This window comes from Eulemur rufifrons, chromosome 19 (genome assembly GCF_041146395.1).
Source record: "Eulemur rufifrons isolate Redbay chromosome 19, OSU_ERuf_1, whole genome shotgun sequence".
NCBI lineage: Eukaryota > Metazoa > Chordata > Mammalia > Primates > Lemuridae > Eulemur > Eulemur rufifrons.
Window position 1 is genome coordinate 36,658,773 of NC_091001.1, and position 72,089 is coordinate 36,730,861.

Here is a 72,089-nt window from a genome sequence, read left to right on the forward strand (position 1 = left end):
TACAGGCTAAATCAACGTTGCTGGCCAAAATCAGACACGGATGATTTCACTACAGAATGACTGCTACATGGAAAGAATCATATTTACTGTCTAAGGACTTAATGTGTTCACACATGTCTCAGAACATATCCAACTTTTTAAAAACAGAATTCATAAAGAAATTAGTGGTATACAACTTTCTACATAAAGGAAAATTAAGCATTGAGGGTCTAATTCTTGAAGCAATATTTTTACTTAATTAAAATAATTGCATCAAAATGGTTTTTAGAGTAACCCTGTCACCAATTGCCTTTTCCCCACCTCAAAAACCTACTGCAAAATTGCATTAAAATTAAAATGCATACTTTTCTTCATTTAAAGGACTTTTAGGAATCCTATAGCAAACTCAATTTAGCACTTAGCTATGACTGAGGAGTTCAGCTCCTGGCCAAACACCTATGCGTGATCTTCCAGGTTCAACCATAGTCAATGACCAAGGCCATGCCTGGTGGGCTTCACAGGGGCCAAACTGCCCTCTCCACTCCTGACCTGTGCAGTGGGCTGCGGTCATGGACTCAGCCCACTTCCCCGCGGCCCACACTCTTCCAGAGTGTATCTGTGCTCCTAGCCAGGTGCCTTCATCAGAGGCCTTCGTACCTCTTTCCCTTGGCCTGGTCCTTCCTCACACACTTGTGCTGAGGCCCTCTGGGAACGGGGCAGCTTGAAGACACTTTTTTCCACATCTGTGCAATTGATCAAATAAAGAAAGTGTGGTACATGTACGAATGGAATACTATTCAGCCTTGAAAAAGGAGATCCTGCCATTTGCTACAACGTGGGTGAACCTGGAGGACGTGATGCTAAGTGAAACAAGTCAGGCACAGAAAGACAAGTACCACACGATCTCACTAAGCTGTGGAATTTAAAAAGTCAAAACTCATAAAAGTAGAGAATAGAATAGTGGTTACTGGGGTAGGGGCTGGGGCGGGGGAAATGGGGAGATGTTGGTCAAAAAGAAGTTGCAGTTCAGTAGGATGAATAAGTCTAGAGATCTAATGTGCAGCATGTGGACTACAGTTAATTGTACTGCGCACTGGAAATTTGCTAAGAGGACATTTAGATGCTCTTTCCACACATGCGTACGTGTACACAGAAACTACGTGAGATGATGGATATGTTAATTTACTTGACTGCAGTAGTCACTTCACACTCTGTGTATCAAAACATCCTGTTGTACACCTTAAATATTAATATATGTAATTAAAAAAATTTAAAAAAACAAATGGATCCAAACGGGGGCTGGGGCACTTTCCCCGGTGTGGGCTTGCTCAGCCATCACAGGCCCGGCTGTGTCTGCACCAGCTACGCCCAGCCCTGACAGCTCTGCACCCAGACACGCACTGCACACACTGTACTTCGTGCTTCTGAACAAGCACTCTCCCCTCTTATGTTGCAAAATATATCACGGGGAAACAACAGAACCAAGAGGAGTGAGTTCTAGTCTAGCTGGAGCACTAAATGAGCAACACTCTGGCTCTGGTTGGTTGCATAATCTTTGGGGCTGAACTTTCTCATCTGCAAAATGAGGTAACTCAACTATAATTTGCTGAATGTTCCTTTTAGGTCTAATATGCCAACAGTCTATGTATGAATTATGCTTCTAAAGCTATCTTCTGAAAAAGTTTAAAAAAATAAAGCAGTAGAATAAAGCTAACATTCTTTCTTTTTTTTTTTTTTTTGGCTTATAAATTGTGCTTTGGTGTCTGCAATCAGATATGATGCAGTGAGATACAAGTATAAACTTTTATTGAGTACTAGAAAATAAAAAATAAATAGTACATTTATACAGATTTAGCCCAAGACCTTATAAAGCTTATAAAGAAAAAAAAAGTTTTGAGTTTTTTTCCATTTAAAAAAAATTTATGTATGGGGTACAAGTGCAATTTTGCTGCATTGCTATATTGCATGTGGTGAAGTCAGAGCCTTTAGTGCACCCACCACTGGGGCAGTGCACACTGTGCCCACCCAGCAACCTCCCACCATCCACCCCCCTCACCCCCCTCTGATTCTCGTGTCCATCATTCCACACTCTGCTTCCATGTGTACACATTTCTTTTTTTTATTTTTAAAAGGTCGCCTTTACAAAGCAGCATTTAATAAGTCTTCTCACAACTCAAAAAAGATTTCTGATAGTGCCACCCTCACGTGGGTCAGCCACTATTCACTGTGTGTCTGCCTCATGCCAGGCGTGTATATACAGCTCTTCCTCCTCTTCCTGTGAAAAAGCCCTCAGCGCTTCTTCCAGGTAAACTTTCTTCGGGCTCCCTCTTGGCCCGGCTTCTTCCGTTCTCTGACTCGGGGATCGGTAGTCAGTAGTCCAGCTGTGGCATGAAAAGAGAAGCCTTTAGGAACCATGGAAAATGCACGCTGCCAAGTAGAAAAGCAGGTAAACCTCATGAATTTATTATAGGCACTGCTGTCAGAGAAAAACTAGAAGAAAGCAACCAGATCCATAATAATTTATCCACCTGGTATAGATCTCATGATAGCAGTTTACCTCCACTCTTTTAGAGTATTTTTCTAATTTTTGAGACATATACCAGTGACATTATTTGAATCTACTTTCCTTATCCTCTAAGAGTCATGACTCCTTTTTGGTTTTTACACTTGTTCAACTTACGATAAAGCTGCTCTGGTGTGGGCAGTCACTATTCGCTGGTAATAGAACTTCCCTGGCATCCTTATTATTGCAGAGGTGAGAGTTTTAATGGAGACAAGAGGTAAAGATGAAAAACTTACTGTATGGTGCAGTACGAGGAAGTACACAGACACCATATATTAACAGTAGACGGGAATGTGCATACATATACAAATATGACTTGTCAAACATGACAGAAGAAATTTTTATTATTCTAATTTATGTAATAATACTATTACTTGGTATTGTTTCAGAATCTAAAAAATAAGTTTTAGAGTTGTATTCTCAGCATGAGCAGTTTCTCCTAGAACTGCAGTCCCCAATCCCTGGGCCTTGGACTGGTACTGGTCCGTGGGCTGTTAGGAACCGGGCTGCACAGCAGGGGGTGAGTGGCAGGTAAGCAAGCAAAGCTTCATCTTTATTTACAGCTGTTCCCCATTGCTCACATCACCACCTGAGCTCTGCCTCCTGTCTGATCAGTCACTGTCTCCCCTGGATGGGACCGTCTAGCTGCAGGAAAACAAGCTCAGGGCTCCTGCTGATTCTGATTCTGCATTGTGGTGAGTTGTATAATTGTTTCATTATACATTACAATGTAATAATAGAAATAAACTGCACAATAAATTTAATACTCTTGAATCATTCTGAAACCATCCACCCCCCCCATGGAAAAATTGTCTTCCATGAAACCAGTCCTTGGTGCCAGGTTGAGGACCACTGTTCTAGAAGAATAAAGTCAGTTTAAACTGGGAACTTCCACTCTCCTAATCGTCAGAAGCTACTACGTTTCTAGGCAACTGCTGAGTTACTCTTAGCATGTGGTCCACATGGGAGCACCCTAGTAGATGTTGGAGCCCTACTATGTCAGTAAAGGCCACAGATACCAAGAATACTGCTGATGAGAAAGCTCGTAAATTGCATTTATAAATGTGTAAATAGACCAAAGTTTTTCCTTGTCTTTTTTACTCTTCCAATGCAGCACTTCTCTTCATTGTATACAAGGCTTAGATATTTTACTAGGGGTCTGTTAATGGCCATACAGCAAAGGAAAACTTCCATCACCCGTTATATACCCATAATCTTTTGTACTTATTTGTACTTAAAGGGCATGCATACAAGAAAACAACAGTATTTTGGACAAAATACAGAAAAGACTTGTCTAAATTCTACCTTAAGTTGTAAGTAATAATGCTTTTTCCCTTTCATGTGTGTGTAGCTCATCCAGCAGAATTGTTTAGTAAGGTCCTATAAAATTTTAATGACTAGGTATGGCAAACTGCTTATAAGCAAATGGATTTTTAAGAGGTTTAAAAAATTAAGTAGCATAAGCCATAGGCAGTGCTTATGTTGAACCCCAGGGGCCCGCACTGGAGGGCAGAGGGCATGGAGACCATCTTACTTGGCCAGAGAGGAGCTTGCAAACAGAGGCGCTAAGTGACTTGCCCACGGCCACATAGCTGGCTTATAGCACACACAGTTCTTTCTTTCTTCCTTTCATAAATAGCACAAAGATAATCCTCAGCTTGAATCTCCCTCATATGTTACAAATGTTAAAGCAGTACCCTAATTTAGGAATTGACTACATATTCTTTTTCATACTGTGCAGGGACTCCTGTACACACACACAAGTGAAAGGGTCACCCAGAGTGAAGTAAAAGAAAATTCAAATTAACATCACAATGGGAAAAACGAAAATCCCCAATAATTTGGAAAGAAGTCCTAAGGGCTTTATCATTAACCAAACAATTACTACAAATTTCTGTGATAAAATAAAAACAACCAATTGGTTTCTTAAACACACCTGAGCTAAGAGCTTTTTAAGCAGGACAAAACATTATGCACTAAGGCCAAAATAAACTTTGCTTGACCTTGAGACTGAACATTATAGCAGGGCCCAAATAATCATCGCTGGGAGTGCCCTGCTTTTCTTTTTCTACTTCAAGTTCACTTTGTAAAAATCAAACCTGAAAAATAGCGTTATGGTTCTGTAGCATGAAAGAAGCAGGCAGCAAACTGCAAATATTATGTGTTTAACTTAGCATTCCCTCACTAATTTCAGGTCAGTAGTACAAGAATCAGATAAACACTTGCAGCTAGTATCAGGCCACCATGCCCCTCCCAGCGACTCATACCTTGTCTCATCCACTCAACCTCGTCCTCAGTGACGAAGCTGCACAAGGCTTTTGCCATCGCCAAGCGTATTGCTCCAGCCTGCGCCGACCTCCCACCCCCGGAGACGGTGCAGGTCACATCGTGTTTTCCAAGTCGGTCAAGGAAGTGAAAAGGGAACATCAACTGTTCTCTAAAGCACATCATAAGTAAATGTGGTTAAATTTACTGTAAAGGTACATGATTTTATAAACAGTTGACATTCAGAATATTTATAAGAGCCATATTCTGCGTGCCAATGTGATACTTTTTATACTTCTCAATCAATCCATTATACCAAGACACAGAAACGCTGATAATTCTGACATTTAGAACACTTTGCTGAAAGCTGTAAGGTTTATTTCTCTTTCCTTGGGTATAGCAATAACCTCATATATGGAGTATAGCAATACACTCTGCCTTACTGTTTGTTGATCCCCTTTACCTCACAAGAACTTTGCAAGGCTTAAAAATAACCTTGTAAAGAAGTCTTATGGTTGGAAAACTCCATTAATCAACAGAATATAACCTCTCTGGATTCAACAATCAGACATAAAATTAACAGGTCTTCCCAAACAATTATCAAATGCCATTTGGATTCATTAAAGAAAGTATATGATCATGTAGTTGTGAATGTACAATGCTCAACTTGAAATAGTTTTTAAAGTCACTAAAGCCACATCCAACACCTGCTCCCCCCAAACACATATTCCTATTACGGTTCTCTAAGCTGCAGGGTCCTGCTGTCAGCCTGGAGCCAGGTGACACCCTAGACAACCTCAGTCTGGCTGGCTACCTCAGGGTCGGTGAGTGCCCACGTGGCTCAAGTAGGCACCACAGAGAAAGCAACACAGACAGAATGTGGCCCTGGCCCTTCTTTTGCTCAGCTGAACAAGTATTTATTGAATACCATTTTTGTGCCAGGCATGATGTTCACCATCACCTTTGTCAAGCACTTTGATTTTGCCTTAATATCTCTGCTAAATTTTGATTTAGAAAGTCCATTTACATTGCATTTGCTTACTTTATCTAATATTGTAGTTTTCAGATCCAAAAGAAAGCTTAATATAACATAGTTAAAGCCGAGAGATGGATATAGACAGGACATTCAAGTGCTACTCTTTGCACTACACTAGCAAAATAATCACATGTAGAGGGACAGAAGATGACTTTCAAACACAACAGCAAACTAAAATTTTTAATAATACTATATAGGGATGACACAATCCCTACAACAACAAAACACAAACCTATATTGTCTTTTTGAACAAATGCTTCAAAGAGACCAAGTAAAAAATAGCTATAAGTTTTAAAAACAGCACTATTATAAGTAGTAACCATATCATCATAACTAAAGGAAATTTAGTAGGGTGGCAGGGGCCTGGAGTCCTAGCTACTGGAGAGGCTAATGGGAGGATCACTTGAGCCCAGGAGTTCAAGGCCGCAGTGAGCTAGCTATGACTGTGCTACTGCTCTCCAGCCTGGGCAACAGAGCAAGACCCTGTCTCTAAAAAAAAAAAAGAAAGAAAAAGAAAAGAAAAAGAAAAAAAAAAAGAAAAAAATTAAAAAAAAAAAAAGGAAAAGAAAAGAAAGAAAGGAAAATTTAGAGACTGATAATCTAATTCCACTATTTCATTTACCTTAACCAGTCTGGCTCCATTACTCTGATATACTTCTAGTAATTACACTATGAAATTTATTTTTTCCTGAATTTAATTATTTATTAGAAAATCTTACAATTTTAGGAATTAAGACAGATAAGTGTTTAAGCTCCCAAAGACATAGCTGTCCAGAAAAGCCTCTCCTGTAATTTCACTTCACGTCGCTAACCCACTTAATTGTGTGTTAGACAGACAAGGCAGAGACCTAGAATCAAGATCTCCAATTCCTGGTTCATTAGTCTTCCTACTGGTCAATGGTCATTTCACTGCTGACTTGTAAACTCCTGAACTGATCCTGCCCTAAATCCCTACAACTATTTACAGATGATGAGAGGGTTTGGGTGCCCATGCCCACCAAGACTAGTCCTAAGCCTCCCAACTAGATAGGAAATTTCTTGACGATAGGAATCATATCTTAAATAGCTCTGATATCTTCACAATACCCAGAACAAGACTGGGCACACAGACGATCCTTAGCAGATGCTTGTTGAATTCAAATTGAAAAATAAGATCTACGGATGTAATTTAATTGTGATATCAAGTCATCATAGAGACTTGCTGTTAAATCACCAGGTGTTATATTTGAATATAAATCGACAGGCAGGTGACTGGTCAAATGTCATTCCTTCTGCAGTTCGCAATGCTGAAATTAACATCCTCTGTAGTATGGGTCGCTCTCTAGCTTTTCCTAAGTGAAATAAGAGCTTCCTCCATCCCTTTCCCCTTGAGGATAATAGCAGAGTTAGTTTAATTCATCTTAAATAGAGTTAAGAGTGGGATACTTCTTGACACAGCCCTCCACACAAATAAAACAAACACACATTTCCTACAGTAATTATTCTGTACAGAAGCTTAAACTATATTAGAAGGGTCCTCTTTGCCTTACATAAGCATTGGGATCAGAATAGCTTTAGCCCTTTTAACCTTAAATACTGTAACACATTCAGGAAACAGGAGAAGGATTAGGAAAGGAAGAAATAATCATACTGAACTTCTGTTACTTGTGCATAATGACAGTAACTACTGGAAAAATGCAACTGCCTCAAGAAGAGGCCTTTATATAGCTACTCACAGAGAGATTTAAGATGAGTATATTTAGAGGATTAGATGAACTGTAGTATCTATTTATGATTAATGTCTATTTCTCCATGGGATACAAAGTTTAAAAAATAAAACTGCTGTATTTAGCACTGGGAACTAAGCAAAGCCTGATGAGCTCTTATTTTAACTCATAAATGCCAGGTTTCTTTGCTTGCTCAGTATATATACAATCACACTCCCTTGAATAAAATAAAAAACCAAAATGATAAAGCAGACTTTTTCTAATATTTATGATCAGGAAAACACAAACCACAAGAAATCTGCTAATACTTTTCCTTACCTAGTGGCTTAAGTCACCTATAAAATCTAAGGTTGGTTTTTGTGGTGGTTGTTTTGTTTTCGGCACACCCACTCCTAAACTAGAAGGTGGGAACCTACTTTTCTTACACTTTGGCATAGTCTACATTTTAGAAGATCAGGTATATTTAAGAATACTCAAATTCCAGTAGGATCTGATGAAAAGAGGAGGACAAGTCAATGAAGAATTCTAGAGATGCTTTTTTAAAAATCTGGAAGCTACTTAAAAAATACCTTCCACTTAGCTAGTTTAATATGTTACACTGGTAAAGAGAAATAATCATCCAGACAAACACAAATAGAAAATTGCAAGCCATCTACATTGATGATGATGTATTATAAAATATTAATATATTTCCTTTAAAAATAAAAATCAAAACCAACACCAAACACAAACCTGTCCTGTGTGACTGGGAAATAAAGCAGATAATCAATTCCATTTATTTTTATTCTTCCACTTCCATGTTCATAAACAATGGCTTCTGCTTTTGCACTCTTTCTTTTACCTTTAAAAATATAAAATTCATATTAGTAAAAATCTTGAAGACCAGTACTGTGAGACAGGTAAAACTACCCTACAATTTGTTTTCCTAGAATATGTAACACTCTACGGAGGAAAGTTCTATAACTATTACAAGCCAAACAAAGAAAATAAGTAAACTACATCACAACAGACATAATAAAGCTTATTGTGAGGTAATTTTGTTCTTCAGTTCCATTTTAGGAACAATGATTTTAAATTAGTTTCAACAACCAACTAATTCATATTCATTTACCTTACTTAAAAAAAAAAAACACAACCAATTTACATAGTGTTCTTTTATAATCAATAGGAATATATCTAATAATATAACTCTTAGAAATATATGAATAGTATGATGAAATATAATTGGTAAAAATGAAAGAAATATTCAGGAATGGTCACATTTCTTTGAAAACACTATGGTTGTTAAAAATGACAAAGGAATGATACTAAATTTTTTGAGAGTTGTAAATATATCATTTTATAGGTCAATTCTTAATAGCTGGACTACGTCAAATGTCTCTGAACATATACAGGGAAAATGTGAGTTGAGGACCTGAAGTTTTCAGATGTTATATAGTTGTATCTGTCATGCAGATTCACTGAGCATTTTCATTTTTTGAGAAGAAACCTTTATTACATATATTTTATGGATTCTACTGGTATAAAATATGAAAATAAAAAGATTTAATATAGATGTATAAAAATAAAAAGTGCTAATAAGATTGTGTAGGTATGCATCCACATTTTTTCTTGGGACACTCTAAGGCTCAGTTTTTGAAAACTTCAACAGTCTATTAAAAATTAGGAAATCCACCATAGTAGCAGCAAAAATAAATAAATAAATAAATAAATAGAAAAACCAAATGGATACCAGAGAGCAATGGCAAATAAAAATAATTGTAGTTTTTCAATCTTCACTAAATTTATTTTCTCTGCACGGAATGTCATTACCTTCACTTGTGCTAAAGGCCATTCCTTGCTCGTCATACTGCACAGGTTCAATCAGCTGTTTTTTTGATTGAATAGTTACACTTCTGCGAAACCTCTGCACGAATTCTTCCTCAGCAGCACCACACTGCAATGTCAATAACTTTTCCAGCAGCCGAATGAACTGCATATGCTGCAGACAATAAAAATTCATTAGAAGATGCAAGTGTAATTGCATTTGCTAAATTTTTTCTATTTTTGCATACTTGATCTTTCCAATGTTGCTTTTCTTGATGAATTTTGACAGGATGACACTTCTGCATCTTCATGCTGCTTTTCAAACAGCATGCAGATGCATCACTTTTCCTGTGTATCTTTAGCGCAAAATCTTTTCTTTCAAGAAACAAAGAGATTTATCATTCAAAGAAAAATCAATTTCTCTGTATTATCATTATGAAATTGAGATTTCTATTTATTTTCAAAAAGTATTTAGATGATCTTCAAGTGTAATTTACACTCTTTTATTACAACTGTATCAAGAGGAACGTTATAAATAATTTCCAGTAAGTTATGTATAGTAAAATGGAAAGAGTCTGATTTTGAGAAAATGTACCTCTTAAATTATATTTCATAATACATTTGGCAAATATATCTTTGGCTGTTCAAGCTGTGTTACTTTAATGTTTATGATTTCCTTTAAAACCGAACAATCAAGCTATTTAAAAATTCAAGAGATACTTGACTTAAAGGGCAACCTCTTGAAATAAATTATCCTTGCTCCTCTGTGCATTTTTTTTAATAGTTCTTGAACATGTGATTAGAAAGTAAACAACTTGGAATTAACCCCTTAAAATTAGAAGCCAGAATAATCATTCTAAAGTGTTTATGGAGAAGGAAACAACTACTACTTGAGATCTTTAGTTAATACGGATTGTGAAACCCAGTTTTTCTTATTTATGTTTTTTGCCAACCGTAAAAATCATACTCATCTTAGTCACTGCTGCCTTTATAGTAAAGATCTGACATTATCAGTTTGAAATATTTAAAAGTCTTACCAGTAAGATTAATAGTAAAAGAACTGCTGCAAATACAACTTTCTGTGACGTAATAATAAAAGGGCAGGCAATTTTCTAAGTAAGGGTCGAACACATGGCTGCCTATGGTGCCAGGCTGACAGAGCTCCATGTGTCCCCTCCAGTCACTTGCTTAGGTGTTCTGTGCTTAGCTATTTTCTCAATTCCACCTCACACACTCTCAATGACTCCTGCTGTACCTACAAAGGGGCACTACAGGTAGGACACAGCCTTGCTTGTGAACCAAGTTTAAAATTTAAGAAGCCACTAACCACCATCATCTCCCTCATCTTGATACCAGCTATAAACTTCAGGATTTCTTCTGATACTCACTACTCTAAATATGGAAGATTATCATATATAATTTGTTGTGTTTTCATAGGTGCGTTTCTGTATTAAAGTCCTTGGGATATTTCCAAAGTGGGGGGTAAAAAAACCACCTGAGTTGTAAAAATCACAGCCAGAAAACAGAGGAAACAATAAAATGATACATTAGTGAAGAAGCAAAGAGATTTTTCAGTTAGATTTAAGTGCAGCAATACTTAGCAGGTAGGATATTAGAAAATAACTCCAGATCGACCACTAACCAAATGCTTGACACTTTGTTTAAGCAAATGGCAACTTTTCCAAATCATTAATTTCTCCAATATGTTAAATGAGAAAAAAAAAAAATCTATGTGGAGACAAGACACTAACAATGTTAGCCACTGCCATGGAAGGAAAAAAATCCTTCTTGGAACAATTTGAGAAATTTATCTATACTCCAATCTTTGAAAGTCATCTACTTAGAACATCAAAATATTTAAAACATCAAACTTCCTTTGATAATATTGGGATATAGTAGAACATTTAACAAAATAAGAACACAGTGAAGACCTAAAGTAGGGGACACAAATTTATCATAGAGTATGAGATTTACCTGGAAAGTTGCTTAAAAACATGGATTTCTGGGTGACCCCCTAGAGATTCTGTGCCAGGTGTGGGGTGAGGCTTAGGACACTGCAGTTTGTAACCAGCATTCCGAGCAATTCTGATACAGGTGGCTTGCACATTCCAAGATAAAAACCACTGACCTTACAGACAGGGCACACAAGGTAAGGCAGGAAGCAGCACATTGCATGAAGGCAGCCATGTGCTGATCCCTTTTCTACTTAACCTGTAATGGCTCCTTACGCTTATCATTAGCTTGTAAAATTAGCTATTGGCCTTACTGAAAGAGATGAAAAATGACATCTGCTGCACTCCCCTAAAACAACTGGCACAAGACGTGAGGGCACTTGTAAGAGGAGGATCGGGAAACTTGACAAGTCACCTTCCTGACCACAGATAAGGTCCTCCCATGGCAGAAAGCAACAGTCAATGTGTTTAAAAAAAAAAAAAAAAAAGAAAATGAAAAGAAAAAAAAATTGCCTTAGGAACACCTGCCACTGAGGAACATTACTATTAGGATCCTAAATACAGCAATTGTCTGCATTCTTATGGCACAGGTCCCCTTAAATTAAAAAGATTAATTACTCACATCTTGATCTGACAGTTTTTCCACTAACATTTCTTCTAGTTCCTCCTTAATCAGCCATCTGCTGCCAATCAGGTCTCTGTTAAAATATCACATATATTCTCTTTTTAATTAACCATGCAATTAGTTATATCACAAAAGATCCCACATAGAGTAGGAATTCATGATTTGAAAACAAGTTTTTATATTACATAGCAGTAATTTCATCCAAGTAAGCTATTTTTGAAAAATATTATTCCATTTCCTCAATCTACTTTAGAAAAGACACCTACTCTAGCAAATGTTTTGTTTAAAGAGTTAAATATGCCACTATGGAACTCCTCTGAAATTAAAAGCTGCCAGATTTCATAAAGATTAAATTTTTGCCTGTATAATTTATTTCAAAGGAGATGCAATAGACACAAAGTTAACCTGTCAGTGGACTAAGATAATAAAAGTAGAAGTGCAATTACAACTTAAACAAGGTGTACTCAAAGACATTATGTCTTTTGAGTAAGAGAAAATATGTGAATAAGTAGGCCAAAATTTTTAACACAGATTGCTGTAGTAGGTGAATCTGATCTATCACTGTTTGCTCAATAGAAACAGAAACCATGAAATAAAAAAAAAAATTAAAGCATGCAAATGCTAAATAAACATGCAGCTATATACATGAAAATTCTGAGGACATTATCCCAAATATAGTAATTAAATATCATGTAATAATATATCAATCTGGGATAAATGACATAAAAATGACCTCAGTATTTGCTTCTTCCCAAACAAAAATCACTTATTGTTTTGAACACTAACTTTAATAATTAATGCTAAAATACTAAACAAATTTTAGGCTTTAAGTATGCCTAAAAAATAGCAATAAGTAGCATGTTTTTAGTTCAAATTTTACATATATTTTAATGCAAGAAAAGAGCTTACTTGGTTTCAGTTTTTTCTGGAAGTAGATCTTTGGCTTGCAACTGATTTTGCTGTTTTTCTAGTTTGAGTAACTTTCCATATATGTCCTAAGGCAAATAAAATATACAGTACATGCTAAAATAAGAGAGATGGAACATTATAAGTCATCATATAATTTATAGTTTTCCCCTGTGAGTTCTCCTTATTTCTAATGTGGCCTCCTCAGAGAATCCAGCTGCAGAGTAAATAAAGCTGAAAATGCTTTTAATAATACTATTTCTCACTCAAACTAAAAAATGGTAGAGTAATTTCAATGAGAAGTTAATATCATATATCACTGCACACTTAACTTTAACTGATTTTAAAATAATTCTACAACTCCACTTCAGTGAGGCTGGTTAAAAAACAAAACAAAAACAAAAACCCTGTATTTTCCTTGGAGTTTCACAAACAGGACAATTTTTCCTTAAGAAAAATCATAATTTATATGGCAATATGCAGTTTAAACTTGGAGAATTACCCAGTAAAATTTATGGTATTTATAGCTGAACTAATCTAATATTTAATGTTTATATAATATTTAAGTCCTCACCATGTAGTTCGTGTCCTAAAGAGCTTTCTATTACATTTTTTTTTACTATTTGATTTCTTTCTGTTAATTACTTTCTAACAAAGTCTGTGAATGTGTGTCACTTGTTAAATTGCAATGAAAGTAGGAAAAAGTTCACCAGTTTGTTAGGATCTATAAAAAGCAATAATCCAGCAATAGGGTTATCAATAAAATATAGTTTCCAGGCAATGAGTTTACAACAAGCAGAATAATGCAATGGTCTTCCCAATATTTTTCATTAAGCAGATAATTTTTTGAGGACTAACACCCAATATGTTTGTATTTATTCATTTATAATTTATATATGACCTACTGTACTAATACCTAATGAACAGATAGGCATTTTAAAAGGATGAGCTAGAGATGATATAAATAACCCCTTTTTCTGGTAATCATGATAGCTCCAATATCATTAATGTCAGAAGAAACACCTTGTTACTGATAGAGATGTCAATCCATATCTCAAATAGCTTTAATAATTTCAAGTTTAGGGGGGCAACTTTTTGTGTGCTCTGATTAGACGGCTGTATTACATCATAATATTGCTGATAAAGTTTGTTCTAAGAGGAGAAATGTCCCTTTGCCACTGTCACCGTATTTGCTAGTGCTTGCATTTTAGTACTATCTTCATTTTGCAACCTCTTTTCAGGAATCCATTTCTCTCATGGTGAAAAAGAATGCACAAAAAAAAAAAAAAAAGAGAGAGAGAAGAAAAGAAAAGAAAGAAAAGAGGATGTAAAGACAGAGACTTTGGGTTTCTACAACATAAATATAGGTGAGAAAAGCTGAGATAGAAACTGAATGGGTAGGACTTCTTAATGAATAAAGATGTAAAAGTTCATTCCTTCTGGCTGGAAAGACTCATAAGAGTTTTTTTGTTTCATTTTGTTTTTCATTAAGGGTAGTAGAATTAATAGTTTAGAAGAGAAAAGAAAAAGCAGAGAGAAAAAGAAAAGTAACATTTAGAAGTTACAAAACTAGGGATGAGCTAGACTCTAACAGTGGCCATGAGTATCTCACACTGAAAATGAATCCATCACTCTAGCTCAGTAGTTCCATAGTCCCAGTCCCCAGACCAGCAGCACCCCAGCCTAGACTGGAAAAGCAAAATCTCAGACCTCTCTCCAGACTTGCTGACGAGGAACCTCTAGGGTGGGGTCCGGGGATCTGTTTTAACAATGCCTCTGAGTGATGTGCATTGAAGTTTGAGAACTATGGAGACTCTACTTCAACGCAATAGTAAAGGGCCAAAGTTAATTTAATCCTAGTATCCATATTAAGTATAACTGTCCCTACAACTACATCCCAAGTATAAATCGATCACCTGTAGCAGCAGAGGGATGTGTCTGACGATATAAAACAAAAACCCAACTGTCCACCCTAAAAAAAAAAGCAAGAACACGAACCATCCACATATAGAATATATACTTGTTACTCAGTTTAAAATGATATTTACAATTTGTTTCCCAAGAATTGGTAAGCCTCACTGATTGTGGTTTGGGTACTTTTAACTTATTTTTAAAGGCTAAAATACTGGGTTGTGACTGCAACTGGATAGTATATAGAAAATTTTCTATGCACCTGTTTCTATTAATAGAAAGCAATTTCAAATGCTCTGAATGAGTAAAATAAAGACACTCCCCCCTGCCCCGCAATGAATCCTCCCCACTTGTATGAAGTGGATAGACATGGGCAAACAGCATGTCACCGTGCACCTAGCACAGCGTCAGCAGGCCAGACGGCAGACACACTGCTGCCATCCCCTGGGTGCTCTGACCCTGGGAACTGCAGCAAGCTCTCAGCTGCCGCGGCCAGACTCCTAAGGTGCGGAGAGTGCAAAAGTCAGGGATGGTATATCTTTCAAATCTAGCTACAAATGTATGAACTTAAGCGAACACCAACAACAGTAATAAGATATCCTCTTTTGCTTATAAGGGCTTATTTTATTTACTGGAATAACCAAAGCAACTATAATAACAATAATCGACTTGCCTTGTTTGTAAGTTTTAGGTCAAAGTTTAGGCTGCCTAAATTAATCATCATTTTCCAAGGACTTAAGAGAGCAATTTTTACTTTAAGTCCATATTTTGCTTCAAATATTCTCCCACTGTGCCATTTCCTTCTAGTGTTATATTTAGATTCATATTAATTTATAAATGGTACAAGTAAAATAATCAGAAAAAATATGGAAGAGAAAACGACCCATGAAAAGTATATGTCAGATTTTAAACATGGTGAATTCTATTTATTTAGGGCAAATGGTTACAATTTGATGATTGTAACCCATCAAATCACATAATGCTCGTTAAGCCCACTCCATACTTTTAAATAAGAAAATATATGTAAAGTATGTACTTAGCATAGTGTGTGACCCATAGTGATGGTCAAGAATGACAGGAGGGGTGAGGTATGGCTTTCAAGAGTCAAACAATCAAAACAATTTTACTGGTGCACCATTTCTATTTATTCTTCCTCTTTTGCATAATAAAACCATTCTTGAGATTCTACCTTGGTTAGTTAGAGACAACAGTTCTCTGGAAAGTAGATTCTATAGCCTCAACTCCCTGAAGAGATGTGTACTAATTTACATCAAAAAATTCTTGAGGGTATAAAATATGCCAGGAACTGTCAACATCACAGATTATCACTGGTAGCTTCTGGTATATTGTTAAGTTTCCACTTAATTTTTAAGGGACACTGGAGAATTAGTATGACCCCACCTACACTAAGTTTATATACTGTATTTAATAGTGTAATTTTCAAATATGACAGGAATAACCCAGATGTGAAATGCTGAATCATTAATCACAGCTATGATTAATATTTCATAAAATCAAAGCAAGCCTATCCACCCCTCGTGTCATCAGATTTCCATAATGTATGAGTCAAATTTAGAAGGTGCCTAATTTGAAAATACCAGATGCTCAGGTTGCAGAAAAGAAATGTTTAAACTAAACCCTTCTAAGAGCATGAGCAGTATGATTTTTAGTATCCTTCTAAAATCTGTTTTGTTTACATTAATCATGTGGAAATATCAATTTTAGGAAAGGTAAACAAGTAACATTTCATATGGGGGGTTGGTATAGAGAAAGTCAATTGTATTTTGGTACACAAAATAAATAGTAACAAACTATTAATAATATTAATAGTCTTTGTCATCTTAGATACCAGTTCAGTAATAGTAAAAGTAACTGACTTCAAATTTGTGTTTGTTAAAGGAATCACAGGAAATCAATTTCTTAAGTAATCTCAATTTTTTGGCCACTGGCATAAACAAAATCAAATCAAGTAAGTACAAATATAATTCATTTAGTATTAACTGAGAGGTTTCTGTTATATAGCTACAGTTCCAAGTGATATATATAGTTCTACTGCAGACCTCTGCTATTATACTTTGTGAATACGACATGCTATATAGTTTATTCATCATGTAACACTATTTAACATAAAAAGGAAATAGTCTCACAGACAGGTCATATGAAAGGACTCTGGGGAAGTCCACACCCAGGAGTGATGACCTGACAGTGTTTGTAACACAGAAACCCTGTACTCTTACTACTCAAATTAAAGTCCCATCATATATTATGATAATCATTACACAAAAAGAAGTAATCTGATTAAAATCAACATAGAGACAATAATAAGTTGAATCTATCTTTAAAAAATTAATTTTCCTAATTGGTGTACTTAGAGCATACCAGATATACAATGGTAATTATTCATATGGGTAGAAAATGTACATTAAAGATACCTCTAGAACAGCAATTTCTACTGCTGAATTAATTACTAAATTAACTTCTGTCCAGAAAAGTCTTAAAATAGCATGCAGATATATTTCAGCATTAGTCTGTAGCTTTTTAAAAATAAGCACTTTACATAGCTGTAAAGTAGTTATTTAACAATACCTCACTGTGAGAAGGGTCACTATTTTAATTCCATTTTTAAAGATAAGAGCCCTACATCCAAGAGTTTTAAATATTCCCCACAGGTCACAAAGAGGATCTAGAAGCATCTAAACTAAGTAAGAATTTTGTGATACTCAGTCCCCAGGGCTTTTGCTGATTAAGTCTGGAATCGTCACATAATGAAGCAGCACTCTGGGGCTGCTGTCCTCGTGCTGTAAGAACTCAGGTTACTTAAGTCATTTAAAATGAGCGGGGGAATCTTTAAATAAGCCAGGAGCTTCTTTCACAAGGCAAATGAACCCTGTTTACGCATAAGTTATAAGGATTAGAATTAACTAGTTTTCTCCCACATTTTAAACTCCTCCCCCCTTTTTTGGCGTAAATTTCATCTGTGGCCATGTAGTTCCTTCAATTTAAAGAAATACTTTGGAAATACTCCATTATTTACTACTGTAAAACTAGTCCTAAAATATAAATGAAGTTTCTATATGATGCTAAATTTCCAATGCAGGTTTTAGAGCTGCATAGCTCCCTTATCTTTAAGATTGGGGTAAGGGGAGTTTTTGTAAAATTTCAATAAATGCAAGGTATTAGGGCTGATACCAGTCCTAAAACTGGGAAGACTTTATTAACCTTTATTGAGAAAAACTGTTTAAGATGAGTAATGCCTACAATGACGATTACAGAATGTTTTCAATATTCCATATTGCAGCCTTTCCCAAGACCTGGTTTCATGGGACATTAGAAGGTGTTCTGGGTAGAAAGGTTCTGGGTTTACTCCATTCGAGCAGCAGCAGGTTAAAGCAGTATATTTACTTATGGACTTCACAGAGTTTTGATCTTGCGAAGTTTCATTGCTTTAGAGTTCCCTAGTATAGAATATGCAACATTCCCAAACTAATGTCACTTCAAAGCCCCTTTCTTTTTTTTTCTTATTTTTCTTTTTTTAAAGCCCCTTTCTTGAAAAATATTTCATAACCTGTGTTCTGCAGAAAGCACTTTGGGAAAAGCTGCATTACAGACATGCCTTGACTTGATGAATCATATTTTACAAAAGGGTTCCTACTTTAGAGTCAAATAAGCACCTCCCATAACGAGTTTCAAATGATTTTCAAAAAACTTACTTTCAGTGAGTGAATTTTACTTTTTTCATATGTAATGGTATAAACAGTAAACCTGAATTTACATTTTTCTTAAAATTAAAAGACCTATACAAACTGAACCGTGACTACCAAGATTACAAATGTCTTGCTCATGAATGCAGCCCACTCTTCCCTTTGCCACCAACTTGGTGGTCCTGGACAGGCTCAGGCTGCTGCAGGCAAGGGGTGGCCTTGGCAGGGTTACTGCCATGGACTCAAGGGGCAGCCCACCCTCTGGCCTAGCCCCTTCTGCACTCCCCTTAATTGTGCCGACGGGGTCTTCTCCCTAGTCCAGACCTAGGCTAGTCACACCATAGTTACTCTGCTGTACAGTATTTCCTTTTTGTAATGATATCTATATCCTCTTTAGCAGTCTTTCCTTTCCTTTATACTTTTGTTCTGTTGTTTCGGGAAACTTCTTTGATTCTTTCTCTTTCTTCCTTCTGTTCCAGAAACCTAAACGAAGTCCTAAATCATGTCTGAAAGGCATACAAGTTCTACTGGTTAAATGTATTAAGGAGAGGGGAAGCCACACACTCTGGGCGGAATCAGCCAGCTGAGCCAGAGCCATCAAGCAGGGAATCCTTTTTATGTACTCAACGATGTTCTGCAAAAAGTCAGGAAGTCTCTTATTTCTTCTTACTTAAACTAGCTTTTATTATTTAAGAAATTATTTGTTATTACTGTTTTATACTTTTTTCATTAGATATGTACATCTTCTTAGTGATGCTATAAAATAAATGGATTTTTATCAAATTTCCCAGGAAGCTGAAGACAGGTGGACCATTATATCCATAGGAAAATGGGAATCCCAAGTGACCTTTGGAGTGTGATGCACATATAAAGAGTGAGAACCCCAGGGACTGGCATGGATCCATTTGCTTTATGCTTTCCTAGAATGCTTCTGAATAGGGGCAATAAATTGCATCTTTCAGCTCATCAGCCTTTTTCCTCAAAATCCTTCCTATTTCTCCACAAAAATTGGAGGGGCTAAACATAGGTCAATTGGAAACGGTAGTCATTAAAGCATTATAAACTGTCCCTAACTGTAGGCTGCATCAGGACTGTATTTCATTAGTTGCTATGAAGCAATATAGAAGCTTAATATGCAAATAGACACAAAATGCTAAAAAGAAGATTTGGCATCATCATAGAAGATAGGAAAGGTTAATCGACATCAGAAGGGTCTCCTCACACAACTGCACACAGGCTCTAGATCTGTTTTCTTGTCAAAAAGCTTGGCCAATGGTGGCTGGGCCTCACCCAATTACAATTGGTCAACGATGTGGGAAAAACATTTTGGCTTAGTGTAGGTTACCCTGTCATACAGGGAAAATAATTATATCAACAAAAATAAATAGTAGCAACAAGAATTCATTTCCAAGTCTTTAAAGCCTGCCACAGTCTTCAGGGGGTTACTTCCCACACCGCAGTGGGGGACAGCAGTAGCGAGGTCACCAAGCAGAGAAGGAGACAGCTATCCCCCCACCACCAAGAGAAGGCAGAACAAAGGAGAGAGCAAACATACTAAGGGCTTCCAGTTTCACACAGCTGGACTTTATAGGTAGTGCCCGACAACTACAAAAGCGCTTCTGTAAGTTGAACGGTGACGATTTAGTCACTGTTTCAAAGTAACACGATCTTGGGCAGATGCTGGATGATGGTGATTTGTGTCATCTAGAAAATGAGACTGGTGTGACAATAGCTGTAATTGACATTTGCCATACATGATGCTGAAATATATACATGAGGCATATATTTAGGAATTACTGAGTTGAACTGAGACATAAAAGCCCCCAAAACCCTTTAATATGTAACAAAACCTATATTACTCAAAAAGAAAGAATGTTTATTAATCAGATACAATTTGACATTTTAGCCATAGAGTATGATAAAATTTTACCCACTGAGAAACTCATCCGTTTCTTGAGCAATACCTTTTAAAACATAAAAACTAAAAAATAAAGTTAGGCCTCCTCTACAATGTATAATTTCTTCATTATGATGGAATGCAACAAAATATCTTGCCCTTGGGTTGCTCAGTTTCAGCCAAAACAAATGCAAATGGCTTGTCAGATGACAGCTGTTTGATAAGGCTCTTCTACAAGACCTGCATGCTTTACTTTTTTCCGTGAAACTTGGGATGAAAGGCAGAAGGCAGGAAGAGAATTAATGTAGCATACAGTCTAAAGGCAATGCTACAACCGTGATTAAGTAGAAAAGTTAAAAGGCACAGATTTTCCACAGCTTCGCTGCGTGCAACCCATCCGTGTAACAAGTTGACAGGCCTAGCGCATCAGCTCCATCATCCCCTCCGACAGCTAAAACGCAGCATTGCATCCCTTTTCAGAGAAAATTTGCGTCTGCACCATGAAGCGTTGTACATTATTTCTTAGCACTGCAGGGGGCTCAAGTCCATATGGAACCTTCACAAATATTACCACAGATCAAACCAGCAGCGTTTGGAGGCAGATTTGACATACCTATTTAAATGAACAGCAGGGGTCCTTGGGCAGCCTCAGGCTGTGCGGGAGAGAACCTCCGCGGCAGCCTGAGCCGCAGCTCCATTACTCAGCAAAGACACACTCTACATTTATCATTCATTTCATTTCTGCCAGGGCAAGAAGCTCATTTGCCCAAGGTCAACAAAAAGCGAAAAGAAGGTTTTCTTTTTTTTCTCAAGAAATAAATGTACCTGACAAGTGGGGATTTTGTCCTTTGGGTTTGTGGAACACAAATAAACACCAGACAATTCTAAAAAGCAGAGTAAATGTGTGCATTGATTTAAGCCTGTGGATGGGAGACGCCCCATAAATATTTCTGAAACTTATTAAAAATATATAATGAATAAAATAGAACTTGACATCATGTTCTGAAAATAAAAAAGATACTGGCATACAGCCTTTTTTTAAAATAGTAATTCTGGGGAACACTCCCAGATGTGCACACTAGCAAACACTGATAGCTCTGAAAGCAAAACTGTTCACAATACACTCAAATGCAGTTGGAAGTCAAAGTGTAACAATCATTCCTTAGGCTGTTTTTGGTCCCGAATTCTAGAATCATACACTGCATTAACCTGTGAAATGCAAAAACTGTATGTAAATATCAAAAGCAAAGTGGAGAGAACTATTTGACTCTCTCAAGGTAAATGCCTCCACAGCCCCTGACTGCATCATGCACTTGGCCTCGTTCCCTACCTTGGAAGCAGTTACAGTTACATGCACTATTATTGAGTTGAACATTTATCTCCTAACTTGAGTTTAATTTGTAAGTAAAAGCATTTTAACGATAAACCATTCTGATATAAATTTCATAAAGTTTACCTTTAGGAAAAGTGAATTAATAAAATATAAAGGCTTTCATCAACATAGTATCTTACCCCTAGAAGTCTCATTTTTGAGCATTATAAAATACGAGGTAAATTCTGAAACTGAGAAAAGTCCCCAGTATAATTAGTTTTGTAGCTTACAGTTCATATTATTTATCATAAATGTAATATACTTACATGCATTAATGAATAATATGATTGTTTGCCAGTATAGAAGAGAAAATGAAATGGACGGCCATCTTCTCCCCACTGGATTGCTAATAAAAAACCAGATGAAAACAAATAAAAATACATACAGAGACAGACCAAATAGTTGTATTTAACTGCAGTTATGAGACATAATTCTGATTAACTTTTGAAATAACAAAACATTGTTAATATTTAGGATTTAATATTTAGTTTAGTATATTCAGTACACAAACATTTAAGATATTTAATACTTCATACCCATTAAAACAATGTTTATATTTAATAAAATATTCCTAAATATTTCACCATGAGCATTTTTGTATTTCGAGGAAAAACTCATAAAATCGCCAAAATCATCTTGTTAGAACAAAGAAAATTAGGTTTAACTATAAACACAATGTCCTTCTATATTCTTAAAAAGGAAAACTGACAGAGTCAATAATGCAGTACATTCAGAGAATTCAAAACAGGGAAATATAACAAAGAAAAGCACTAAAGAACATATTTTTCTATGCCACATCATTTGTTTCAACCCTGTGGTCATCTACCTCTGAGAGTTTAAAATGTCTACAACAAAAGGGGCCTCAGAAAGGTGTTCCGTGTAATTCCTTTTGAAATACAGATGGTCATTCACATCCAACCACCACCAAATAAACTGAGAAATGGAGTCACTCTAGTAAATAAGCCAAATGCTAACTCCTTATTTTTTACCCATACTATTTCTATTGTTTCTCTGTTAACTATTTGTAGGAACTCTAGTACATTAAAGATTATTATACCCTTTGGTCCATTCCATAAGTTGTAACTATTTTCTCCCAGTCTGTCACTTGCTTTGCACTTTTGTTTATGACATCTTTCATAATCAAGAAGTTTAGAATCTGCATATAGTCTAATCTGTGTCACTTTTCCTCTACAGCATGTTTCTCAACTGTTTTTTCATTATTGATCCCACTAAGAAAGCCTTTTTCAGGCATTTTTTCTCTTATTGCCCCTTTCCCCATGAAACTTTAATACCACAGATATATTAATACAACATATCTGCTGATGTATACTGTGGACCTCCGAAGGGCCACAGACCACCGAAACAACTAGGTTTCCTCACTCCCTATGAACCAACCTTCACCCCCACTGAGAAAGCATGCTTTAAGGCTTTGGGCTCTCTGTAACTATTTTCCTACATTTTCTTCTGGAATTTTTATAAGTTCATGTTTATGTATTTACTCTATCCAGAATTTATGTTTGTGAGGCTGAAATCCAAATATTATTTTGTCCAGCAAAGACTCTTTATTCTTCTACAGTATTTTGAATGGTACACCCTTTTCTATTGAAATACTACCTGTATTGTTTGTGGGATATCTTTCTTTTCTAAGGATAATTAGCATTAGAAAGGCCACTTTAAGTGAGTAAGCTTAAAAATGAAGACCAAAATTTCACAATAAGTGGTGAAAGAAAAAGTCTTGATTGGGCGGTTTGCTTGAAAGATAACAACAGATTCTTATTTACCAATGGCTTATGGATGATTTAAATACCTTTCCAACATCATTTTCATAGAATTCATGAAATCCTGCATATCTTCCAATATTTATACCTTTATTACGCAACCAATTTTCATTGTGTTGTTAAAGTGTTCAAAAAGTAATAAAAAAGACAAACATCATGGTTGCAGTCGAGACTCTGTTAAGCTTGGAGAGATGTTTGAGTTGGATCTCATATCCTGGAACTGATTTCATTATGTATGTGGATACACACATACACACACACACAATGTTTCATTGAATCTACAGTATCACAGATTTTAAGGTGCCCCATCATGTACTTTACATAACACAAAGCAACAACAACAAAAAGCTGTCAAACTATGGCAAATATTACAGTTTACAATAATTGTAAAGTGTGCCCTGCTGTCAAAGATGTTAAAATTTGAAAAAACATGTCGTAGAATTCACAAAATATGGCAAAAACATACGCTGCCGCCTAATATACCACTCTGTCCAATGGCCTGTCTACTCTGTGCCGCTACCGCCATTTTAACCAGCAGAGCTTTTTGCTGCATTTTGATACCAGGTACGGTAAGCTCCCTTCATTATTCCTTTTAAAAATTTTTTGCTGCTTCTTGCACAATTAAACTTGACAAGTTTCCCTCAAAAGTTGTACCAAGACTTTAACTGAAATAATATTAAATTTATGAATAATTTTAAAAGTAGCAGCTTTGAAATAATGTCTTCCCTTAAAGGAACATGGAATCTTTTTTCCAACCATTCCAGTTTTGACTTGTAATCTTTGATCTTTAACTTTTATAATTTCCTACATAAATCTCTCATATATTTTGCAAGTTTCATTTGTAAGTATTTTAGTTTTTGTTGATCTTGATCCCATTTAGTTATCTATAAAATTACTTTACACAAGTAATATGTACTTCATATAAAAATTATATATTAGAATTCCTTTGCCAGAGGCAAGGTGAGAGTTCATTGTTCAGGACTCTTTCTGTACATTTACACATGTATACCTGTGTGAAATAGACAGTATTTTTTGTGTGCTTCTTTTAAATACATAAATGGTATTAAACTGTATTTCTACTACATACTATATCATTTTTACTTGTTTTTCCCACCCAACGTCACCCTTGTGCTAATATTCTACAACTAGATCTCACTCTTTTTACCACCTGTATATTATTGCATGGTATGATTCTCATAGTTTATTTAGCTACCCTATGATGAACATTTAGATTGTCTCCAATTTTTGCTGACACATATAGTACTCACAATTTCCAACCTGATGGGTGATAACGGTCTCTCATTGTTTTATAGGACATTATTTCTGATCTCTGATATTTTCAAATGTTTACTGGCTATTTTAATTTTCTTCACTTATGAATTGCTTACTTTTCTATTTAGCTGGTTTTCTTTTTTCTTTTTGAGACAGGGTCTTGCTCTGTTGCACAAGCTGGTGTGCAGTGGTGTGATCACAGCCCACTACAGCCTTGAATTCCTGGGCTCAAGAGATCCTCCTGCTTCAGTCTTCTGAGTAGTTAGGACTACGGGTGTGCGCCACCATGCCTGGCTAGTTTTTCATTTTTGTAGAGTCGGGGTCTTCTCTGTTGCCCAGATTGGCCCTGAACTCCTGGCTTCAAGCGATCCTCCTGCCTCAGCCTCCCAGTGTGTTGGGATTACAGGTGTGAGCCACCATGCCTGGCCTAAGCTGTTTTTCTTATTAATCTGTAAGTAATTTATTCTACATATCAGGCCTATATCATGTTTCAAATTTTCTAGTGTCTTTTTGTCAAAAAGTGTTTAGTTTCAAAACAGATAATTTATTATCTTAGTCCTTTGCTTTATTTGTGGCTTAAGGGCATAATTTCAGTAATTTTAAGAATATTAAAAGCTGTATATTTATTCTTTTATTAGCCATCTTCCCTACATTCTGTTCTAGAATTTGAATTTCTTAATTCCAAAAATACCCAATGATTTTTTTAAGTCTTGACTTAACTCTATATACAATCTACTTTTTCAACATTCTATAAAATGAATGGAGGAGGTACACACAAGTACATATTTATGTACATGACTGTATGTATATGTAGCTAAATATTTGTACAGTAGGGATTCAATGTTTGTAAAACAGTTCTTGTCTGCCAAAATACATAAAGCAGAGAAAGACTGCAATGCACTGGGGTTACCAATAAGATCACCATGTCACTTCCATCTTTATACTCCACTCTACATTGATTTCTTTGTGTGCAGATCTGGCCACCATAATGCCATCAACTGGCAGGATGCTCATATGACCTCTGCATGAGCAGCGTTTCACCCTTTATCTCTACTGTGGCATGATTTTATAAAAGGGTATCACTACAAAAAAATTCAGAACAATTCAAATGTTTTGAATTCACGTACCCAAATAATGATATTCTACTAAAGTTCTAATATAGTTTATGGTTTTCCATTTTCTAAGTGGAAAGATTAATTTTATTTTCTAAGTGGAAAGATTAAGATTATTATTCATAGGTCCTATGAATAATAATTGATTTTCCTAACTTCTTTGGGTTTTTTAATCCATACTTTTTGCCTTTATTATCCACACTTTTTTTTTTTATTGTGCTGGTTAAAACTTCCAAAACAATAATGCTGAATAATAGAAGTGAGTGTAGGCATACCTGTCTTATTCCTGAACTTAATGAAATCTAATGATACATTTTTTTAATTTGATGTTTCTGTTTCTCATGATAGTCTTTCTTTAAGAAAAATTCCTTTTATTTCTAGTTTAAGTGCTTTTAACAACAAGAACTGGAATGCTCAATTTTGTTAACTAACTTTATTTTTATCTATTTCCCCTGACTCAACTAACACAGAGAAGTACATTAATAAATTCCCCAATGTTAAACCATCCTTACATTCCCGGGGAGAAAAAAGGTCCTCTGGTACAGTCTCTTAATACAATGCTTTGCTTGGTTTCCTAGCATTTTATTTAGTGAGAATAGATTATAGATTTCTTTTTTTAATGTAATTTGTGTCCAGATTTGATAATTGTGTGAGCCTTTAAAGTGAATTTGGAAGCTCTCACTCCTTTTTCCTGCTCTGCAACAGTTTGCAAAAGTTACCTGCTTCTTTGAGGTAGGCTAGAACTCACTGATGGAACCTCTGGGCCTGTGCCTCTTTCACCAGATCTTTGATGACCTTCGACTTCCTCTCCAGCTTTTAGTCTAACCAGCATTCTCCTGATTCAGACAACTGTGGCAACTACTACTCTCAAACTATCTATTTGAGAGTCAGTAGTCTTGGTGGTCACATATACGTGCACTAGAGTCAAAGTGCACGGGCTTCTTTACATACTGGCTCAGCTACTTCCTGGTTGTGTGTCCTTGGTAAGGTTAAACTCAGTGTGCTTTAATTTCCACATCTGTAAAATGGGGATAATGTCCATGTAGTAAAACTGTTGTGAAGACTATGAGTTAATACATGTGAAGCACTTAGAACTCTGCCTGGTCTACTCTAAGTTTCAAGAAATGCCAGTTATTATTATTTGGGAGAGTCCTCCAAATAATTAGAATAAAGTTACCTGTAATAATCTTACGCTTTAAAATTATCCTCCAAATGTTATTATTTAAAATTCTTAATATCATCCTATGTTTTCTTTTTTCCTTGACCAGACTTGCCAGAAGCTGACTGATTTTATTGGTTTTTTCAAAGAACTACTTGGTTTTATTTATCACTTCTCTTCTTTTAAATTTCTTTACTATGTCCATCAATTTAGTTTTTCTTTTTCTGGCTTCCTAAATTGAATACTTAATTCATTTATTTTCAGTCTTCTTTAATTACTAATAAATATGTTTGTCTCTGCATAATACAATGTCCATATCCCATAGGATTTGATAGGAACTGCTCTCATTGTCATGCATTTCTAAATAGTCAGTAATTTCAATTCTGATTTCCTCTTAACCCAACAGTGATACAGTTCTATTGATTTTAAGTCAGAAAAATCTAATCGATATTATTTTTACTATTTGAAATTTGTTAGGTTTTCCTATCACCTATTACAACATAGTTATATTACTATTCTATAGGTATCTGCATAGAAAATATATTCTATTTGTAGAATATATTGTATTTGTATCTGTAGCTATAAAATCATGCTGCATTATTCAAATTCTTTATAGCCATAGTTAACAGCTTTTGTTTTAAACATTTCAATGCTAAGTGTTTGGTGCAAAAGGGTTCATAGCCATCAAATCCAATTAATGGAAATTAGGTTTTATCCAATACAAATTAACATTCTTGTCTCACTGAACCATTCTCCACCTTCCTTGAATTCCATTTTGTCTAATATCAGGTGCTACTCCTTTCTCCCACCATCAACCCAGGATATAACTGTTTGTCTGAATATTTTTATCACTTACTTTAAACAGGACAGAGCAAGATTTTTATGTTAACTTAATCTAGAAGCTTTCATCTTTTAATAAGGGAAGTGGTAGTATATTACTACAAGTGCTTTTAACATAATCTATCCAAATCTAAAAGTGCTGATTTTTTTTTTTTTTTTTTTTTTTTTTTTGAGACACGGTCTCTGTTGCCTGGACTAGAGTGCAGTGGTGTCATTGTAGCTCACTGCAACCTCAAACTTCTGGGCTCAGCAATCCTCCTGCCTCAGCCTTCCGAATAGCTGGGACTATACAGGTATTCACCACCATGCCCAGCTAAATTTTAAAAAACTTTTTGTAGAGACTGGGTCTTGCTGTTGCCCAGACTGGTCTTGAACTCCTGTCAAGTGATCCTCCTGCGTTGGCCTTCCAAAGTGCTAAGAGTACAAACGTGAGCCACTGCGCCCAGCCTGATTTATTTTTTAACATGACAAAAAGTTTGTCCTGTACGTTTTAAATTAACTGGTAACTACTACCAGTCCACACTGAGGCTTCTAGTGTACAGTAAATATATTATTCAATTTTCTGGCAAACTTAAAGCGTATTTGTGTTTTCTTTAAGATGGTTTATTATACATTTAAAAGATAAAGAGAAAAATCTTAAAAGAAAACCAGAGAAAACAGGAGACCTGATTAGAATGATGGCCAACCGCTCATCAGAAACAATGTAAGATAAAACAATGGAATTACATCATTAAAGTTCTGAAAGAACAAAAAAGAAAATCTAAAGTCAGTGAAAATATGCTTCCAAAATGAAGAGAAATTAAAATTTTCCACATAAACAGAGTTGAATTAGTCACTAGGAAATCTGTACCAAACTATTCCTTTTAAAAAGGCATATTAAAATGCAAATAATTAGCATGACATTACTATATGCATGAACTCTAACCTGATCTAATTTTAATGCCATTTATACCATTTAAAAGTATAAAATAGTTTACAAACCCCAACCATTCATTATTAGTTACAAAATATTTTTCACCTACTTCACAGGAGGGTAACTACAGTATGTGAGCAATGCTGATATACTGTAACCTAACGCTGTGGTAAAGAAAAAACTGTTTATTTCCTTCTTGAATAAACTTACCTCTTTGTTTTGGAAAAATCTGCTCAGGATGCTGTAAAATAAATTTAAAAATGTATTAGATAATTACTGTAACATATAAAACTAAGTGAAAATTTTAAAAATAGTAATTAAGGTAACTACCTTCATTATGGGCCTGGCTCGTTTCTCAAACAAGCCACTTGGAAAAAGGTAAGCAATAGCTCTCTGAAAATACACAAAAAGGTTAATTAACAACTGTTATAAAAAACAAATTAAGGTTATAACTAATAGTTATTGAATGTTTACTATGTGCCAGACATTAGAGTTTCAGATGCATTATCTCATTTCATAATCTTTTAAATGGGATAATAAAATTATAACACTACACACACATACCTCCAAAAAGGAAAAAATTGTAACTATCAAACTGATTATTGACAATTTTCAAGTGTCAGCTCTAAACGTGTCACTCCTTGAATGTGATACCACAAATAATCTCTCTTTTTCTTTTAAAGGAAAACTAGAGGTGCTCCTGCACCACTTCCATAGTAGTGTGCTCAAGAGCAATCGTTCCGACTCCCAGTTGGTCGTGCAAATATAAAGAGCAGGCTGAAAAGAACAGCCTCTAAGTTTTGAAAAAACTGAAAAGAGCAGGCTCTAAGTCTCACCCACTATGACATCCCTGACATTTTTAGATGTTCTTTCAACTTTTCCCAGAGTTTTTAAACTATACCCCTTTCAAACAAGTTCTAAGTGCTTGTTTTTCAATAGGGACGCTATAGGCATTTTGGGCATGGCAGCTCTGGCATAGGCACCCTTCCTCCATACTACAGGTCATTTAACATTCCTGGCTCTTTTCCAACCCAGCCTGTAATACCTGAGTGCTTGTGACAAATCTCACACCTAGGCCATTCCAAATGCCCCCACCTCCTAGGGAGCAGCACTGGCTCCCACTTGAGAATAACTGCTTAAGCCTTCATAGTGCCTTCTCCAACACCCTTCCTCACAAGGAACAACAACAACAAAATGTGCACTTTCCTTCTCGATGGATAGTGTCAGACGAAAAGTCTATGGCCTGGGATCTGGCAGTGCATTTAAACACAGTGCTGCTCTTTGGAGAGCTTGTTCTTAGGATGGGCCTTCTCTGCCCACCCACACAGTAAATGTGATGGATCAGATTCAGCCCCTGAAAAGAGGGGCCTATAATTTTGGAGTATAAATTCAATTATACTAGGGAGCTTACTTGTGTCTTTCATTCAGACTTTTCACAATAAAATTGACACTTAGATCAAACATCAGCATGCTCATTTAACAAACTTTTTTTTTTTTTTTTTAAACCAGGCCTTCCCTACTTCCTTCACCGCAGGAGAAAAGGTACACTTTTTAATAAGTGATACTGAGACAACTAATTGTCATTTGGAAAAAGATAAAACTGGATCCAAACCTCACACCATATAGCAGAGTAAACTGCACACAAGTCAGAGAGCTAAATATACAAAATAAAACCAAACAAGGACTATCATACAACATGGGTGAATTCCTTTATGACTAAGATATGAGAAAGTATTTAACTATAACTCAAAATTCAGAAGCAATTTAAAAAAAGGATTGATCGGGCCGGGCGCGGTGGCTCATGCCTGTAATCCTAGCACTCTGGGAGGCCGAGGTGGGCGGATCGTTTGAGCTCAGGAGTTCGAGACCAGCCTGAGCAAGAGCGAGACCCCATCTCTACTAAAAATAGAAAGAAATTATAATATAAATTAAAAAAAAAGGATTGATCAATTAAACTACATTAAAAAAAAGAAAAATATGGCTCAAATATACTCACAATAAGAAAAGTGCAATTTAAACTACTTGAGAACATTTCTTATCTAACAAGACTAGCAGAAGTTCAAAACTTTGACAGCACACTGTTGGTGAGGCTATAAAGAAACACTGCCACATTGCTGGTGGGAGTGCCAAATGCTACAACCTCTTTCAGTGGGAAGTTTGGCGCTCTCTAACAGAACTACATATACATTTCCCCTAGCAATCTGACGTCTATGAATTTACCCAGAAGATACACCTCCACAAATGCAAAATAACGTAAGCGCAAGCTATTCATTGAATTATAAGCACAAAATATTAGCAACAGCCAAATGCCCATACCTAAGAGGTTGGCTGAATAAATGAGGACACTTCAGTATAATCAAGTACTATATATTAATAGCTGTAAAACAGAGGGACAAGCAAGATGCAAAAGAAATGTAACTTGAATGCTGCTATGGTGTAAGAAAGAGAATAGAGTGAGAGACACAGGGATGAGGGCAGACTCCTTTGGGCATACCTTTGTATACAGTTAAGCTTTGAAGCATGAAAATGTTTTATATACGGAAGAATAAAATTTTCAAAAGAAACTCAAAATAGAAACAAGTAAATCTAATATCTAATGACAAAAAATAATTGCAAAGAAATCTTCAACTTTACTTGGTAGGTTTATAGTCAGTCATGAATTGATATTGTAATTCTGACATATTTTGTATATATTGCAAGGAAGTAAATATATTAATTTTATGGGGACCGGAATTATATTGTAGAAGAAAAGAGATACAAATATAAAAGAAGAAAAGGGAAAATCCTATAATGTTAAGTAATATATATTCATAATCTTTTAAAAAAACATCATTTCCTAGTTCTGTCCCCTGAAAGAGCATAGATGCAAGGGAATCCCAGGAGCAATGGGTGGGCCAATTGGTTTCTAAATACAATTTCCCAGTATAAGGAACCAAGCACCTTGGAGAAATAGCTGATTCTAAGCCTAAGGCAGAGAAAGTACAAAATAAGCCTGAGACATCTTCCTGTGCCATGAAGAAAACCATGAAGTGCTCTAAAGAAGACAGAAGCCAACTTTAAGGCGCTCCTGCTGGCCAAATGTGGGACAATTTGAACACCAAAAAGAACAATGACAATGTCTTATAACACACTAAATACATGGGTATATATATATTTAAGTGTGCATGTGTGGGAGGCTTGTGTGTGCACGCCACATATACACACACACTTAAGGGGAGGGACAAGGAGAAAAAGAAAGCTTCTTTATAGAACAATATCAGCTATAAAAGTAGAAGGAATGACAGAAGTAGAAAACTGTCATTTTATAACTTCCAAGTTAATCATCAATTTCAGGCAAAGATCATCAACAGATGCTAAAGCCACTGGCTGAAAGGTTACTAGGGAATAGAAAATTCACATGGACTCAAGATGTTACCTTACAGATTACTTACTAGTCACAAAGGGAAAAAGCTACTTTTGCAATAATGAGGTCTGTGGTCACCATCTAATCAAGGAATCAGTCATATCATCACCAACAGCAGGACAAACTGACTATGTGTCTCCTAGGGATGCAATGAGAAGTACAAAATGTCACTTCAGTAATATCTTTTGTATTTAATATAGTACATTCTAAACCTGACCATGAGAAATGAGTCAGAAAGCCAGAATGTAGGATAACTGTACAAGACAAATGACCTTGATTTTACAAAATAACTAGTCAGCTGTAAAGACACTTATGGGAAAAGTGAGGAAATTTAAAAAGAGATTCTATAATGTACGACATTATAGAATTATTATAATTGTATCAGATGTGAAAATGATATCATGGGAGATAATAGTATAAAGTATGTATGTATTCAAGGGTTAAGTACATGCTGATATATTTAGGGGTTAAGTTTATGACAGCTGCAATTTTCAGTGGATCAGCAAAAAAATTATTTTATATATACAGAGAGACAAAGGAAATGTGGCAAAATGTTAAAAATTGGCAAATCTATGTGAAGAGTGTATGTGATTATGTTTACTGAATATTCAAATTTTCTGGAAGTTTGAAAAGTTTCAAAATAAAAAGGTAGGGAAAAAATGTTACAATTTAAAAAATAATAAATAAGATCTTCCCCAACCTAGCCTGTCTCAGCAAGGCCCCCGTTATCCTATAGCATGTGTGGGCCATCTTGACCTCAGTCATGCAGGGCAGCCCAAAGCTGGGCAGCACCTTGGCAAAGGGGCTACTGAATCCATGGCCTGGATTAGAACAGTAGATGGCAAGGAAGACTCAGCACAACTCTTCAACTTTGGGTAAACTCACCATGATCATAAAGGAGGCAATCCAAATGATTCTCAAATGAGTGTCAAGCAGTCATTGGCATCATTTTTTTTTTTTTTTTTTTTCCTGAGACAGAGTCTCACTCTGTTGCCTGAGCGAGTGCTATGGCATCAGCTCACAGCAGCCTCAAACTCCTGGGCTCAAGCAATCCCCCTGCCTCAGCCTCCCTAGTAGCTGGGACTACAGGCATACACCACCACACCCAGCTAATTTTTTCTATTTTTTTAATAGAGACGGGGTCTTGCTCTTGTTCAGGCTGGTCTTGAAATCCTGAGCTCAAGCTATCCTCCTGCCTCGGCCTCCCAGAGTGCTAGGATTACAGGCATGAGCCACTGCACCCAGCCCGGCATCATTTTCAAATATGAAAATTACTGTTAACTTAGATGACCACTGAATAGAATCCTAGAGGGAAATGAAAATTGAAGAATTCCTACAGTTAGATTTCTCATGAAAAACAGGACTTAGAAAAGCCACAAGGAATTTAATTGGTAGAACCTGAAAATAAACCATTGACTTTAAAGAATGTTTAGGATTTACAATCTGCCTTTAAAAAAAAGAAAATAAGCCAACAAAGGTTTTGCTGGACGTCTTCTGAAATTCACCCACAAGTATCAGGAAATGTGGCTTTGCCTTTAAAAAAAATCTCAGCTAAAAGTAAATTAACACACATTTATTAATTTGTCATCCCTCACTATATTAGGTATTGCAGAGTTAGGTAGTATACTAAATACAGTAGAAAAGATGCACAGAGCAAAAGACATCATGTCAGATAAAAAGCAATCTCGCAAATTCAGTAAAAACAAAAGATGGAAGAAAAAGGAACAAAAGAGGGAACAGTAAATAAAATAAGCTAGTTGTTTCTAAACCAAATAACAAAACATACAAAACAAAAAAAGGACACGATCCCAGCATGCTATCTGCCATCTGTTTAGTATGCATGGAACACTACTAACATGACCTAACCTATTACTCCCATTTATCTCCCATGAGCATTTTACACAGATTTTTTACAAATTCTGAAGCAAACAGAGGACTACCTGACTTTTCTGAAAAAATAATTTTGTTGCTTTCTGTGTCTGCTTAACTCATAGTTAACAAGCAGTTGTTAAAATGCAAGTAGATGAATATCTTTTTGAGATAGATAGTGAATATTTATAAGAACAGGAGAATTTTGAGTGCTAGTACTGAGTTGAACAGCCTATAGATATGTTTTGGGCAGAGCATTACATGCTATAAAATAGGACTACCTTTACTTTTACTACATTGCAGAATTCAGAAGAAAGGGGTGGTGAACATGAAAATAGGACGAAAGTGTAAACAACAGTGCTCGCTTCAGCAGCTCATATACTAAAATTGGAACGATACAGAGAAGATTAGCATGGCCCCTGCGCAAGGATGACACGCAAATTCATGAAGCGTAAAAAAAAAAAAAAAAAAAAAAAAAAGTAAATAACATATACTCCTTATTGTGTCTTATTATAATCATATTTTTCAAATACCATCACTCCCAGTGATTCTGATTTAAGGACATCAACTTCAACTGGTTGTTATGAGGACTGAAAAAGACATTCATAAAAGTACAGCACACAGCAGACACTCAATAAATGTTAATTAACTATACAAAAATCTTCAGTTTATGTAAAGCACATTATTTCCCATATTATTTTGTTTTAAGCCTTATAAAATAGGCATGAATTCATTAGTTCTAGTTTACAGATAAAGAAGCAGCAGTTAGGTAGCCAGCCCAAGATCATACTGAAATAAATGACAAAGCTAGAACTTGAACCTTCTGGAATTTAATTTCATAATGTGCTCTTCTTTGTCTATATCAGGGACCAAATTTAGTTCTCTCAGCTAAAAGATTTACTTCTTCACTGACATCAAGGACATCCAGCTATTTAGTAGTAATATTAGGAGAAAAAGCCAAATGTGCTTAAAGGAAAATAAATTGATCATATAGCTTAATAAATTTTGTTAAACAAATATTTATCCCTCCTGAGTTCTAGGCACTCTGCTACTTTAGAAAGACGAGTAAGATTTGGCTTCTGACCTCATTCTATAAGTGGAGACAGATGCATACATAATCTCAAACACAGGGGCTATCGTCATATTATATATCAAATAGGCCGGGCGCGGTGGCTCACGCCTCTAATCCTAGCACTCTGGTAGGCCGAGGCGGGAGGATCGCTCGAGGTCAGGAGTTCGAGACCAGCCTGACCAAGAGTGAGACCCCCGTCTCTACTAAAAAAATAGAAAGAAATTATCGGGACAACTAAAAATATATAGAAAAAATTAGCCGGGCATGGTGGCGCATACCTGTAGTCCCAGCTACTTGGGAGGCTGAGGCAGGAGGATTGCTTAAGCCCAGGAGTTTGAGGTTGCTGTGAGCTAGGCTGACACCACGGCACTCTAGCCAGGGCAAAAGGCAAGACCCTGTCTCCAAAAAAAAAAAATAATAATAATAATATGGCACAATAAAATAATATACACAGGACCTACGACAGAACTGTATGGAAGTTACACAAAGGGGAAAAAAGAGGGTGGTCAACCTACTTTTTCCAGTGATACTTTTCATCTGTCTTTTCTTACCAGTCATTTCTTCCTTTCTAAACAAGTATCTTTACAAATTGTTTTGTCTGCCTGGATTATTCTGTTGTTCTTCTTCTTTACTTAACACATTCCAGTCTGTCTTTCAAGACCTAGGTCAAAGGCAGCCTTGTCTGGGACACTCTCCCTACTCCACTGGGCTCTCAGTTACTTATCTTCCATTCACACCCCTGTGACAGTGGTCTCTGTGCTTGCCTATGGCTCTGCCACTTCCATCAAACAGGAGAACGAGCCTTTTTCAAAGTCCACACCATCTGGCTATTCCATTCTCTCCCAAGCCTTGTCACCATCACTCACAGTGATCACAAAGAGCTGATGCTCACCTTTTCTCCTTTACATACCAACTGCTGTCACATTTGTGAGCAACCTCAAGGCTCATGTGAACAAGCCACCTAAACAATACTGTATAAGACTCCTGGTGTCGTTCAGACCAATAAATAACTTTTAATTCTCATTTATATTCCTGTCCTTAGAAGCATTTGCCCACTCCCTGAAATATTCTCTTCTTTCTTCTACAGATTTCAATCTGGCTGCATCATAATTCTGGTCCTGAAATTGCTTTGTCAGGGGTGACCAATGTCTCTTTTCAAATACTATGACCTGCTTTCAGGTCTCATCCATATGAGGTTGCTGTCTTTCTTCTCCCTTGTACCCACTTTCCCCTCCTACCTCTATGCAGGTCCCTTCTGGGTCTCTACTAAACAAACCTCTGCTCCTCCTTTAAATGTTGTTCCCTTTAAATGCTGAAGAAGCTCAGAGTTCCATCTTTGAGCCTCTTCCTTTCGAGCAAATTTATGTAGAGAGACCAAAGCTATTTCCATAGCTCCAAACTATTTGTCAACTGCCTTTAGGATTTTTCCATTTAAGTATCCAAATATTAATAGCATATCCAAAGCTTATTTTGCTTTCTACCAGGTCTTCTTTCTCCCATGCCCTGTTACCAAATCTTTCATTCTACCTTGGTCATGTCTATTGGTGTTGTTTTTGAAGGCAAAGAACTATGTCTTAGTCATTAATTTCTTACTCCAGAATTAGAACATAGCAGATACTCAAAGGATAAATCAACAACTAAATGGACTGCAGGGCCCTTGAGTGAACCAACTATAAAAGACATTTTATAGACAACTAGGGAAATTTAAATACAGACTCATATATAAATGTTCCCACTCCTGCTATAGACTATATTCAAATTAATTTTGTTAGATGTGATAATGGTTTTGTGGTTATACAGGAAAATGTTCTAATTTTTTGAAGACCTGTACTCAAGTATTTAGGGGTGAGGCATCATGATGTTTGTATTTTACTTTAGCCAAAAAGTATACAGTTGAAGCAAATTGTTAAGTTATTAATAGTTAACTTAGGTGATGGCTATATGGGTATGCATTATACAATTTCTCCTTCTCTGTATGATTGAAATTTTTAGTAAGAAAAAGTATACAAATTAGTATTTACTGTTATTGCTATTAGCCTAGAATGTTTTGATCTTTCTCAATTCTGGTTCTGTCATCCATGTAATATACATACATATACATATAGATATACACACAAGAGTCATATGAATCTTTCATTCTTCTATAATTTGCAATTATTTAATACACTTTGGTTTTTTTGTTTGTTTGACTTTTAGAGATGGTGTATCACTATGTTGCCCAGGCTGGAGTGCAGTGGCTATTCACAGGTGCAATCATAGCGCACTATAGCCTCAAACTCCTGGGCTCTAGCGATTCTCCTGCCTCAGCCTCCCACGTACTGAGATTATAGGTGTGAGCCACTGTGCCCAGCCTCTTTGCTATTTTATTCAAATAAAAGCAACCACTTCCTATACTTCTAAATTTCTATTTACTCTTTTGCAGTATTTTTGAATTGTTTTCAAAACCAATTCTTCAAGTATTTTAGATTGTTTCAATGAAAGACAATATAACAACAAAACTGCAAACTGATATTATTAATACTTATACTCCCAAATATTCTCTTTCTTTTAAATAACACAAAGCAAAAAATACAAATTCCTATTTGGTAAGAAATGAAGGTGCAATCCTCTAACCAACACGTCCATTATTAGAACTTCCTCTGATGCTGGAAATATTCCATAATCTGTGCTGTCCAATATGATAGCCAGTAGTCAATATGGCTACTATGTACTCGATACATAATTAGTGTGACTGAGGAAGTAAATTGTAATTTTATCTACGATTAATTAATTTTAATTAAAATGATCACAGATAGCTAGTGGCGGCCATACAGCTCTAGATTATTGTAACCAAAGCCTTCATGCAGACAGCACCGTACTAATGTTACTGAGGCATATTTCAGCGAGGTTTTTAATTTCATTAAATGGTTACAAAGTTAAAGTCTGTATTTTAATTTTATTGGTCTAAATTAACAAACAAATATCCACTGTTACCAGAGAGCATTAACAACCAAATAGCCTCTGAATAGAGGATTTCTACCATGAAGCTGGTCATGATGACCATTCATTCCTAAGTGTCTCTCCTGTGAAGTGAGGGTTGCACAGCAGCATTTTAATACTTCAGATCTATGAAATTCTTTCAGGACTTGAATGGGTAACTCAGCATCATGACAATCATCTGTAAGAATGTCTCTCTTAGCACACTAAGGCCCTCTGCTAATCAGAAAAGCCTTATTTTACTCCGTATAAGACAAGAGACTTGGTTTACATACCCCATTTTCACATGGATTTCACAGCTGAGGACAGGGGTGAAAACATTTATATACAGGAAGTGATAGGAAAATGTAACTCTGTATGTGTGTGTGTGTGTGTGTGTGTACCAGAAACGTGTATATTGAGTGAAAACGAGAATAGCATGATAAAAGACTCTACTTTCCCACTCAGTTGACTTGTAGTTCATATTAATTCAGAGATCCTTACCGGACCAGCTCCATTTGTCCCCCTACCCTTTGTTATTCTTTTCTGTAGTTGATCTTAACTAGCTACTGGAAAGAAAAGATATAAACACTGAGTTGTGACCAATACTGGAAAACCTCTGCTTGTGTTTGCAGCTCCTTCCTCCTAGAGAGAAAGTGTAAGAAAGAAAAAACCAACAAAACAAAATGACGACAAAAACAAGCATACACCTGCACCTGTGTCCTAGGAAGGTCCACTAGAAGGAACAATGTCCTCTTCCAGTGCCCACAAGAACAGTGTCCTGTGTACAACATGCCCTCCAAGGAGCACCTCCCCGGACCTCCTTCTCCCAGGCAGTGTGATTTGTAGTTCAGTTCTGGAGTAATTCTTCCTCACCACCTTCCTAAAAGCCAGGATGGTGGGGAGGGAGTAGGTGCACTATTATCTTTCTCTCTAAAACCTGCTGCTAAGAGTGATGTTATTATTGGAAATTCTACATGTCTGAAAAGCATCAAAATGTACCTTCTGCAGCCTACATTTTGGCACCAGGTGCAATCCTACCTGCACAGTCTTGCTGAAGTTACTGCTGTCTCTCATCACTGGAAGCTCACCTCAGGTGTGAGAGGGAGCTGACCCCCACATTACCTCTGTAGTGGAAGCAAGACCCACGTGGGGAGCACAACAGTTTTAGCTTTCCAGCTTTCTTCCTCTCAGATCACCTTCCCACCACACAAACCCCAATGTTCAGATTTCACCTTCCTGGACCAGGATTACATACCTAATTCAAAGCCCGCCTAGGAGAAACTAGCTCAGTGGCACACACTCTGCTTTGTTAGGTTTGCCCCTAAACTGGTCTATTTTGACTTGATGTTTATTTTAATAGAAAGAAATTTGCTCAAGCAAATGTAATATCCAAATATAATATTTAACTTTCCATTTCTACCCTACCCCCATTAAGTTTTGCCTGCTGGCTTCCTCAATTAGTTTCTCTGAAAAGCTGATGGCTCAAGAGACGTCCCCAAGCTCTTCCTGCAGATGGTAGACAACTTCATTCCCACTCCTCAAACCTGACAGCCTTTGCCCCACAATGGGAAAATACTTCACTAAAGGTAAAGACTTCCCTGGGCTGATGCCCCTGAGTCCTTGGTGTTTCCCAAAACATGCAATAACAACTTCCCAATTCAACGTGAAGCATTAAGCTTAATCTATAAAATTCACACTAAGGAGGGTATTTCAAATAAGATAATTATTACAAAGAATAAGTAACAAAAATGGTTGGGGGTAAAAGGGCTATTTCACATAAAATTTTAAATTAGGGTAATGATTTGGTTGGGAAAGGTTTAGGAGCACAAGAAAAGAAAATGAGAAACATGAAGGCAAAGAAAATGTTAAAATATTTCAGTCTTTTTTTTTTTTTTAAATCAGTTTTCCTGGTATGTTATTCAGAAACATCACTACTAGCATGGTAAGTAATGCAAAATTTAAATATTACGGTAGGTGAAATTAAGTCTACCAGAAAACCACTGGAGGAAAGTCGTGAGTGAAATGTTCTATTAACGTTAACTTATCTGTTCATTGTTAATGTTCTTTAGCCCCAGTATGTATGTAGTACATACTAGGCACTACAGAAAAAGGACTAGCACTAGTGGTTTAGACCCCCAAGTATCTTAACATTAGAGGAAAACTGGCATTTCACATCTAAAGTGTGGTTTGGCCTACTTGGATGAAATTTATCAACAATGCCAGAATTAACAGAAATTTCATAATCATCTGAAATAAATACTTTACTTGTAAACAACCTACATGAAAAACTACTCAAACTAAGAAATACCCAATCCTTCCACAAAAGCAAAAAATGAAAATACATTTATCAGTTGGGACTTAATTAATGATTTTTCAAAAAGCTTCAAAACAATATAGCTAGCCAAATATTTTTGTTTGTTTTGCCTTAGCATTTGTGTTTCTAGAGACCTTTTCTCTTCTAAGAACCAGACTTTAGACATGCCTACACAGTGGTATTCAAACATCCTTACCATCCAAGTCCATATAGCCGAACAAGATATAAAAATCACTGCCTTACTCTGATTTAAGGCTGCTCATGTCTTAATCTTTCAGTTTTAAATTCACTCAGAAGAAAATGTGAGCCACAGGAATAGAAAACAAAGGCATTTTCCTATAATAAGTTCTAGCTTAATATTTCCTTTACTAAGTTCTAAAATTGGTATGGAATTTAACCTGGCAAAGTTCTTAGGTGTTTTAAACTACCATTACATTTTAAGAAATTGTTACATATAACAGTTTAGGTTCAATGGTTGGTTGGTCACAACAAAATAAAACAAAACAACCCTGCTTCTTCCAAAAGAAAAAATGGAGCATACACTTAATAAGTATAGAACCTTTTAGAAACTTACTGGACTACAGCATGTCATGTATATTAACCTGAATCTAAAAAAGGAAGTGCTGACAAAAAAAAAAAAGAAGAGTAAGAATGTAAATTTTAAAAATTTAATTCAGATAAGAAATGGCATGAGTAAACATGTACTTTTAGGTTTTAAATAGAATATTGGTAATTCAACAGTTCCCTAAAATGAAGGCAAAGTCTTTGACTATATTCTTAGGCTTAAGTCAAAGTATAAAAGGATTGCAGACTCAACTCAGGAAAAGCACTGGGTCAGGAATGCAATCTCTATTAATTAGGTATCCCAGCTGGGCAGTGGGTTTGCAGCTGTTAACTTGATCAATGACTTACCTAAATGTCATCTCTACTGATTCGCTTATAAATTACCAGCAAGTGAGACTAATGTACAGGTGCTAATTTATTTAAACTGTTCTCTACAGTTCTACATAGCTTTATAAACTGCATCTGGCACCTAATGTTAGCTGTCAGTTGTACTTAGACATGCCTGTCCTAACGACTCTGTTCATTAGAAGTGAGCACAAATTATGAAATATTGTGAAAAATGATACATCAAATGGAATGGGCACAGCAAATCAATTAGAGAAACTTCATACAGCATATTCACACTTAGGAGAATAAAACATTCTGGTTTCAGAATGAGGTCTATAATACCAATTAAAAAGTAATTGGTAGACTTCAGCAGTGTTATATATCAATTTGCTGGCTTTTTTTCCTGAAATTCTACAGTAATGTAGAACTTAACTTTTAATTCCCAAATAAAGACATTAGTAATGCAAGTGTGTAGTCATAATAGTTAATATAACTGAAATGTCTCCAACCTAAACTGCATTCTTAATTCAAAAAGGAAAATGCAAATATCAGTGGTCCTCAACTTTTTAATGTTTATAGCATGATTCTGAGTAAAAGAATTTTTGACGGTACACATGGAAGGATTAAGAGACTTCAATAAACAGATTAGCAATCACTGTTACCCTGCGTCTGCTCTAGCATAACAAGGAGTTACAAGGTCTATAAAATTTCTCAAGCACTATCTACATGCTTCACCTGGCCATGCTTTAGCCATGGGGTCAATAAGGAAAACTGCTTTTGCCCTGCCTGCCTGTGTTACACACTCATGGGCTTAGTTTTTTTACAGTTTTCATATACACAGAATCTTCTTTTGTAACTGTTTTGCACTAAATAACAAAACCCACTTAGCTCAATGTTCCATCTGACAGATTCCTCCTAACAGTAATGTATACTGTTACAGCCAAAAATAATTTTTACACACTGACCAACATTTGGCAGTATCCTGTGAAAGATTTATGAAACAGGAGTTGAGAAACACAGCATTAGGTCTATTTTCAAAATATTTAGCATGCATTTAAAAGTACTTTCAGCATAACACCATATACACTACTAATTGTTAGAGGCTACTTGTTTTTCCTCCTGTTAGATCTTTTGAAGTGTATTAATAGTACCACGTGGTTCAGTGGGTAAGAGCAGTGAGTAGTTTATAAGTTTTCAATATAATTTAAGAAATTAGGAAAAAATTAAACTATTTTGAAATGGAGAAAATCTATAACTGCCAATGACTAATTTCTTTTTATTAATAGTTACAATAATTTGTTATTTTATTAACTAAAAAAATCATATAAATTTAATAAAAACACTGAGCATTGATTATAGCAAATTAAGTTTGAAAAAAATTTCCAACAGATATATAATCCTGTAGCCTTAATAATAAACCTTCTAAATGATATAACTTTAAAATAAATATCAATGGTAACAAGTAGAATTATTTTTATTCAAAAATTTTATCTGTCATATCTTTTTATTTTACCAACTCACATTGTACTTTTTAACAAGCCTTATTAAATTAAGAAAATACTAGTATAAGATTAGCTAGGTATAATTTTCACACATAAATTATATATGCTGTATTCAGTGACACCAAATTTCTATTCAAACTCAACCCTCTGAAGTAAGGTTGTAAACCTAGAAATCAATGAAAAAGACCTAGAAGAGCTGCAATAGCTTACATAAATTCATGAATTTACTGAGTAGGAAGGGCATATAGGTCCTCATACAGAGTCCAATGGCTCTTGGCTTTAATTCACATGCCTAACAAGTTTAGTTATGCCAGAAGGTTGGAAGACAGGTGAGGGCGTCTAGAGGCAGACATACAGACATAAGACATCTTGACAGCAAGAGAGATGACAAGAATTAGTAATACAGCATAGCCAGGCCATTCAGTACAGGGACAGACATGTGCTACGAGCCACAGTCAGGGGTTAACAACCACACTAAAGAGGAAAATCCTAAAGCTTTGTAAGGTTAAATTATACTCACTATATCCTACTAAATGAGGTTGGGGAGAGTGCAACTTATTTTGGAAAATGTTATCCAAAAAATTAATCTTCCAAACTGTGGAAAAACAGTCTTTGGCTATAGAAAGACCTTTTACAGCCTTGGTATCATCAATAATTTAAAAAAAAGATACCTACCCCATAATATTTTTATAAAGATTAAAATGTGGTAACATTTATCTGGTTCTTAGATAGCATCTCATACATACACAGGAGGTTTTCAGTATGCAGTAGTAGTTTCCTTACAAATAACACTTAAAAATAGGTTTCCCTTATCTGGAAAATTCACTTTTGTGGAATATCACATTTCCTGATCTATTAAATAAGAGAAAAGCTACTGTATCTACTTTTAATTTATATATTAAAAGCCAAGCATATTAAAAAGCATTATGACTTCTAAATATATAACAGCAATTATAACAGAAGCTTAAAATATTTTCTTGATTTTGGATGAATTATTTATTTTTGTCTTTAGAAATAACTAAGCATTTTTTTCAGCATGGAAATACTGACTCATCAGCCATATTGTCTCGTTTTCACTTTATATACCCTGCTGAACCTTTTTAAAAAAACAATAGTTTTAAAAACATAAATGAAAACAGGAACTGTATGGGTATATTAATTTTGATTCTTTGGTAACAGTTGTCACTGTCCTCTTTTGTTTTTACATCTATTCAGCTGCCAAAGGGAGTCCGACAAATTTAATAAAATGCAATGTCAAAGGGGGTGCGCTAAATTTAATAAAGTGCCAAAAGAGTTAATTGATATAAAATGTGAGACTCAGTGAAGCCGATCAATCATTTGCAGCAAAGTCTAGCGCAGCAGAATTATGTCACCGGTGTCGAGGAAAATGGTTAACGCTTACTTTCATATGAGCTTTTAGATACCGAGCAAGGTGAGACAATATACCTACAGGAGATAAGGCTATCTCCCGTTTAAATCAATCAGTGATAAATCAATGTACTCAACACTATTTCAGATGATTCTCTCCAACATTCAGTCTCAAGTGGCATGGAAGATTTGCGTGACAAAGTAAATCAGAGAACTAGGGAATGATTCCAGTTATGGTATATTGTATTTATTACTGTTAATAGTAATGAGAATAATAACACATAGCATCAATCACATGCTTCTTAGCTATATTCTGAGATAGGTGAGCAGGTATTATTATTTTAGAGATAAGAAAATCAAGTGACAGAGACGTGACTTGTTCAACATTACAATGTTAGTGACACTGCAAGAAATCTAATCCCAGGTCCTGCATCTTTCTAAAACATCACTTCAACTATAAGGAATTTATTAAAAGAAAAGAATCAATGCAATAACAAGGTTCTACACATTAGGCATTTCTCAACACAAGACAGTCTACTTCATTTTAGAAGAGTCTACATATTTTAAAGAAGCAATTGGATGTTTTTTTCATATTAATTCACGATTTCATTACTTAATTGGCTAAATCTAAAGGGAGATTTTTATAATATCCTGTTTGCACAACCACATAAAATGACATCAAGTTACTTTTACCATATACATACATACAGTTTTAACAATACAACCACAGCTCACTTTTACATAGTGAGGTTAAATACCTCTTCTGTGGAAAATAATTCTATATTTTGAGAGCCAGAACTAAATATATTGTTAAAAATTTGTTTCTACCTGATTGAATGACAATGTATTCACTAAGCTATAGGATCCTTTTAGATATCTCTAAATAATATTAAGGAGTCACCAATGTGTGTCTGTTGTAAACATCTTGACAAAATTTTTTAAAAGAATTGTTTTAATCTTAAATATTTTTGGTTAAATATACTTCATAAATGGTTTTGGCTATCATTATTTCAGCAATTGGATAATAACTATGGAAAAACTAGTTTCTAAACTATATAAAATAACTAATGGTTTAATCTGAATACAATGGTGCCTAATTTATCTATGTAAAAATTAGAGTGAGCCTGGAATTTTAAATAGGTAATTGAATTAAATTATAGGCCATGTCTATTCTGTATAAATTAAATCCTCATGAAAATAATTTTAACGACCCAAATATTCTGAGTAAACATCCAAACAATGAACTAACCACTCCAAACAACATAATTCATTTTTAATACTTACAGTGTGAAAATGCTTATCACTTCAAATAGAATTACAAAACTGTTGAATGATTCTGCTTCTTTCAATAAGCTAAGTATGCCCCATGTACATTCAAAAAGGTAGTCAAGAGCTGCTCAAAAACACCTCAGTAGTAAAACTCAGTTGGGCAGCGAGAGCCTCCTGTTGAGAACAGTTACTTAGGGACACACAGGCCACAAGGAGAGAGGGGAGGACCATTTTTAAAAGCAAACAATAAAAACAAACAATAACAAAAAACTACCCACAAAGAAAAGCACAGGCTCAGATGGCTTCACAATCAAACACTTAAAGAATAATTAATATGAATTCTTCACAAACTCTTCCAAAAACAGAAGAGAAAGAACACTTCCCAACTCATTCTATGAGGCCATTATTACTCTTCTACCAAAATGAGACAGATAGTAGACGAAAAGAAAACTATAAACCAATTATCAATTAGAGATAAAAATCCTCAACAAAATGCTAGCAAACCAAACCCAGAAAGATATAAAAAGGAGTATACATACTGATAAAGTGGGATTTATCTCATGAACACAAAAGTATCCAAAAATCAATTAATCTGATATATCACACAAATAGAATAAAAACCAAAAACCATACAATCATCAAAAAGCAGAAAAAGCATGACAGTATCCAACACTCTTCTATGGTCAAAACATCAACAACAAAAGCAACAAAAAATTTCAACAAACCAGGTACATAAGTAAAGGAATTTACTGAACCTGACAGAGCATCTATGAAAAACCCATGGCATCACATTTAATGGTGAAAGACTGAATGCTCTCCCCTATAAACAGGAACTAGGTGATTGTCCACTCTTGTCATTTCTACTCAACATTGTTGGAGATTCCAGCCAGGGCATTTAGGTAAGAAAAAGAAGTAAAAGGTATCCAGATTGGGGGAAAAAAAAAAAAAAAAGTGAAACTATTTCTATTTGCAGGTGATAATATGCTATATATAGAAAATAGCAAGGAATCCACTAAAAAACTATGAGGATTAGTAATGAGTTCAGCAAGGTTGAAGATTCAAAATCAATATACAGAAATAGATGCAAAAATCAATTGTATACACTTGCAATAAAAAATCCTAAAATAAAACTAAGAAAATAATTCGATTTACAATGGGATTTTATAAAAAAGAAATCAATGCTTAGGAGTAAATTTAACAAAAGTGACAAACTTAGACTCTGAAAACTACAAAACATCACTGAGAGAAATTAAAGATGATCTAAATAAATAGAACATCCCATGTTCAGAAACTAGAAGACTTACCATTAAGATGGCAATACTCCTAAAATTGATCTAGAGATTCAGTGCAATCCCTATCAAAATCCTGACTGGTTCTGTACAGAAATTGACAAGCTAATCCTAAAATTTCACATGGAAATTGAAAGAGCACAGAATAGCCAAAATGATCTCTGAAAGAATGAACAAAGTAGGAGCACATGCACTTCCCAATTTCAAAATTTATTACAAAAGCTACAGTAATCAAGACAGAGTGATATTGGTATAAGGACAAACATAATAGATCAATGGGATAAAACTGAGAGTCCAGAAATAACCCCTCACTTTTCGGTAAGGGTGATTTTCGGTAAGGGTAACAAAAGGATTCAATGGGAAAACAAGTCTTTCCAATACATAATTCTTGGACAAATAAATGTCTACATGTTGAAGAACAGGAATTGATAGTAGGAAAATGTGTGCTCTCTTTGATTCTAACTGATGCTATTCGCTTCTGTGACTATGCTTGCTTTTAGTTGTTTGATAAATATAGTTAATCAGAATGAAAAACAGGGACAAGAGCAAAGGTAACTCCATGATAGGCTAGGCTTCCTGGATGTGAGAAGTTAACAGCCTAGTTCTGCTTCTGTATATATGGCTTGCTGGCTTGGTGCTTAGCATAAGTGGAGCCATGGCAGGCTTCACTAAAGTAAAGGAAAACAAGGCCCCGGGGAGGTAACCGCAAGTTATTTCCTGATAAAGGGCTGGAGAGTCCAGGTGCCTTCCAACCAACTAAGTAGATAAGAAGAGCAAGACATGATCAGCGCATGAACGGCTTGTGCAGGGCGTGTGTTCCCAGTATCGCTTATAACCAAAAACTAGAAGGTATGCAACAACAGTCCCCCTCCCCGACGGAGACCCTCCTCTTCCCCTGGATGACGTTAACTACAACTGGCGCCAGCGCCAAAAGCCCGAAGCTTAGAGTCAACAAACCAGGAGCCAACGCAATCAGCCACTTCTAAAAAAGAACAAATAAACTAAAGGGGGATGAAGTGCAGACTAGTGTGTCGTGTGCAGACTAACGTGTCGTGTGAAAACTAGCATACAGAAAAGTATAAAAGCTTAAACTTTACCCCAGGGCAGGGTCCTAGTTCGTGGAGAGGCCACTGTGTTGGTGCTCTGGGACTTGGACCCTAGCTTGAACTAGTCAATAAACTCCTTTGCCTTTTTGCAGCCTCAATGACTCTGCCTCTCTGTTCCTGGGGCCGAGGGGAACCGGATCTAACAATGTAAAGGAATGAAGTACTCCTATCTCACATCATATACAAAGATTTCCTCAAAATGGATCAAAGACTTAAATGTTAGAGTTAAAACTATAAAACTCTTAAAAGAAAACATAATTAAGGTGTTATGAAATGCAGATTTTTTAATACCCCCAATACCGTCCAGATTACCATAAGATTCAAAAAAAAGGACAGCAGCTACGAAGTCCATAACTCTAAATCACCTAACCCAGAAGGGCAATATGAAATCCTTCTGGCTGAGACAAAAACGTTGGTCTGGGGCCTTAAAGTGACACTTCAGTACCATTTATACTATTCATATTTACTTTCCTATTGAAAGGTATACAAAAAGATGGGAATTAAACTAAAATGCATAAAATGATTAAAAATAATAATATAATTAAAATAATATGAAAATGTTAAATCTATTATACATGAAGATGCTATTCTTCAGTTAAATATAAAATGTCATGGGATGTTAGATGTTACTTTTAAAAAATTAGGAAAAGCTTCAAAGCTGAAATTTAAGTTCCTTTACTAGCTATCTTGAGGCATCTAGCAAAAAGTATTATTGACCATTATTACTTTTATCAGGAATATAATTCAAGAGTGGAACAGAAACAAAATTCTGATCCTAATTCTCAAGTCACCTAGAACATGCCCTCATTCTGAAAACTCAAATATAAATTTAAGTTGATGAAAACACTAAGCCAAGGTCTATTTATGGGATTTCCTATAAACTTGACTATTTCTATTACCATCTGTTTTATCATTTTGTTAGAAAGCTGAGTCTAAGACTACACAACAGAATAAATGTTTCCAAATATAGTATAAACATTCACAGCGGCTCCTAGAACCTTGAATCCCAAAAAGTAACCATTTCTAGTTAAAATAAAAAATTCACCATGCTTTGTAGTACTTCTACTACAGTAGACTCTCTCCTTGAAACCATGGCTCCAACTTGCAACATATAGTAACATTTTTTCCTTATTCTGACAGTTTGATTAAAACTTACACAGTGCTAAGGGGCTCACACTGAAGAAAAGTCCTTTCAATATCTAAAAGTACAGAGTAACTGTACTTACATCAATATCCTCTTGGGTAAAAGTTTCTGGGTCTTCTCCCATCATGTTGGCTAAATGTCTTTTTCCTATGTTGAACTCTTCAATCTGCTTTTTAATAAAATCCTCTGTGTAAGTTTCACGTCTTAAGGCTGCAATATTTTTCTTTGTTGTTACAACTGCGGTGTGTTTTAGCCTTAATACCTAACAGAAAATATAAATGGAAAGAAAAGAAGATATTTTAAATTAAACATTGATCTTGCAGGCCATTGTCTCTAAATAAAATAGGATATTCAAGTAGTTGTCTTTTTTATTATGGTAATTGGTTGACAGGGGTCCAGAAACAAAGTAAGAGGCCAGTTAGGAAAGTTGTTAAGAATTTGTCCCCTGCTCAAAAGCAGGGTTACAAAGTAGTTTAAACTACTAGCATTTCAACACATTAAAACCAAAAATACCTGTAAGTGGTATGCTACCACTTTACCTATTATAAACATCCATTTGATACTGATTGCTCAATGTCAGTGAGTTGTGATATTTGACACGTGGAATAAAGAGTAAAATGCCACTCCCTTAAAAAAAAGAAAATGTACCTGCAGCCAGAAACTAGCAAGCAGTAGACCTGGGAGAAAACGGGCATATACTTTGGTGGGCACCTTGTTTGAGGGTAAAAACACAGTCTATTTTTAAATGTTTTAAACTAATAGGTTTAGCTTAGCTTGAGACTTTATTCCATAGTCTTATATTAAACTGAAGAAATAAAAAATTGTTTCACTAAACACACTGAGAAGATTTATTATTATTAATTTGGTTCAATATACGAACTATAAAAATAAAGGCTTTCATATCTTAAATGTCAGTAATTATATCACACTTGTTGCTGCTAGTCCTTTTATGCTGTGGCATTAGGAATTTCCTTCCAAGGCAATAATATTTCACCTTTAATAAAATGTGCTAAAGAACCAGAAAAATGTTTTCAAATGACATTTAGTTATATTCCATAGCTAATTATAACTAGAACAGATCTTTCTGGTCCTGGTATTTCTTAAGATCTTAAATCTGTGGTTCTCAAACTTCATCCCTTGCCCCAGCAATTCTAGACATTCTTAAAGCAATATTCAGACTTTAAAGCCACAATCTCAGTAATCCACTTATTTCCCTTTGCATAAACATAAAAATCTCTCTCACACATATACCATCCACCAGCACCTCTGAGAATCTTAAATTCAGATGACTCTGAAGAATAATCTGTTACTATAGTTACAATAGAAAATATAAGAAGAAATACAGGACAAATATTACAGTACCCATAATGGTCAAAATTATGTTCTTAACCTCTTCCAAATTAAAATAGTGAATAGTTTCTTCTTATTCTTTAATGGGTAAGAAAGGGCAATTTAAAATTCTTTGAAACTTTATAGTTTATTTTTCCTCAGGAGGGCAAAGAGGAGCTTCTCCTTTTAAAATATATTCTTAATCAACAATTATATTTTCTTACAATGCTTTGTAAAGATAGTGTTATTGTCAATGAGTAAAAGCATGACTGCAACTTGCTTATGTGTACTCTGCTCTTTTATAGAGATAGCCTGTTTTCATTCCCCCTGCTCCTTCTGCCCATAGCCAAGCACCGCCAGCACCAACTCCCCACCCTAGTAGTTTTACCCTTACGTTTTTCATTGTTTTCCAGGGTTTTTAACTTTTTTCTAGAGGTGGGTCTTGCTCTATAGCCCAGGCAGCAATGTTATCATAGTTCACCACAGCCTCGAACTCCTGGGTTCAAGCAATCCTCCCACCTCAGCCTCCTGAGTAGCTAGGACTATAGGCATGCACCATCACGCCTGGCTAATGTTTTAAAATTTTTTTGTAGAGACAGGGTCTCACTATGTTGCTTAGGCTGGTCTCAAACTACAGGCCTCAAGTGATCCTCCCACTCTGGCCTCCCAAAGTGCTGGGATTATAGGCATCGGCCACTGCACCCAGCCTAAATTTGTTTTTAATGATTCTATGTCTTCTCTGAGCAATGGAGAATGCTGCTTCCCATATTCAAAGTGAAGACAAAATGACTTTCTCACCCTCAAATGATGGCAAAGGCATGAATTTGGGGCCAAAAAGTAGCAGTCATAGAGTAGAGGGAATTCTCCCAAATATTACATTAGCAAAAGGATGATTACAGGGCTGGTTTTGTAAATAAAAATGACGAAATGTTTTTGTCCACAGCCAAAACAATCAGAATACAGGTGAGCCCACAATTCAGACAAAATCTTGAAGACATTCTTTTGGGTTAACTACCGCCACACTTCCCACCAATCACCGCCCACAGCCCTCAGGAGAAATGAGCCTTCTAGTGAATAGGGCTCCATTACTGAAGTAAGGAATTCTAGAGGAAGAGCGAGGGCAGGGAGGAAAGTGTGAGGCCTAGGTTTTTTCCTCTGCCCAGAGGCGGGTGAGTTCGGTTTTGGGAATGATGAGTTTGATATGTTTGATAGACATCCAGGAGACAGGAGCACAGGAAGCAGATGGCTCTGGGGTGTTTGCACAGCAAAGACCAGAGCTTGAGAGACAGGTCTGTTAATAATCCACATGAGACAAAATGTTGACGCCACTAGAGTAGCAAGGGAGATGGCAAGCATTAGTGTTAGTATGAGAAGTGTCTCTTCTACTATGGAAAGAAACAGTTCAAAGGTGAGGGCGAGCAGGCAGAAAGTCAAGGACAGATACTTATGTCTTCTGGCCACTATTTGATTTGTGAAATAGGAGATGAGATGGTCTGCTGAGGGCAAAGTTTGATGGACCAAATACTTCATATTCAAACAGAAAGGATACAGTGGTCGTAAAGTCTAGTCAGAAAAACTGAAAGAAAAAAGTTAGAGGAAAATTTGAAGTCTCTATTCCTACTGGATGTGAGCCAGGAGAATCTGCATTCATACAATATCTGTAATATTTTCCTTGTCAATTATCTTTTCTTTTCCTGTAGATTTCCTTTGTATGTTTCAGTGGTATAGTCAATGCGCTATTTAGTTCCAGAGAGTTACATCTTAATGGCAGATTGTACCCTTCAGCATTATAAAGTTTTCCATTTCCATGTAATACTTTTTATCTTGAATTCAATTCTGTTGGATCACAATATTGCAATGCTTTCAACCTTCTATTTACATTTCCCTGGAATATCATTGTCCATTTTCATTTAAATTTTAGGCTATTTTAGGTTTGGGGTTGTTTTTTTTTTTTACTCAATTTGAGTTTTTAACAGATGAGATTATCCCATTTACACAGGTTTTAATTGTTAGTCTTATAAGTCATTTTTTATTCTTCTTTCCTATCACCTTTCTTTTGCTATATGGAAAGTTTTGTTTCATCTTTTTAAAATTTGTCTTTAAATCTGGCAATTTAGACAGTATGCAGCCTGCTCTTATTTTACTAGTGACTAATTATATGTCTCTGAATAAAATGTTTAAATGTATTTCTCCTATCACCTTCAGAAATAGTTATTCTGCTCCCTTAGTCAGTCACGGCAATTATCTGTTCTTCTGTTCTCCACAGTATACATCGACTTCTCTTAGTCTTATTCCTTATCCCTTGTTTCTGCATTCTAAATGATTTTTAAATCTTTACTCCATGTTTTTTTTCCCTCTTTCTGCAATGTCAATTTTGCTTATTGCAGCCACTCTGAATTTTTCACTTTTTATATCACTGGTCTATCTTAAAAATTCTTGCCTTAACAGTTTCTTATAATCTTAACTTCTTGTCTTATCTTGTCTCAAAGATCTCCCCTCACCCAATGTTTCTTTTAAATGTCCCTGATAGTGTGAAGTAGTTGTGGTAAACATAATTCTTCCATTTTGTTGAGTAAATATCCTTTTGTATTTTTTAATCTATTTCTTCCACATTGTTCCTTTTCTTCTTTTGTTCCTATAATATTTTAGCATCTTCTCAAGCAAAAGAGATGATTATTAGCTTGAAGACTCATTTTTTCACTTGATTTAAAATTTCGTATCTGTCTTTGTCTCCAGAGTTTGTGACATGAGGTGGCAGCTTTCCTAGTTTTAACATAATTGAAGCTTAAACGCATTTATAAACATTTTTATTGTTGTTCATTTAGAAAGGGCTCTTAAAAATGTCCTTAATTTGTTATTTTTCATAAAATCTCTTTAGGATCTTTTTCAAAGACATTTCTACACATTGCTTAAGAATATGACATTCTGGAAATTCATATTTATTGAATTTACAAAGTTATCACAGCATCAGTACCAGGCTATTGAATATATTTACTAAATGTTTAGAATCATTCCAGCAATAAATCCACACAAGAATATTTTCATTCAAAGGAATCCATTATTCACTGATACAATCCATTAAGTAAGGTGAGGCCAAGAGTGTGAGAAAACCAGATCTTTAGCTAAAAACACTAAGAATTCCTGGAGAGAATTTATTTTGCCACTAATAGAACAATGTGCAACACGATTTTCTACAGGTTCCATTTCCAACTGAAAAGCTATGAGGAGAGAATTTTCCTCAGACTTTGTGTTTACAGAATAGTATAGATATAATTCAACAGATTTGTTTCTTTTTAAAGGTAATCAGTGGGTAAGACAACTCTAATTTCAATCAAGCTGGCTGCCAAAGAAGCAGGCACATTCTGAGAGAGCAGTGATGTCCCAAATTTAGCCAAATGCCAGTGTTACACACTACGTTAGTGGTATTAGCAGCATTAGGGAGTTTCCTTTTAGTTTAATTGGATAAAAATGGAACAAAGATGAATATGCTAATTTGAATAGAAAAGGCAAAATAATAATTTGAGGAATGAAAAAGGGTAAAGACTGAAGTCATATTAGAGAAAATGTGAATAGAAACAGGCCGGGCGCGGTGGCTCACGCCCGTAATCCTAGCACTCTGGGAGGCCGAGGTGGGCGGATCGTTTGAGCTCAGGAGTTCGAGACCAGCCTGAGCAAGAGCGAGACCCCATCTCTACTAAAAATAGAAAGAAATTATATGGACAGCTAAAAAACATATATAGAAAAAATTAGCCGGGCATGGTGGTGCATGCCTGTAGTCCCCGCTACTCGGGAGGCTGAAGACAGGAGGATCCCTTGAGCTCAGGAGTTTGAGGTTGCTGTGAGCTAGGCTGACGCCACGGCACTCACTCTAGCCTGGGCAACAGAGTGAGACTCTGTCTCAAAAAAAAAAAAAAAAAAAAGAAACAATATAAGGACTCCCAAGAGAATGATTATAGTAACCTTATTGAATAGTTCATATTTCTATCAATTAGAGGTCTCTAGATGCAAGCAAAAGAAACTGGTTTACTTGAGCAAAAGGGACACTACTTAGAAGGCTCTTAAAAGCCCACAGAACTATACTTGAAAGCAGGCAGGGTGAATCTCTGGCAGCTAGAAGGCAGGGATTCCAGAGAGACCCATAGCAGGTTCAATCAGAACGTGGCCACTAAGATAAAGTGGTATTTCAACAGCCTTGTCTCTATGCTCAAGGTCTCAGGGGAAGAAACAACTGATAGGAATACCTTGGGTCAGGTGCCCCAGATTATTCTAGACTATAAGTAGGTCTTCTGGGAAAGAACTAATTCCTCCTGAGGAAACTGAGGTGCTGCTATGAAGGGGAAATGGATGCTAGGTTAAACAAACAAGAAAATCCACCATATTATTTAAGCAAAATTCACCATTTATATTCATTCCACAATCTGCTAGAAATTAAGAGACTTAATGTACTTAGCAATCAAATAAAATGTATGGACCTTGTTTGAATCTCGAGTAAAACAAACCAACTATAAAAAGTTATTGGACGATGAGGGAAATTTGAACATAGAATAGGTAATAGATGATATTAAGAAATTATTGTTCATTCTGTTAGATATGGTCATGGCACAGAAGCTAATTCTTTTAAAAAATCTTTATCTGTTAAAGATGTATATTCAAGTATCTATAAGTAAAATAGCAGAATGTCTGAGATCTACATTAAATGACTCTTGGGGGTAGTGGGGGAAGAGAAATGAAACAAGACTGGCAAAACATTCATAATTGTTGAAGCTGGTTGACAGATACATGGAGTTCATTATATTATTCTGTTTTTATATAAGCTTGATTTTTTCCATAATAAAATGCTAAAAAATAAATTATTATGCAAGTTCATTTAACAAATTTGAGCAACTATTATGGGCCAGGCTCCATACTAAATTTTAACAGAAATAATTGTTAAGCAGACCTGAGTGATGTTAAAATAAGAATGTTGCAGGAATGGGATAAGGAAGCAAAACATGGCAAAGATGTAGTTTCCTTCAAGCTACTAATCCTATTTGACAAAAAGAATAACATAGCAGATGTTCATATGTACATATATGTGACACATGTATGCACCCACACATGCCTATATAAGAACTCTTCACATGTTTCATTCAAAAAACAAATAGTAAGTGTCTATGAACTATCTGCAGACACTGTGCTAGGCATCATAGCAGGGATAACAAAGGTTATGTTATTTTTCTAGGCAAGAGGTTTACATACCAACTGTAGGGAAAGGACCGAAATACGTGAGACACTTAGATAATAACAAAAGAAGTATATGTGGGTTTTGCACTGTTGCAGGCAACTTCTAAGATAGATCCCAGTGATCACTTCTGAGATTAGGTTACAAAAAGACTGTCTTCCCTCTTGGTCACTCTCTCTTGATCAACCTGAGGGAAGCCTGATGAGCTTCTCTTCAGAGACGTCCACGTGGCAGGAGGTGAGGGAGGGCTCTAGCCAACAGCCAGCAAAGAACTGGGCCCTCAGTCCAATGGCCTGTGAGGGTCTAAATCCTGCTAACAACAGCACTGAGTGAGCTTGGAAGTGGATCTCCCCCTCACCCCCACCCTTGAGATAACTGCAGCTCCAGCCAACACCTCGACTGCTGCCTTACGAGATCCTGAGCAAGAGCACCCAGCCAGGTATGCCTGGGACCCTGACCCACAAAAACTGTGAGATAACAAATGTCTGTTGTTTTGGGGTAATTTGTTATGCAGCAATACATAACTAACACATTCATCATCCTAATTACAACGGTGAAGCACAGCATATGAAGCATAGTATAGGAAAGTTTACTTGTTTGATAAACAAAACAGGTTGGAATGATGGTAGCATCTATTAACAAGCTGTCTTTAAGTAAGAAATTTTTAAATTGCTATATAAGGAAACACAAATTTTAATGCAGAGATATTTTCCATAATTAAAGCAATGAGGAACACACTGAATTCTATCCTTACAAGGACAGGATGAGTTCTCAAAGGGAACAACATATCCTACCAAAGGGATTTTCTTTTCCATTGCTAATAAACTGAGATTAAAACATATATTCAAAAATTATTGGGGGGGCATAACTAATTTACAGAGCCGTATAAAGCATCTGATACAAATGCATGTCAATTTTAAAATTTGTTTTTCAAAGTAGTTTTAGCCATTAACCAATCAAATTTATTAAGACCCTCCTGTAGACCAATGGAATGCTGTTATAAATATATTATGACCTCCAGGAGTCCATGAGAGATAAAAAGAACAGATACTTTCAACAGAAACAGGAAAGTGTTTACAGTGGAAGCAAAACATGTAAGTTAGGCTATCAAATGTTAAATGATATCAGTCATCAGACAGTCCATATCAACAAGGGGATATTAGCTCAGTAACAACTGAACACTTAAGCACTAAGAAAGTGCTTGGTAAAAAGCAAAAATTAAGACGACATCCTATCAATATTTTATGGTAATATTTTTCAAAATAGCAACTATTTTTCCTTATCATAAAAATCATAAATATTATAGAAAGCAAAACTAGCATTCCTATATTAAGTTGTGTTGATAGAGGATTTAAGAATTCATGGGTAACCTTTGTAGTACACCATGGAAGGGAACTGTCAGCTGCTCATAATAATGTCAACACTATTTTCATTTGTGACGGGTAAAAAAAATTCAATTACCTTAGCATAGCAAAACAGACCATACTCTGACCTCTGCCAAACTTTCCAGCCTGTCTTTCACCATTCTCTCAACAAAACCATATGCTATAACCAATTACTTGTTGCCTGTTATCCACTATTACTCTACATCTCTATATCTTTATGCACTTGTTACACCTTCCAAGAACAGAATACCTCTCTTTTTTCATGTGACTCCTAACTGCTGCTGAAAACTGCACTTTACTATCACCTTCTCTGGGAAGCTGCCCATGATAATCACTCTAGCCTCTACCACTCTAGTCTGAATTAGGCATTGCACTTCTGTGTTCTTCTGTATTTACCTCTGTAAATCTCACAGTACACTGAAGTTCCCTGATATCCATAAGCATCCGTACAATCCAATCCTAAAAGTTTGGCCATTCACGGGTAAGACTGCCTCCCCTGCCTCAAATTTGGGACACAGATATTTGCAATTGTATCTAGGTGTTACTATGAAACATGCATGCCATAAGATTGGTATACAGGAGGAAGCATGCTAGTGAGGGTCGCAACTGAGAACCCCAAAATAGCTTAACAACAAGACTTCCTTTCCCCTGTTGCGTCAGTGTTTCTGCACCCACCTCCTCACCCCCAACCTCAGATCGCTACTAAATAGCTAAGACCCTAGGGTCTCCGCCTTGAGGGCACGACAGACAGAGGGAAGGTGGCGGCGCCGGCTTGACATCCTCGCGCTACAGAGACCTCCGCTTCCAGTTCTCCTGGGCCTTACCTGGGATCCGGTACCTGTCTGCAACTCAACTGCCGCGGTTTTCCAGAGGCCGTGCCTCCGAGCGAGGCTAACCCTACCCGCGAGAAACAGCCGGTAGGAAACTGCTCCGCCGCAGGACACACAGGGAGCCGCCATGTTGTCAGAGGGAAACCCCGGCCAGGAGGGGTGAAGGGGCGGGGCCTGGAGACTGCGCAGGCGCTAATGGGAGCCGGGTTCCCGAGGCTGTCGGGAGAAAAAGGCTTCCCCGGCTTTAAGATCAGGGGGGCGTGTCCTGCGGCCAGGGGAGGCTCGTCGCTGATTGGGTGCGTGGAGCCCGCGGGGCGTGTCAGACTCTACCCGCTGGCCAGTGTCGACCCCCGAGTGGGCGGAGTAGTTAATCATTGAGCTTAGTCTCTCTGTCTTCCCGTCTCGGATTCAGTTCTCCAAGTCTCTTTGGTACTCACTTCCATGTGGCTCTTTAAGCAGCCCTTCCTTCCCATGCCCATTGCTGCACCTCCAGCGGGCTGTCCCTGAACCTTGGCTGGGCAGCTGGCCGCACCTCTCTCCCTCCGGTTCTCTAGCACCGTCCGCTGCGGCGTGTCCTCTCTCATGCGCGAATGGACTCCAAGCCTTGGTTCTTACCAGCCTGCTTCTTAGCATGGGTTTTCCCCTCCTCTCTAACTTCCCACGTTCTTCTGGATCCAGGTCAAGACCCTCCTCTAGCAGCTGCCAAACCACTCTCGGTTCCCAAGCCCTCACTCTTGCATTTTCTTAACCGTATAATGCACAGGCTACACGTACTGGAGAGGAAAAACACTGCATTACTCACGTGTTTGCGGTGATTCTGGAGTAAACAAACCTACTGCACTGCTAGTCATATGAAAGTCTAGCACATACAATTATGTATGGTACATAATACTTGATAATAAACAACTATGTTACTGGTTTATGTATTTACATACTATACTTGTATCATTATTTTATTTTATTTATTTATTTTTTTTTTTGAGACAGAGCCTCTCTTTGTTGCCCAGGCTAGAGTGAGTGCTGTGGCGTCAGCCTAGCTCACAGCAACCTCAGACTCCTTGGCTTAAGCGATCCTCCTGCCTCAGCCTCCCAAGTAGCTGGGACTACAGGCATGTGCCACCATGCCCGGCTAATTTTTTCTATATATATTTTTAGTTGTCCAGCTAGTTTCTTTCTATTTTTAGTAGAGACAGGGTCTTGCTCTTGCTCAGGCTGGTCTCGAACTCCTGACCTCGAGCGATGCACCCACCTCGGCCTCCCAGAGTGCTAGGATTACAGGCGTGAGCCACCGCGCCCGGCCTAATTATTTTAGAATGTGCCCCTACTTATAAAAAAAAGAAGTTAACTGTAAAACAGCCTCAGGCTGGTCCTTCAGGAAGTATTCCAGAAGGCACTGTTAACTATAGGAGATGACAGCTCTATGCATGTTATTCCCCGCCCCCCAAGACCTTCCAATGGGATAAGATGTAGGAGTGGAAAACAGTGATAGTGATGATAGCGGCTCTTTGTAGGCCTAGGCATAATTATATGTTTGCATCTTAGTTTTTAACAAAAAAGTTTAAAAAGTGAAAAATCAAAATGAAAAAATTTAAAAATAGAAAAAGCTTAGAGAGCAAAGATATAAAGAAAGAAAATATTTTTGTACAGTTGCACAATGTGTTTGTGTTTTAAACTAAGTGTTATTACCAAAGAGTCAAAAAGTTAAAAAAAATTAAAAAGTTAATCAAGTAAAAAAGTTACAGTATGCTAAGGTTAATTTATTATTAAAGAAAGAAATTGTTTTTTTAAATTTAGTGTAGACCGAGTGTACCGTATTTTTTAAGTCTATAGTAGTACACAGTAAAGTCCTAGGCCTTCACATTCACTCTCAGCGCTCACTCACTGATTCACCCAGAGCAACTTCCAGTCCTGCAAGCTCCATTCATGGTAAGTGCCCTGTGAGGTGTACCTTTCTTTTTTATCTCTTATGTCATACTTTTACTGTACCTTTTCCTTGTTAAGGTACATAAATGCCATTGCGTTACAATTGCCTACAGTATTCAGTACAGTAACATGCTGCACAGGTTTGTAGCCTAGGATCAATCGGCCATACCATATAACCTAGGTGTATAGTAGGTTGCACCAACTAGGTTTTTGTAAGTACACTCTATAATGTGTACTAACACATTACTTCTCAGCCTTTTGGCTAAAATCAAGTGTATGATGGGTACTTACACAAACATCACACAATGACAAAATCACACAAGGACACGTTTCTCAGAATATATCCCCATTGTTAAGCCATGTATGACTCTATAGTAATGAAAATGTAGTACATTTTCTGCCTCTAGGGGCAACACTTGTTTTACTGCACTAAATTTCCTGGGTAGCTTCTGAGTTTGGGAACAAATACTCTGCTATAGGTTGACATTGGCTACATAATTTGGAGACAGAATGAAAAATTGGAATGTGCTGATAAACATTTAAAATATGAAAAAAATATCTTTAGTTTCCCAAATGGCTAAAGCTTAGATTCCTTTCATTTTTTTTCTCATTTATTGAGAACCTGTTAAGTGGCAGGCATAAGGCATCCTAGGTCAAAAGTCTAATACTGTGGGGTCATGTCTAATGTGAGGGTTTGGTTCTAAAGTCAGCTTGTAAGGTATATATCAGGAGAGTCAAAATGTTGGACTAACGTGAAGTTTGTTGAGATATGGGGTAGCAGGCACTGTTAGATGCTGCTCAGAGAAGTTTAAATTGGTATAACCCTCATGAAATCAACCAGCTAATCAATGACCTACTAAACGTAATAAAAGCACATCCACAATCTATCAATTACATTCGTAGGTATATACCCTGCAGAAGGTCTTGCACAGTGCACTAAGAGACATTTCTGAGAATGTTCCTAGCAACATTTTTTTTGGTAACAACAAAAATAACCTGTTTACGGATTGGAGGATGGATGGATGGGTGAGAGAGTACCATGCAGCAGTGGCAATGGATGCACGTCAGCTACACATATGAACATGGATGAGTTTTGCCAGGTGGAGCAAAGAATGGGAAGTCACAGATGCACACACACAGTAGGATTCCATTTACATAAAGTTCAATAATAGGCAAAACTGAGCAAGATATTGTTTAAGAGTTTATCCCTGTGTAGTAAAACCATAAAGAAAAGCAAGAGAATGATAAACACAAAATTCAGGATAGTAAATACTCCTGGGAGGAGGAAGAGAGATGCCAAGAACAGGGTACAGGGCACCAATGCCCTGACAATGTTCTTTATTTCTAGATGACTGGTGGATCCATAGGTGTGCATTTTGTTATTGTTCTTGAAATACTACAAATATGTCATATGTACACCAAACAGGAAGAGTTGATTTTCACCTTCCATCTCACTCTGACTCACACTGAATAGTGTGACAGGCTGTGGCAAGAGTATAAACTGGGATGATTATTATTTTTTTTCCTGTGTTCCTTATACCTCGTTTCCTTATTTCTGTCTCCTTTATCACTTTCTCTCTCTGTCTCCCCGCTCCAGTGTGCATAGCTTAAATTCTGAATGATGTAGGCCCCAGAAAATTGATCCCCTGCCTCCACCTTTAAAGGATTCCTAGAAAGCATCGCTGGAACTGCAGAACTTGGTGAATCAATATGAAAATCTTTAGCCTAGGAAAAACACAAAGGTTAAATGGTCCCACAGATAACAGATCTCCAGTGAACATTGGATCAGAGATGACCAAACACTGGGTGGTTCATGAAAAGTGGATTAACTGTGGATCAAGCAATCAGGGTTCTCACCCAAGCCCTGCCACAGACTCACTCTTTGACACTTGGTGGTTCGTGTAGCTTATGGAAGCCTACATTTCTAGTCATCATAACCAGGAAGTAGATTAAACCAGGGTAAGAGCATCACCATTACCTGGTTGAATTGTGTCCCACAAAAAGATACTACAGTCCTAACTCCCCGTACCTTCTATGTGACCTTACTTGGAAATAGGGTCTTTACAGAGGTAACCATGTTAAATTGAGGTCACTAGGATGGGCCCTAATCCAATATGACACTAGCCCTTATAAAAACAGGAAATTTGGACACGGAGTCAGGCACATGGAGAGGGAAAACAACGTGAAGACACAGGCAGAAGGAGGCCATCTGCAAGCCAAGGGTTGCCCACGGCTGCCAGAAGCTACGAAAGAGGCCTGGAACAGATTCTCTCCCACAGGCCTCAGAAGAAACAAACTCTGCTGACACCTTGATCTTAGAGGCAGGACTTACTTCCTGCCTCTAAAAATGTGAGACAATAAATCCTTGTTGTTTAAACCATCTGGTTTATGGTACTTTGTTACAGCAATCTCAGGAACATGTCTGGTGTATGGGGATTTAAGTATTCATTATTTTTTTGGATACCTCTCCCTTCAAAAGGAAGAGCCACTGAGTGTGAGGTAGATCGAATGACCTTCTCTGAAGAATAGAATAAAGTGGAAGTTTTGGTGTGCAAAGTTGGGTACTAGTCACAGAAGCTACTTTGACTTCCTGCTTTCTCTCTTTCTCTCCTGAAGGGCCCATTCCAGGAGGACAGGAATGTCACGCCCCGAGACAACCCTATGAGAGGCCTGCCTAGTGAGGCACTGAGCCTTCTGCCAACAGCCATGTGAATGAGCCAAGCCTCCGTATGACTGCAGCCCCTGTCAACATCCTGACTGCCACCTCAGGAGGGACCCTGAGCCAGAACCACTGATTTCAGGCTCTCAGACCACAGAAACTGTGAGATGATCAATATTATTTTAGACTTCACCACTGTATAGTTCATCCGTGTGACAAAAAAACCACTTGTACCCCCTAAATTTATTGAAATAAAAAAATAGGCGGCCCCTTGGGCCCGCCCCTGCCGGGCGAACAACGTGGAAGTTGCAGACCAGGCTTGCAAGGAAGGTGCCTGGGAGCTGCAGCCGGAGGCCAAGGCCAGCGGAGGTCAGATTTCATTACATTTATCCACTGGCAATAAGTTTTTCCATCTTGTTCATCTGGCAAATTCCTGTATGTCTTTTATTATTATTGTTATTGAGATTAAAAAAACATAAAATTTACCATTTTATCCATTTTTAAGTATGCAATTCAGCAACATTAAATATATTCACATTGTTGTGCAACCATCACCACCATCCACCTCCAGAACTTTTTCATCCTCCCAAACTGAAACTCTATACCCATTAAACTAACTCCCCATCCCTCTTCCCCCAGCTCCTGGCAACAACCATCCTGTCTCTATGAGTTTGACTATTGTAGGTACTTCATATAAGTGGAATCATGCAGAATTTATCCTTTTGTATCTGGCCTATTTCACTTAGTGTCATGTTTTCAAGGTTCATTCATGTTGTAGCATGTGTCTGAATTTTCTTCCTTTTAAAGGTGGAAGAGTATTTTATTGTATGGCTATACCACATTTGTTTATCTTACATTGATAGGCACTTGGGTTGTTTTTACCTTTTGGGCATTGTGAATAATGCTGCTATGAACACGAGTGTACAAATATCTGTTCAAGTCCTGCTCTCAATTCTTTTGAGTATATACCTAGAAATGGAATTGCGGGATTCTTGTATTTAACATGGCCAGATTTTTAACTTAATCTATACAGGCAGGTGCCCAAAAAAGATAGCGTGAGTAGTATTTGTGTCTATAACTTGAAAAGTCTCTAATTATCTAGACCACTCCCAGCTAAATAAACAGTATATATGGGGTAAGAAAGCAAGTAATGTAAATTTCACTGAAATTTTAAAATATTTATGAGGTAATTTTAGTGCAAAATTGCTATATATCGAGCTTCTATAGCAGTTTGAAAAGGAAATCTGTTTCAGCCTACAAGTAAATCTATTCTCCCAAGATGCATATATTTTACTATATTAATTGAATTTTAATAAATAACAAATAGAATAAATATCTTCTTTGATTTTTTCCCCTGAGTTCAGTGTGGATCAAATCTATCTACATATGCAACTCTTTACCTATGAGCTGTCAATTATGGTTGCTATAAAAGAGACAACACTTGGGGAGCTGTCAGTCAATGCTGTTGTGATGCTTCAAGCATCATTTCTCCAGGCTTCATTATCAAAAATAAAACAAATTTACATGGAACATAAAGGTGGATTCATCACACCATTTGCCGTGCATTGAAAATGTCTTCAAACAAACACAAGTTCAGGGACAAAGTGCTTAGGGCTGGTGTTTCCTTGGCCATGTTTGTAATTATGCTGCACATATTTTGTCATTAAAAAAAAAGTGCAAGCCAGGCACGGTTGTGCACCTATAGTCCCAGCTACTTAGGAGGCTGAGATAGGAGGATCAGAGTCCAGCCTGGGCAACATAGCAATAGCCCATCTCAAAAAACAGCAGCAGCAGCAAAAGTGCAGGTAGACAATGAAAGTAGTATTGTGATAGAATAGTAGAATTCTGATTGGTTCCCTGATTTGAAATAACAGCGTGTAGAGAATGGTCGGTGGCATCATGGGTATTTCTTTCAACCATGGATTTGGACTCAATACAGGACTCCGCTGTGATTAACCCTGAGTGGAGGTAAAGAAGATCTAGCAAAAGAGAATCAAATGACCATGCTAGTAGACTGGATTTATTCAGGATACCAGCACTTTCTGAATGAAAAACATGACTGTGAAGAAGCTATATAATTGAAATCAATAAAATCACGAAGGACATGGTGAAAATAGATATAGACTTAATCAAATTCCAAAGAACTAAAACCAAAGTGAAACTCCTTCAGGCATAAAAGAGACTATTTTAGGACAAATAGAGGAAGTACCACTTTACACAGTAGGAAGGCAACTGAAAAAGTGCATTGCTCCTAACACATTGATGCAGCTGAAAGTGTAAATAAGTAGAAGATTGTGATCCAGGCCCGAAAAGTAAGAAACGTTCTGAACTGTTATTTTCATTCTTAATCTATTGAAGAAGCAAAGGTAAGGGCAACATATCTCTTGTGTCTCTAGCAGAGAGTGTGGATTGGGATGGATCATGGGATACAATTTGAAGAAGTGTAAAGAGAATAACATAAATTGTACATATATATGCACATAAATACACACATTATATATAACAGAAATTTTGAAGCACATTATATGGCATTAATTGAGCACATGCTAAGCACCCTAAAAGTTTTATATCATCTGGTCACGAGACCATCCCTATAAGGAAGGTACTGTTAGGATCCTCTCATTAGACTGTAAGGAAGCTGAGACATGGAGATGTTCAATAACTTACACAAGATCCATGAGGAGCAAGGGATGGAGCTGGGCCATGTGACAGTGAAGTGCACACACCAAACACTCCACTCCCGAACACCTGGTCCTGGATCCTCATTCTGGCCCATATAGATGCCATCTGCTTACTGTGACCATTCTCTGCAGGGACCCAGTTTACTTGTCCTCTTTCAGCTCCAGTTAACTCTGAAGTCTCTCTGTTATCACCCATCCCATCTCCTGCATAAGGACATCAGATTCTATTTGTCTACGTTGCTTTTCAGAGGTCAAAAACTGACTGCCCTTTGGATATGTTTGAGTATTTTTTTTTTCCTGCCTGCTCAGTGTTTTGGGTGTGTGTGTGGAAGTTAAATGTGGATGCTTTTGGTTGATCGCACATTGCCCCTTCACCCCATCCCCACTGCCCTTGGCGCCCTACTTCAGCCTGTTCCCATGTTCATGTGACATCCTTGCTGTCTACAGCCCCTGCCACGAGTGCTACACATATGCACTTGACAAATGCTTCCTGATACAAATATGAGCCTCAGAACGGTTCAGCTTTTACCTGCACAAAGACAGCTAGGAATGTTGGGCCCCTAGAACCTAAAGGATTCTTCTAAGAAGGGCAACCAGAGAGCTAGATATTTCATGATTTGGAGACATGGATAATCCTGCCCAACATCCCTGCTGACTTTGCTGCCCAGTTGGAAAGTGGAATTTTGGTACTTTAGGAATTAAAGTCAGAATTTAATCTACACACAAATGATTTTATCTTTGTCAACAAATATTTATTGATATTTGCTTTGCAAGGCTTTGTTGACAGGAACCATCTAAGTATTAAAATGATACCTACTTTCCAGAGGCTTATAAGCTTACAGGGGGAAAGAAGATAATATACATGAATGTGATAATTCTAAGAAGACCACGATGGAGTCTTGAAAGAATTGCAAAGTAATTTAGGAATTCAAGAGAGAAAACATTACTTCCCAGCAAATGGATCAAGATAGTTTTATTTCCTAAATGTTTTATAGAGTTGCAAATCAAAAATAAAGAAACCATCTAATTCATTTCCTTACTGTCATACAGAACCAGTTCTAAACTCTCTCTGAAAGCAATTAACCTACCCCATTTTATAATACCTACAAAGCAGAATTTTCTATCTCAATTTATCAAATCATGTGATTAAAATTATTCTTCAATATCTTTAAAAGATTCATAAGCACCTTTCCTATTTCCACTGAAGAAACATTTCTGGCCCATTTTCCAAGTGTTTTCCAAAATCTGGTATCATATCTGATATTTGAAATTGTGTCCAATTTCCATGAGGATATCATAGCCTGGTATGTGATTAAATTATCTCATCTCTTTATGAATAGAATTTGCTGTGATTAAATTGTAAACACCTGCATGATGCTATTTTGGCTTTAGACTCAAAGGAACATTTTATCCTGGGAAATATAGATTTCCTGAAATAAGCATATGAGTTTTCTGACCAAGCTATTAGTGTTTCATTCTTAATGACCTTTGAAACTTAGAAATATCTATGCTGATATGGTAAATCTATGTTTTCCTGTCATCTAAATTGTATGTCCAGTGCCATTTAGATATAGATTGCTGACCTCAGGACATGCACCTGTCAAATATTCATATTGTTTATAACTTCTTATCCAATCAGGACAAAGTGTTTCTTTAAGTTGTCAAAATCAGGAGTTCAATTTAGAAATTCAGCAAGCTCATGAAGTTTATAGCAGGGAAGATAAAACTGATAGTACAAATTAGCATGACTTCTAGATTTTTAAAAATAAATATACATTTGGCTTATTGTTGAAAAGAGAGAACGTGAGAAAAACAATGGAATTTTAGCTTTCATTGTCTTTTGTTTTTCATGAGTATTGTACTCACATAAATAACAATCAGTATTGGAGACGTACACCTTCCTAGCAGCAGGGAGAGATTCCTGCCAAATATCAGGCACAAGCATTGAGTTAATAACATTGTATCAGTTTGTACTCATGTTCAGGCAACAGAAATAACTATAGTTGGTTTCAGTGGAAAGGGATTTATACTGGGTATTAACTAACTTACAAAATCATTGCAAGGGAAGGTGGGTCAAACTGTAGCTGAACTTTGCGAACACCTCCAGCTCCTAAAACAACACTGCTTCTGCTGTTAACTGCTCCAGCTCTGCTCTGCTTCATGCTCTCTGTCCTTCTATTCCCACTTAATTCAGTTAGAAATTCAAGTCTCATGTGAGTGTCTTCAATCAGTAGAAACTGAATCATATCTAGAATTCCAGCTTGCAACTTTTCATCATTAGCAGTATAGGAGAGAGGGGATTTTTTAAAATATTTTGCTTGCTGCTCTGTTCCTCACAGTTTTCCAAGCAGTATCCAGTGTCTAGAACCTGGAACATAAATGTTTATTAAAGGAAAGGAATTGGAATGGATGTTGAGCAAACAAGTCCACGTTTTGCACAACCACGTAATTGGAATATTGCGATGTGGGCTTAAGCATCTACTAGATGGTTAGATGAGAGGAATTTGAGGTTCTTTTCAAACCCTTTGAGGGCAAGATCCATGTCTGTCTTGTTTATATTGTATCCCCAGCTCAAGACTATGCCTGGCGCATACTAGGCAATCAATAAATACCTGTTGGTTGCATGAGTGTCTACATAACACATAAGTTGTCTTTTTCTCCTATCTCCACAATTTTTCAGTGGTGAAGATTTATATACTGATTATTCTCCAATTTTTTCATGTCATGTAGATAGTACCTTTTATAATTTTGTCATTTAGTTTCTTTCTCCTAAATTGAGAACGTGTACAAATTGGGAATTTGTGAGTATGTTTGTGTGCACCTTCCATCTACACTGGCAGCTAATGATTTTGATGCTTAGTCAACTCAGGGTAGAACTGCTTGCTACAGTGACTGTATGGGGTCTAATGCAGCAGTCTCCAACCCCCAGGCTGTGGACGGGTACCAGTTCATGGCCTGTTAGGAACCTGGCTGCACAGCAGGAGGGAGCTGAGCAGCAGGTGAGTGAGCAAAGCTTCTTCTATATTTACAGCCACTTCCCATCACTCGCATCACCCCCTGGGCTCCACCTCCTGTGAGATCAGCAGCTGCATTAGACTCTGCATTATGGTGAGTTGTATAATTATTTCATTATATGTTACAATGTAATAATAATAGAAATAAAACACACAATAAATGTAATATGCTTGAATCATCCTGAAACCATTCTCCCCCCCAGTCCCCCAGTCCGTGGAAGAATTGTCTTTGAGGAAACCAGTTCCTGGTGCCTAAAAGGTTGGGGACTGCTGGTCTAATGAGTTCATCTCTATTTTTATTGCACAGAAAAGTATCATTGAAGAGTTTTACTCCCACAGAAGATGCCTTCTTTAACCTTAGAAAATAGCACCTTAGTTCTTGAAGCAAGGCAAATGCAACATGATTAATCAGGTTATAATGGTCATAACAACAGTTTTGCAAATAGCATGTCCTTGGTGTGGCTTTGTTTCTGTGATGTGGAGTGAAAGATAACAAGCAGAACTGCCGGTTGTTTGGCAGATGCCTCCCTCCCTTACTAGGGTATTTTTCTGCTTATATTTTATTCCCTATAAAGAACAACTGATTTTTCCTTTCCTAAAAATTTCATTGGTGTTTCATTTTCCCTTCAGATATTTGTCGAAACTTCCATTTTATTTTGTATACAGACCCAGCATCTGTGTATTTCTATAAATGAATTATTGTAATGGTTATTTAATTGAAGTACCCAAAGTTCAGCACCTTTAGGAATTAATTAAAGTGAATGTTTTGCACATTATACACAACTCCATGTTTTATTTTACAAATTTCCACTTTGTAAGATTTTTTTCCCAAAATTAGATTTATAACTATACTTAGAACTAAATTCATACCTCATATTATTCAATAATTTATGTTTTTCAAAACATTTTTACACATTTTATTTTGAGTCTCACAACAACCTAATTAGATTTTAAGTATACCAGAAACTATATTAAGTTTGGATACACTGGCTTGCATGTTTTAAGTGCTAAAAACTTGTTAACAATGAAAAAGTGTTATTTTAACCATAAAATTTACCACTTTAACCATTTTTAAGTGCACAGTTGAGAAAAAAATTCTCCTATTAATACCATTAAAATTAAATACTTCCAAGGAAAAATAAAATGTTATCTAGCTGGATTGTTCATGAAAACAGAATTACCCCTTACATTTCTTAGGCATTCTCAATTTCTTCACATGTGCACAGAGAGAGAGAGAGAAAGAATCTAAAATACCCAATACCCTAAATGGTATGCAAAAATCCTTTAATACTTTTTGAAAAAATTTCATCACTACAAATGCTAATTTGCCTAAGTATTGGCATCCAGATTTCATGAAATGCTCTTTTGGCCAAGTGGTTTGAGTTTATTCTCCAAATTCAGAATAGGAGTGAGTAAATGAAGATTTAGAAAAACAATTGTATGAGATGTCCTTTCTGCCATTTTCCTTGATTGACTTATTATTCTCTCTCTCAGCTTGATAGTGATGTCTCTTTGCTTTTTTCCTTTTTTAAAAATTGTGGTAAAACATACATAACATAAAATTTACCATCTTAATCATTTTTAAGTGATATTTAGTGCCTTCATATTGTCATGCAACCATCATCACACTCCATCTCTGAAACTCTTTTTGTCTTGCAAAACTGAAACTCTGAGCCCATTGAATAATAACTCTCCATTCCCTTCTCCCCTCAACCCCTGACAACCATCATTCTACTTTCCATCTCTTTAAATTTGACTATTCAAGGAACCTCATGTAAGTGGAATCATACAGTATTAGTCTTTTTGTGACTGCATTATTTTGCTTAGCATTATGGCCTCAATGTTCATCTATGTTGTCACATGTGTCAGAACTTCTTGCTTTTTAGGGCTGAATAATATTCCATTGTATGTATATACCATTTTGCCTATCAGTTCATCCACTGAGGGATACTTAGGTTGCTTCCACATTTTATCTATTGGGAATAATGCTGCTACATGGTTACTATTTGCATTGAAAATCTTTTTTCCAAGGTTTCACTTTCAATCTATTTGAGTCTCTAGATCTAAAGTGAGTCTCTTGTAGACAGCATGTCATTGGATCATTTCATTTTTATCCATCTGCCAATCTCTGTCTTTTGATAGGAGAGTTTAATCCATTGACATTCAAAGTAATTACTGGTAAGGAAGGACTTCTGTCATTTTACTCTTTGTTTTCTATATGCCTTATAGCTTTTTTGGTCCCTCATTGCCCACATTGCTGCCTTTTTTGTGTTTAGTTTTTTGGCTTTGTGTTTGTTTTTGTAGTGAAATATCTTAATTTTCTTCTCATTTCCTGTTGTGTATGTTCTATAGATATATTCCTTGTGGTTACCATGGGGATTACATTTAACATCCTAAAGTTATAACACTAATTTGAATTTATAACAGGTTAACTTCAATAAAAATAAAACACTTCTCCTTTAACAGCTCATTCTCCACCCTTTTCAGTTATTGATGTCACAAATTACATCTTTATACATTACAAATATACATTATGTGTCTAATAACATAAACTAATAATTGTGTTTTATGCATTAGTCTCTTAAATTATGCAGAAAACAAAGTGTGGAGATACAAATGAAAGTTATAATAACACTAACTTTTATACTAATAATTGTTTTTTAAAAATGTATTAGCCTCGACTTCTTTGGTACCACTCGGTGGGACACGTGAAGCTCGCCCGGGTCTCTCTCTTGGGACTCGTTACCCTCACCCGGGAGCGCTCCAATAAAGCCTCTTTACTTATCCCTTTCAAAAACAAACAAACAAACAAACAAAAAAATGTATTAGCCTCTCACATTATGTAAAAAACAAAAAGTGGAGTTACAAACTGGTGTTAGAACAGTAGTAGGTTTTATAATTGCTGATGTACTTACCTTAACTGAGATCTTATATTTCTTCATATGGCTTTGAGTTACTGTCTAGTGTCCTTTATTTCAACCTGCAGTATTTTTTTTAGCAGTTCTTGCAGGGCAGGACTAGTGATTATAAACTCCCTCAGCTTTTGTTTATCTGTAAATATCTTAATTTCTCCCTCACTCTTAAAGAACAATTTTGCTAGATATGGGATTCTGTTGACAGTCTTTCTTTCAACACTTTGAATATATCAGCCCACTGCCTTCTGGCCTCTATAGTTTCTGGTGAGAAATCTGATTATATTATTGAGGATACTTATATGTGACAAATTGCTTCTCTTCTTGTTGTTTTTAAGATTCTCTTTATCTTTGGCTTTCCCCAGCTTGATTATAATCTGTCTTGGTGTGGGTGTCTTTGTGTTCATCCTATTTGGAGTTTTTTGAGCTTCTTGGATGTTTACCTTCATGTTTGTAATCAAATTTGGAAGTGTTTGGCCACTATTGCTGTGAATATTCTCTCTGTGCCATTCTCTTTGCCTTCTCCTTTTGGACTCCTGAAGTGCATATGTTGGTCTGCTTGATGTTGTCCCATATGTCCCGTAAGCTCTGTTTACTTTTCTTCTATCTTTTTTCTTTCTGTTGCCCACGCTCAATACTTTCAATTGTCTTATCTTCAAGTTCACTGATTCTTTCTTCTTCCTACTCAAATCTGCCTATAAATCCTTCTAGTGAATTTTTCATTTCAGTTATTGTACTGAAAAGAATTTCTTTTGGTTCTTTGTAGGTTTTCTACATCTTTATTGTTATTTTCATTTTGTTCATACATCATTTTCTTGGCTTTCTCCACATCTTCCTTCACTTCTTTGAGCACCTTTAAAACAGTTGTTTAAAGTCTTTGTCTAGTAGTTCCACTACCTGGTTTTTCTCAGGGACCATTTCTGTTGTTGTTATTGTTTCTTTTGAATTGCCCATACTTTCCTTGTATGTCTTGTGATTTTTCGCTGGAAACTGGACATTTGAATCAGTAACTGTGGAAATTAGATTTTCCCCCTTCCCCAAGGTTTGCTGATTTTTTATTTTCTTTTTCTTTTTTGATTGTTATAGTCTGTCTCTGTGCCAGGGATAAGCCTTAGGTGTGAACTTAAGGTCTTTTCAGGTTTTCTTCTGAGCCTGTG

At 36.4% G+C, this 72,089-nt stretch overlaps 1 protein-coding gene and 1 non-coding gene across 2 annotated transcripts; one reads left to right on the plus strand and one right to left on the minus strand.

The window, feature by feature from the left end:
- Window positions 1–2,075: 2,075 nt before the first annotated feature.
- On the minus strand, window positions 2,076–57,872 carry MRPS9 (mitochondrial ribosomal protein S9). Its single transcript, XM_069494480.1, has 11 exons — window positions 57,738–57,872; window positions 49,061–49,240; window positions 29,124–29,186; window positions 29,004–29,034; window positions 21,986–22,065; window positions 12,842–12,927; window positions 11,930–12,005; window positions 9,362–9,530; window positions 8,282–8,390; window positions 4,810–4,979; window positions 2,076–2,360 (listed from the first exon to the last, which is right to left on the minus strand). The coding sequence occupies exons 1-11, from the start codon at window positions 57,870–57,872 to the stop codon at window positions 2,269–2,271; spliced, it is 1,191 nt and encodes a 396-aa protein (XP_069350581.1). The 3' UTR covers window positions 2,076–2,268.
- On the plus strand, window positions 34,423–34,529 carry LOC138400369 (U6 spliceosomal RNA). Its single transcript, XR_011236265.1, has one exon. It is a non-coding gene; the product is annotated as a U6 spliceosomal RNA (small nuclear RNA).
- Window positions 57,873–72,089: the final 14,217 nt, after the last annotated feature.

Coding starts and splice junctions, on each gene's coding strand:
- MRPS9 (XM_069494480.1), bottom strand. CDS start 57,872: ATGGCGGCTCCCTGTGTGTCCTGCGGCGGAGCAGTTTCCTACCGGCTG. Junction 29,187..49,060: donor TTACCCAAGAGGATATTGAT/GTAAGTACAGTT, acceptor GTGTATTTTCAG/AGAGCTATTGCTTACCTTTT. Junction 4,980..8,281: donor TTCCCAGTCACACAGGACAG/GTTTGTGTTTGG, acceptor GATGTGCTTTAG/AGAACAGTTGATGTTCCCTT.